General features: G+C 30.9%; 6 protein-coding genes, 2 long non-coding RNA genes and 1 pseudogene across 14 annotated transcripts; 4 read left to right on the plus strand and 5 right to left on the minus strand.

Annotated features, from left to right (window-relative positions):
* The first annotated feature begins 4,514 nt into the window (after positions 1–4,514).
* LOC123911453 lies at positions 4,515–10,285 on the plus strand. 3 transcript variants are annotated; one of them, XM_045962869.1, is made up of 6 exons: positions 4,515–4,640; positions 6,087–6,252; positions 8,065–8,137; positions 8,226–8,298; positions 9,038–9,103; positions 9,651–10,285. In XM_045962869.1, exons 3-6 carry the CDS (start codon positions 8,091–8,093, stop codon positions 9,735–9,737), a joined length of 273 nt encoding a protein of 90 aa, XP_045818825.1. In that variant the 5' UTR covers positions 4,515–4,640; positions 6,087–6,252; positions 8,065–8,090; the 3' UTR covers positions 9,738–10,285. The 3 variants fall into 3 exon arrangements, with proteins under 3 accessions (XP_045818825.1, XP_045818824.1, XP_045818823.1); XM_045962868.1 differs by having other exon boundaries at positions 4,521–4,640; positions 6,108–6,252; XM_045962867.1 differs by lacking the exon at positions 6,087–6,252 and having other exon boundaries at positions 4,521–4,640.
* Positions 10,286–14,904: 4,619 nt separating this feature from the next.
* Positions 14,905–17,317, plus strand: LOC123911454 (pentatricopeptide repeat-containing protein At2g20540-like). Its single transcript, XM_045962871.1, has one exon. It carries the CDS (start codon positions 15,016–15,018, stop codon positions 16,591–16,593), a length of 1,578 nt encoding a protein of 525 aa, XP_045818827.1. The 5' UTR covers positions 14,905–15,015; the 3' UTR covers positions 16,594–17,317.
* A 107-nt stretch (positions 17,318–17,424) lies between these two features.
* LOC123911455 (probable leucine-rich repeat receptor-like protein kinase At1g35710) lies at positions 17,425–22,011 on the minus strand. The gene is made up of 11 exons (XM_045962872.1): positions 21,657–22,011; positions 21,384–21,531; positions 21,155–21,226; positions 19,483–19,554; positions 19,171–19,242; positions 18,751–18,894; positions 18,574–18,654; positions 18,390–18,461; positions 18,172–18,243; positions 17,785–17,856; positions 17,425–17,702 (listed from the first exon to the last, which is right to left on the minus strand). Exons 1-11 carry the CDS (start codon positions 21,748–21,750, stop codon positions 17,612–17,614), a joined length of 990 nt encoding a protein of 329 aa, XP_045818828.1. The 5' UTR covers positions 21,751–22,011; the 3' UTR covers positions 17,425–17,611.
* A 4,732-nt stretch (positions 22,012–26,743) lies between these two features.
* LOC123911456 lies at positions 26,744–31,339 on the minus strand. Of its 4 annotated transcripts, none has more exons than XR_006810526.1 (9): positions 31,035–31,339; positions 30,860–30,951; positions 30,366–30,407; positions 30,100–30,150; positions 29,484–29,544; positions 29,143–29,255; positions 28,930–28,965; positions 27,236–28,202; positions 26,744–27,130 (listed from the first exon to the last, which is right to left on the minus strand). It is a non-coding gene; the product is annotated as an uncharacterized LOC123911456 (long non-coding RNA). The 4 variants fall into 4 exon arrangements; XR_006810528.1 differs by adding an exon at positions 30,639–30,668 and having other exon boundaries at positions 30,860–31,339; XR_006810527.1 differs by having other exon boundaries at positions 26,745–27,130; positions 27,236–27,798; positions 28,078–28,202; positions 30,860–31,339.
* Positions 31,340–35,801: 4,462 nt separating this feature from the next.
* On the plus strand, positions 35,802–36,503 carry LOC123904438 (agamous-like MADS-box protein AGL62). The gene has a single exon (XM_045954107.1). The coding sequence runs from the start codon at positions 35,802–35,804 to the stop codon at positions 36,501–36,503; it is 702 nt and encodes a 233-aa protein (XP_045810063.1).
* Positions 36,504–47,876: 11,373 nt separating this feature from the next.
* On the minus strand, positions 47,877–49,722 carry LOC123911457. Of its 2 annotated transcripts, XR_006810529.1 has the most exons (4): positions 49,664–49,722; positions 49,222–49,306; positions 48,928–49,023; positions 47,877–48,014 (listed from the first exon to the last, which is right to left on the minus strand). It is a non-coding gene; the product is annotated as an uncharacterized LOC123911457 (long non-coding RNA). The 2 variants fall into 2 exon arrangements; XR_006810530.1 differs by lacking the exon at positions 49,664–49,722 and having other exon boundaries at positions 49,222–49,421.
* Positions 49,723–55,460: 5,738 nt separating this feature from the next.
* Positions 55,461–58,142, minus strand: LOC123904439 (putative SNAP25 homologous protein SNAP30). The gene is made up of 5 exons (XM_045954108.1): positions 57,738–58,142; positions 56,821–56,914; positions 56,273–56,406; positions 56,094–56,191; positions 55,461–55,560 (listed from the first exon to the last, which is right to left on the minus strand). The coding sequence occupies exons 1-5, from the start codon at positions 58,140–58,142 to the stop codon at positions 55,461–55,463; spliced, it is 831 nt and encodes a 276-aa protein (XP_045810064.1).
* Positions 58,143–64,485: 6,343 nt separating this feature from the next.
* Positions 64,486–65,445, plus strand: LOC123910227 (agamous-like MADS-box protein AGL62). The gene is made up of 3 exons (XM_045961318.1): positions 64,486–65,037; positions 65,119–65,181; positions 65,341–65,445. The coding sequence occupies exons 1-3, from the start codon at positions 64,486–64,488 to the stop codon at positions 65,443–65,445; spliced, it is 720 nt and encodes a 239-aa protein (XP_045817274.1).
* Positions 65,446–66,112: 667 nt separating this feature from the next.
* LOC123911889 lies at positions 66,113–66,229 on the minus strand (annotated as a pseudogene).
* Positions 66,230–72,089: the final 5,860 nt, after the last annotated feature.

Here is a 72,089-nt window from a genome sequence, read left to right on the forward strand (position 1 = left end):
TGCTTATAATGCTCATTGCTAATCGTTAATTGATTGTTAATCATGTATGAAGTATAAATGAAGTATATTAAGGTGTTAATCAACTTAATAAAGAAGGATATTAGAATTATGTTATTCTAATAAAGACGGATATTAAGGTATTGATTATCTTAATAAAGACGGACGTTGGATAGTGTTCCACGTTATTGTTGACGGGCTATATGCCAAAATTGTTGATGAATATATTCATGAGTTTTGAGTGCATGCATCATGAATATTTAGGGATATTGGCTTGTCCAATAAAGAAGGATATCGAACTATATTTGTTTGATAAAGACGGATATCGGAGGTGAAATACTCTGATAAAGACGATGGTACCACATGCATTAGAGGTGTCTAGAGGACATAACATGAATGTGAAGCATTAGATTGCATTAGGGATTATGTGTGCATTTTATAATAAATGATGTTTGACACATACTTGGTAAATGTTGATTGTTAATCCGTATATGAGGAGCAGAGTCCGTCATGACTATAAAATGAACAACGCAGGGTCCGTCATGACCATAATCTGAACAATGTATTTGTTGATGTTTTGGTATTGTCCGAGACGACGTGAAACTATATGTTTGGTGTATTTTGTGGATGTTTGATTAGGTGATAAATGAAGTATATGCATGATATATGAATATGCATGAATGATGGTGATGTATATGTATAATGTATGATTATGCATGTTTTTATGAAGAAGTGTTTAAGTACCATTTACTTACACTTGTATATTTTGAGTATGTTATCTAACTCTCTTTTATGTGTTATGTGCTGGACCATTGGGGGTCCAGATTTACAGGTTTTGTGGTATTCGATGTCGAGTCGTCGGTGAAGCTCTGCTCTGATTGTGACACGGGAAAAGGGGTTTTATATGTATATAGAGTCTCCTTATCTAGGTTGTTTTGTATAATCAATAAATACATTATTTGATTCAAAGAATTGTATAAACACTGTTTTTACTAATTAATTACATTAGTATTATTTTGGTAGAGGAGTGTAATACTCGAACCGACATTCAATAAATTAAATGTGATTTTCCGTTGCGTATTTTGAAAAAGATTTTACTAAGGTAGAAATATTTAAATAATGGGTTTGGGTGTTACATAATCTAGCTGGTCTTAAAGCTCTGAAGGATTTATTTACTAACCATGCTCTTGAATCTGGTTAGGTTATTAATAATTCCAAATCAACCATATTTTCTGGTTTCATTACTTAAGGCAAATTGAATCTAATAGTTTAGTTTCTTAATTTCAACATAGGCTCTCTTCCTTTCAATTATTTATGGGTTTCAATCTTTAAAGGTAAGCCTAAAGCTTCGTACTTACAACATATTCCTGATAAAATTAAGTTGAAACTCTCGGCTTGGAAAGCTTCACTTCTATCTATAGCTGGAAGAGTTCAATTGGTTAGATCTGTAATACAAAGTATGCTAACCTACAGTATATCTCTTTATTCTTGGCTTGCTGCTTTACTTAAAGATATTGAGAAATGTGTTAGGAATTTTATATAGAGTGAAGACATTGACAAAAGAAAACTAGTAACTACTTCTTGGAAGAAGATTTGTACGTAGGCCTTTTTCTCAAGGTGGTCTAAACTTAAGGGGGCGTTTGTTTCAAGGTTGTTAATTTTATTCCCAGGAATCATATTCCCAGGAAATAATAATGGGAACTTTATTCCCAAGTATTTTAAAAAAAACATGTTTGGTTCATATTAACTACATTCCTAGGAATTACTGATAAAAGTGGGTAAAAGAGAAGTTATTGGAAGTTATTTAAAATGTATTCCCATTTTCATGGGAACTTTTCTTTCCCACCCATTTCCTTGGGAATAAAATCATGAGAATAAGAGAAGTTATTGGAAGTTATTTTATTCCAAGGAAACTTCATATCCAGGAATAATTTCATGTCAACCTTGTAACTAACATGAGTATATTTATTCCAACCCATATATTCCCAGGAATATTATTCCTAACCTTGAAACAAACACCCCCTAATATCCTTGTCTAAGTTGAACAAAGCCACTAATCTCAAATTATGTTGGAATCTTTTCAATTCTCAAACTTCTTGGGCAAATTTAATAAGAGATAGAGTTTTTAGAAAAAGATAGATTATTCAGCATCACATCTTCTCCTCTATATGGAGCAGTATAAGAGATGAATTTACAGTGATTATGAAAAACATAATTTGGCTTCTTGGCAATGGGGAGGAGATCAATTTTTGGAATGATAATTGGTGTGGAGCACCTTAATTTAGCTGATTAGTTCAATATTCCATTTCAAACTAGTCAATTGCTTACCTCTACAGTGAGTGATTACATCTTAAATGGTCAATGGAATATTCCACCCCAGTTGTCTCATGCGTTCAACAATCTGACTTCAATTGTTCATCAAGTTATAATCCCCATGGATCAATCTCAAGACAAACTCTTATGGAAGCATACTGATTCTGGTGACTTGGAGCTCAAGGAAGCTTATCAATTTAAAATGCAACAGTATCAGGACTTACATTGGGCACAAATCATTTGGAGTTCTGATATACCTCCATCTAAATCTCTTTTGGTATGGAGACTTATGCATGGTAAGGTGCCAACTGATGAGAATCTCATGCTTAGAGGTTGTTCAATTCCCTCTGTGTGCAATCTTTGTAATAATCATGTGGAATCCTCTTTCCATATTTTCTTTGAGTGTGAATTTGCAATTAAACTCTGGTCTTGGCTTGCTAGTTGCTTAAACTTGGTTTTGCAATTCACTTCAATAGAGGACATATGAAAACTTTGTGATTTGAATTGGTCTCCTCAATGTAAAGTCACTATGCCGCTGCAATCATTAATTTGTTGAACACCTTCTGGTTAGTAAGGAATCAAGCCAGGTACAATAATACAGCTATATCTTGGAAATCTGCTTTATCCATGATCATAGTTAATACTTCTTTGATTGGTAACAATACTAGTAAACTTTCCTCTAATGCTATCAAAGATTTTATATTTTTGAAGATGTTTAGAATTACTATACATCACCCAAAAGTTTCAGTTATCAAAGAAATCTACTAGCAGCCGCCTTTGTTGAATTGGATAAAGTGCAATATTGATGGTGCTTCTTGTGACAATCCAGGTAATGCTTTATGTGGTGGTATTTTTAGGAACCATGAAGCTGATTTTATTTATGGATTTTTCGAGACCTTAGGTGTTGCATCTTTTGTTTTTGTTGAGCTTTGTGGTGCAATGAGAGCCATTGAAATTGCTTATAGAAGAATTGGAGATCTCTTTGGTTAGAATCAGATTCAACCATAGTAGTTTCAGCTTTTAATAATCCCTCTAAACTAGTTACTTGAGATTTAAGGAATAGATGGAAAAATGTTTTGTTCATGATCAATCAAATGAATTGCATTGTTACTCATATCTTTAGAGAAGGAAATCAGGTGACTGACCTTATAACTAATCATGGTTTGTCCCTAGCTTTCTTTGTGTTTTGGAATGATCCTCATTTGTTTATTAGTGACTATTTTGATGAGAACAAACTAGGAATGCCTAGTTTTGGAATTTGTTTTGCTTAATGGAGTTTGGTTTGGTCCCCTCCATTTGTACTTGTTTTTATTATCTCTCTTTATATATTATATTTTAGTGTGGATAGCTCTTAGCTTCCACCTTTTGGTTAAAAAAAAAAAATACTTAAGGATCAAAATAATTGTTCTTATATTAGCATAAAAACATATTATAAATAAATTAGTTTTGTTATATTCCTATTTTCGGCCCCCCGTATAATAAGTTTCTGGATCCGTCCCTGCTGATACATCTACTACGTCCATTAAGTCGACAGAAAAAGAAAAATTCATCCTTTAATTTTGGCTACTCCCCATTACTACCTCTTCTTTCTCCCATATTCAGAACCGCGTTAGAATCACCCCCTAAAAGAACCCCAAAATATAATGATGTGGTTATTGTGACCGTGGACATTAATCCTCTTCCATTTCTCTATTTTCTCCCTAGGCTCTCTACAAAGAGAAGTAATTTATATAATACTACTATTTTTATTCTTTTTTTTAATTGTCAAGTATTTTAATTGCTAAAAATTCACCTTTTCAAATAAATAAATGAAAATTTTGAAGTTTGAATCCCAATTCTGACCCGTTTCTACTTTCTACCTGTCAATAGCATGACCGATTCAACAATTGAACCACCGATAACCCCCTCTAATTCCCTGTTTGACCGGGCAATCCAGTTTTTAAAACAGTCCACCACATAAGAAATTTTCGATAAAACTAAAGTAACCAAAATTTTGTCCCCGTGAACTTAGCTCAGTTGATAGGGAAATCACACTTTATGTGCAGGAGCCGGGATTCGAACTCTGGATACTCCACTTTTTCACCTTTAAGGTGAATTTTCTGTGCACTAGACTACTTGACAAAAAGAAAGTAACCAATTTTTTTTTTTTATTTTCACAATACTAATATTATATTAACATTTTTTTTACCAAAAAAATTAATAAAAAGAAAAAGAAGAAACGGTCTGTGCGGCGTTGCTTGCCACATAAACAAGTTGGCGTCGCAGCACTGAATTCAACTCAACTAGCCGGAGCTGCTCGTTGGCCTCCAGTCCAGAAACAGCGATATACAGTAAGCATTTCTGTTATCGAATAATTGAGTTCTTAATTTGTTTGTTTATTAGGGTTAGTGATTCAATTTATCAGTTTTTTAATCTTTCCTTTTTAATTTTGATGCTTTATATTCGGAATTTATGTTAAGGTTTTATATAGATTAGATTAGATGCATTGTATTTGTAGCAAGCACCTTTTAAGCAGAGCATCACTTTTATGTTGATTTTGAATCATACATAGGTAATTCTTAGAATTGAGTTTTGGGCCTAACTCATCCTTACAAAACCGGCTTGTAAGGTGAGGATTGCCTCTAGTATATAAACACTATCGGTGGGTAGCTCGATAACGTAAACTTGATAACAGGTCGGATCGTGGAGAGGCTCTGATACCATCTTAGAAATGAGTTTTGGGTCTAAGTCATCCTTACAAAACCGGCTTGTAAGGTGAGGATTGCCTCTAGTATATAAACACTTAGTCAGACCATCTCTTAACCGATGTGGGACTCTTAACAGTAATGCCTATAGCATCACTTGTATGTCACTTGTATTTCAATTTCCCAAACTGACATCCGAACCAGATTAAACGGTCCAGTGAGCTGGATACTGGTGGTGAAAACCAACAAATCTCAATTTCCCGATCGCAATTTAACAAACCCTAAGTTCAAACCCACATGGGTTGGCCTGGTGGTGAAGGCTTGGGACTTTGGAGTGTGCTCCTCTCAACGTCTTAGGTTCGAATCCTGCTGATGCCACTTCCTATGTTGGGCTAGACCATATAGAGCGAAGCTCTGATTTTTAATGGACCCCCCGCTAGTGGACGGTGGGATTGGTATCCCTCAGATTAGTTGGTCCTTGGCCAGATACCATATCTTCAAAAAAAAATAAAAATAAAAACTAATTTCAATGAATCCAACCTTCGATTTTCCAAGGTTCACGAATAGCAAATCCTTCTCAGCAGTTTAAATACCAGTTCACGAGTCGCATAGCTTGCCAGTTCACTTTCACGAGTTTTATGTTATGCGAGTGCTCCTTTTCTCTCCTGTTCATTTTTATTGCTTCAGTATTTTTTGTGATAGTTTTCTTCAAAAAAAAGTATTTTTTGTGATAGTTTTGCAACTCTTTCGTGAAGAAGATGAAATTTGTTTACTCGTTCTCACTAGTTTTTTAATCTCTTTCTGTCAGCTTTGTTGATTTCTGCTTATTAGCTTCTTCTTGATTTTAATTTGTTTCTTAATCATTGTGTGTTGATTTTGCTTGAATACATGTAGCTGGTTTATTTTTAGAACTGCAATTTTTTATTTTAGGACTTGAGTTTCTACAAAAATTTGGTTCATGCCCTGTGCATTCTATGCTGTCTTATATATTAGGACAAAACTGACATAGAGAATCTTGAGTGTGTGAAGGTTATTCTCTTAGAATATTATTATTATTATTATTATAGCCTTAATCAGTTCTCCCTTTCACAGCTTTGCTTCCTGAAATTACAGTTTCTCTGCCAAAACCGCAGCTTCAAGTCGCAGTCCCGAGATTGCCGCTCTGCTGCCTTCTTTTTAATATTCGCCTTATCTGAGCCATTATTCAGCTTCGTTGCCCAAAGTCCTTAGAAGTTTACTTTCTGGTTTTTAGTATCTAGTAAGTTTCAACTTTCCCTTGCCATTCTTAAACTCTTCTTTTCTTTCTGAAGAACCTTTGAAAATAAAGTGTTGGTGTGGGAACCATAGTGAGCATATGAAAAAGCATATTGTTAGATTGGTTATGTGTGCTTAAGCGAATATTGTTTGGTGTTTATTATAATGGGTATGGGAGCATGAGCGAATAATTGGTGTTTAAAATAAAGTATGATTAGTTCGACCTTAGATTGTGTGTGATCACTAATCAGTGATGTACTCTGCATGATTAAATGATTAAGTGTATGGAATGCGATGCAATGATGTAGTACTGTTTTTATAAAGCAAAACAAGGTGGTGTCTCTCATGATTCCTGTTTGGCTTACTGTGCTTTTGTAATAGACTCATTAGATGCGAGACATTTTTTGATGATCAACCTAAGTAACTTTCTTTGATAATCAAAATGGGTCTATCAAGTCTCCGAGCACCACCTGAAGGAGTGTTGTGTATTATTCTAGTAAACACTGCCTTGTCAATATCCATATTCAAAGGCATTATTAGGACTATCCTAATTATTGGTATCCTTGCTTCACCTTCATCCTCCTCTTCTACTCCTTCACAAGAAGATTATATCTCTTAAAACTCACGTGAGTCATTTGAGTTCCATCTCAGTCCTTCAGACAATTTCATTGAAGAGTTTAGAAGCAGGACACCAACACTTAGGTTTGATAGTGTATGTAGTAGCTGCTGAGAACCTGAACATGATTGCTCAGTGTGTCTCACTCAATCTGAACCAGAATCAGAGATAAATTATTCCTTATCTTGTGGCCATTTCGGTTTTTTACCTCCCTCTTGATCCTAGATAGGATCTTGAGTTTGACTACCTTGATCCCTTACAGTAAAATACTGTTCCCAACCCTAGAAGTTTCATCATTATCGTGCAATCAATTGTCAAGGTGTAAAAAAAACTAACATAACAATAACATACTAACAATTTTCCATTCAAAAAATAAATAAAATGTTGTTGGCATTATTCAAAAGCAAGAAATATTACAGTGCAAACATTTCAACGTGAACCTTGTTTTATGACATTTCAAAAAGGTAAATGTTAGCTGTCATAATTTAAATTTAAATAACCATTTATTATTTCATGGAAAGATCATATTCCATCATTGAATGGAGATCATTAAGCAAGTTTGGATTTATTTTAAGCTTTGGATTTCTGAAATTTTAAAGACGAGCAAGAAGACATAGGGAGTAAGATATATTATAGTTACTTTTGAAAGTACTTGGAAACAAAATGGACTGATATCTATTGCATTTTACTTAATAAAATTTAGCTTACATTTTAGGAGGAAATTCAACCTTAAAAAAAAACTAATCCAGGATTAATTAAATGCCGAGTGGATCTCATCGACCAAATTTTAGTTGTTTTACATATACGTTAGGTACCCAATATTGAAGCAAATAGCTCGTGGACTGAAACCTATTATGCGATTGGAGCAGAGACAAAGGAACAAACTTTCCTCTGTCACTTGCATAATTCAAAACACCGAGTTGTATCTTCAATCATTGACACACCCACTTCAATTCTAGTTACTGATTTGCTTCACTCCTCATTTTTTGGTTCTTCACATATTCCATTGAAACTTTTTATTTTATATTTGGTACACATGCTTCAAGTCTCTTCTTATTTCCTAATGTGTGCTCATCTTTTAGTGGCCATTTAGGATTTTGGGTTGTACAGTGTTGAATTTTTTAAATTACTTGTAAGATGCAATTAGGTTTTAGCGTTTCCTTTTTGATTTACAGAATAACGTGTGTTGGTTATTTTCAGGTTTGGTCTTCAATTATTGTATAACGATGGAGCCTGGAAAGTTTGACCCAAGACACTCTGGAGAGTTGTTGAAGTACACTTCCTATCTACTTTTTGTGTTTTTCATAGTGTGATTAATATGCTTTGAACTGTTTTTTGAATTGCTGTTTTCTGATGAATAGGCATATGGATAAGCAGAATGAGGTCCTTATGGATGCATATAGATCAATGTTACATGAATTACAAAAACTTCAGGTTGGTATATTGCCCCTGCATACACAGTGCCTTTCTTGGGTATTGGGATTTGTAGTATTACATCATCGGCTTTGTGTATTTTGCTTTACTCTTGGCTTTATTCTCCTATCAATTTAGGAAACGGCTATTCGCTGTACTGCTAACAATGGCAACAAAAAAATTTGGCTGACACTTTCAAGAGAGAAAATCGACATCTTTAGAATGTGATATTTTTTTAATGATGGAAAATTCCCCATCACATAATATAGGCGATTCCTTTATCTTTGCTATGTGATACTAAGCTTGGGGTAAATTTTATTCCATGAATCAAGAGCATTTCATTCCAGTCTCTTGCAGCAAAAGAGTCATTCCTTTTGATATATAGTTGTCTGATATATCTTATTTATGATACATTTATGACACATTTTAATATATGATTATGACTTCATTTGCAATCTTTCAATTGCCTTAGTTACTAATCTGTTGACTCAATAGAGGCCGAGGGGAAAACCTTTAAAAATTGGTTGAATTTTTGATCTGGTACTCTGGCTGTGACCAAGTATAACTTGTTCCCCCTTTTTGGTTGTTGGCTATGACGTATACCAGGATTGTTTTGTTTTGTTTTATTTGTTGCATATCATAATATTCAAGATATAATTAACTATAGTCAAACTTATCTTTGGTGATTATTATTTTGAACACAATCACATGACACCTACAAAAATTTGAATCCCCTAAATTTTTGAGTTCTGGTTGTTAGGTGGAAGAAGAAATGCTTATGCGCAAGCTTTATGAAGTTATGCCCATTCGTGGTCTCATCAAAAAGGTAAAGCTCTATCTGCTTTATTTATCTCATATTCTCAGTAACCAGCCTAAATATGATATTCCTGTCATTTGTCCAAAGGATTGAACTAAAATTTGTGTTAACCTTTTTGGTTTCTGGATACTGATGATGCCTACTATGATGCTGTTTGGTATTTGTAATAGATGTCTCAAAGATTTTAAATTCTCAGCAAAAATGTTTTATGTCTATTTGTTACCCGTAAAAAGAACGGCATGGACATTTTGTAGTACTTGTAGCAAACAAAATGACTTGTTTAAAGGTCTAAATTCTGTTGTTTAAAAGCCAAAATTTTTGACATACCGGCCCAGATTTAAAGTATATCTCACTAAAAATACGACTTGTTTAAAGGTTTAAATTCCATTACTCATTGTGATTTGTTTACCCTCCGTTACATCTCAATTGAAAAGAGAAAGGGGCAGGGAGAGAAGCATTGGAGGTGTGCTCGAGTTTTGGGATATATTTTAGCTTTGAGTGGATTATTTAGGCTGCTGTGATGTGACAACTCTGTTGTTGTTTAACTTTGGTGCAGAACGGAGACAACTTAAACACTTCGCATAATAGTGCAGGAGCTGAACAGTCCAATAATGAAGTCGACACGGATCATGAAGAACAATGAGAACAATTATGGTTGGACACAGGTCACCTACAGCTACAGTATAAAGAAAAAACAGTAAGGTGATGCAGTTAAATCCAAACAAAAGTAGGATTGTGTTAGCTAGACAACAACCAAAGCAAAAAAAAAAAAAAAATCAAATCTGCATGACATTGATGGATCATTTACTGGGTTAGGCATTGTATGGAGAGGACCTATAGAAGCACCAATGAAGAAATTAGATTAGATGAAAGATTGTCCAATAGTGTTATGGGATGGGAAGACCAATGTCTTTGCTTTATTCTTTTTGCTGCGGCAAAGAACCTTCATCCATCCTGGTCATATTTCTCATAGATTTGCGCTTATGACCAAAGTGCCGTTGGGTGAGGGGTATCCTTACTGGACAGAAAGAATTAATAGCTTTTGATATTCTGTGTGTTGACACTTGACTAGGCATGGCGGGTCGGGGTGGTTTTTGTCTCTCCCCATCCCCGGCCTCGGTTCATTGGGTTGTTATCCTTTTGAACTGATCTGGTTCTCAAATTATTGAATTGAACTGCATTTTCATTCAAGCTGGTTTGTCTAAAATTGTTTCGAATAAAACATGCTTCTGACTTGAATTGATATATTCAATCAAGTCAGAAACATTTTTGAAACTATTCAAGTAAGTCAGTTGAAAAACGTAGTTTATGTAAAAATTCATTTTCAAATATTTATGCAATGAGATGAAACCTAGATAGAAGGGACAAGAGTACATTTACATTTTCTTGTTGATGATGTCAACAAGTTTTTTTAGCTGTCTTTGCCATATTCACCCCTGAAATTGAGCTGAATTTTGCATAAAATAAATTGTTAGAATATAGAAAATATTATATTATTTGTTGAGAAAATATCTCTATGATTTGGTTTGTTTATTCTTAGCCCTATAATAAAGGGATTTAGTTTAGATTTAAGTTTATTCACTTGGTTATAAATACCAAGGTAGTCATACTATTTTATTGATGTAAATAGTAATGTAAATATTGTAATTAGGGTTATTGACATCATTATCAATAATATTTTATTGTTCCTTATTATTTCCTCTTAATCTTTCCCCTAAATCCCCCAAAATTTCAACATAAATGTTTTAAAATCCGGATCGAAGATCGAGCTGACGAGACTTCCTGATCACAGTTTAATCAGTTGAACCGCTATTGAACCAGATAATAAATAAATAGTGTTAAAGAATAAATAATAATTTTAGATCTAGTATACTTAATAATTATTTTTATTTGGTCAAAATGAAAGTTAGCTCTTGACCAAAAAAAAGTTAGCTTCATTTTATAATATTTTGGGCCATTATTTTAACAGATTTTGTTGCGTTTGTTACTTCTTGTTTGTTACTTAAAAAGAAATTTCAACTCTGTTGCGTTTGTTTATTACTTCTTGTTACGACGCTGAAAATATAAATAATAATATAGTATAAAGCAACATAAAAAACAAAATTTTAATTAATTTTTTGAACTGAGTGGTTTTCTAAAATCAAGACCGATTTTCACTGATTTTCTAGTTTTTTCACCGGAGTTAACATCAAAAACATAAAATAAAAGACCGATGCCAACTTAAATTGCACTAAGAAAAATAAAAACCATCATAATAATAATAATAATAATAATAATAATAATAATATATTGAAGAAAAAACACAATAATCCATTAAAATAAATAGAGAAGGTAAATACATGGACTTCAACCCTCTTTTGCACAAAAAAAAAGGTAAATACATTCAAGATGTAATTTAGAGTTGGGTAAAATGTATCATTTGACAATTACGGCACAATGGACACAAGAACGATGATTGATGACTACTGCATCTTCTGAACCATTCAAAAATACACTCTCTATGAAAAATATGTAAACACTTTGTCATAACATATTCCGATTTCAACCCCTCGCCGAACTCTTCTAAACAAATTGAACATTGATCTCTAGAGTAACAAGAAGAATGATTTGTTTCATCTTTTTTCAACATATCCACAACAAATAGAGCTGTCACATTATCATAATCTTCAATATACCATGAAATAACTTCAAGTTCCACATCTATCTCCCACATATTATGATCTTCATCATTATTTGCAACTTCTTCCCTAGCAAATTCAGCAATTTTGGGTATGATTTCTTTCAATATGTCAAAAGAAATAGGCACGAATGAAAAAAAGTCATATAAAAATTTGTTATCATCAATATCTAATATTGTAAAGGGAAATTTAAAAATTTGATCCACGGTGGTCGAAAAATCAGAGATTGAGTTTGAAGCTTTGGTATGCAAGGGAAAATTAATTTGGGTGCAATGGAAATTAATGTAGAAGTTGTGACTAAAAGGATCATAGTTTGGGATTGTAAAGGTTGGTTCTGGAATTGTAACTATTTTTATGTTATAGTTGTACTCGTAATCCATGGATTAGGATTTAGGGTCGTTTGTTTTTCTTTCTACATGTATCAGAAAGGAAACTAATTGGTTTTAGCTTTTGAAAATATTATTCGATTTTTTTGGTATACTATATTTATAGAGTTGAGGTGATTTTAATATTTTTTTTCAATCCAAATAAAATCCTTATAATTTCTTGACCAAAATAAAATCCTTAATAAAAAGAAATCTTTTTTTGTTAAGATTATCCCCTCACCTCCCTCCTCTTCATCTACTTCGAACCAAACAGGCCCTTAGGGTTGAGGTGATTTTAATATTTTTTCTCAATCCAAATAAAATCTTTATAATTTCTAGACAAAAAATATAATTTTTTTGGAGGAATAAAAAACATGATCTTTATATGTATCTTATCATTATTTTATTTTATTTTTATTGGATTTTTTTTTACACAATTTTTTTTATACATAAAGATAGGAACAAAATAAAAATATGAACCTATCCATAAAAATAGGAAAAAAAAAAACAATAAAAAGATTATAGAAAGTTTAGGCATAAAAAAATGAAAGTTTAGTAAAAAAAATAAAAATAAAATATTAACAATATATTAAAAGTAATTGCTACCAAGTAACCTAATTTGTCTTCATCAATTTTAATAATATTCTAGAGTTTCTACCTTTAAATATAATTTTACTCGAATAATAATTTTCATTTGTTGAATAAATCTACACATAAAAATATGAATCACTCTTTGTCAAAAAAAATATATGAATCACTCAATCTAATAACATCAAAGAAGTTGAGCAAATCAATGTATACAAATGGAGTCGGGTGTTCGAATCCTGACCACTTAATTTTTTAACCTTGAAAAAGGTGGAATTCCAACCACCAAGTTACTTTTGACCCAAAAAAAAAATGTAATTTATTTCACTTATATTTTAACAATACTTTTTAACAAATTTTTAAATAGTTTATTCTAAATAAATTTTCTACCTTAATATAATAATAAACTTAAATATCGAATTAAAATTAATGGACATGTGTGAATGCACGAGCCTCTAAACAAGTTTCTAGTACTCTAAACTAATTTTTTTATTAAAAGGTAAAACAAACATCGTGATTGTTTTTTACGGGACCTTTTGTGATTGAAAATCTTAAAACAGTCGTCCCTTTTTTAATTAATTTTGAATCTTATATAAATTTTTATTTGATATCAATCTTTTATTGAGATTTATTAGTTTCAAGGATTTTATTATCACTATTTATCAAAAAAATGAAAAAAGGATTTTATTATCACTTGATATGTTTTTTATATTTTTTTGGTGAATGGTAGAGGGCAAAGCCCAAATTATTTTATCAATTAATTGAGCCAAAATATTGTTAATAGGCCTAAAAAATATAGATTTAAATTGCATGCAGTTATGTAGTTAGGTCGTTCAATCTTATATCAAACGGTTCAAATTTAAAGTATATTTATTTTTATTATTTAAATTGTTTTAAATCTATATGAAGTTAGGAGAGATTTGATCATCTGATTAAGATTAGACAGTCCAAATTTAAAGTATATTTTAAAAATTGTATTGTTGGATCTTGATGTGACAATCAAATCTCTCCTAAAATTTTGATTTGAAGGCATGATTGCATGCAATTTTGAATACATGGATTTCAAATCCAAAAAGTATATAGGGATGTAACATAACAAAAAGTAAAGAACAAATATGAGTTGAAGACCGCTCATAAATAATCATCTTCGAGCCATTACCACAACCCAATGTTGCTTACGTATCAACATAAGAGTTGACTTCACGATAAGTGTGACAAATCTTAACCTCATTGGTAGATTATTTGAACCAAACGGATCTCTTCTTCCCAGACCTATTATATAAATTCCTCATCACCAATCATAGAATCAACATGCATCTCTACCATGTTAAAATCGTACCTCATAGCCAACTTCAAATTCTCCAAAACACCCTATAGTTCATTTTTAAATACAAAGTTAATAGAGCACTCTCATCCACATGGAGGAAACCCATCAAAATAATGAAAGACAAAAATAAGTAAACTCAATTTGTAGTAAAGACCCTAAGTTAGAGGGGATTTTATTTTCTCACTCTACCCATTTTCTCGCATGCCCTACGAATTTATAAAAATACTTTCTTCCGCTACTTAAGTAGCGGACGACATTTTTCAAAAATTTCTCATTTTTATAACGTTTCATACTTAAGTACCGAAAGAGTATAAATGGAAATAGATATGGCACACGAAAAATAGATAGGATGATATAAGAATATCTAAGTTAGAGTTTTTATTTTACCAATAAGTGACATCTTCAAGTGCAACAAAGGTTGAACAGCCAGGGGTTATACAAAATGATTAAAAGTATCCAAGAATAAAAGAATGTATTTTGTTATGGTAGGACAAAATTTTAGTCTTTATATTTTTCAGGACTAAATAGGTTCTATTTATTATTTTCATATTGATTTCTTTACTCAATTCATTCCATCAATTTTATACTCTTATCATATTATTATTATTATTATTTTATATTTATCAAATAGTTTACTGACTAGAAATTTCCCTCAAGTCTTAAGGTGAATAGGGATGTCTGGGTTCAAACTCCAGCCCCTGCATATCTCAAATGCAATATTTTATCTTTAGATTCAATATTAAAGACAATAAATAACTTTTTATGATGCCAAAAATCACAAAATTTAATGGAAACACATGGATCGATACCAAAATTGTAATAAATATGAAAATAGAGATAAAAAAGTTAAAAACTATTTTCATGAGTTTCATAAAATAGAGGATCAATTAAACCTTAGTTATAATATGAAACTAATCTTGTAGAGAAAAAAGATAGGTGAATGAATATTGTAACTTCACAATTCCCATGTCAAGTAGCACCAAAAGATGCTTAGTACTATTAGAGAAATGCAAGAACATGAAACACCTCGAACAAGCACATGCACAAGTATTCACAACAGGCCTTGAAAACAATACTTTTGCTATAAGCAGAATTTTGGCTTTCTGTTCATCACACTCACATCATCATGGAAGCCTCAATTATGCATGTAGAGTCTTTGAAAGAATTCAGAATCCCACACTTTGTATATACAATACAATCATCAAAGCTTTTCTAGTCAATAACAAGTTCAAAAGCACCCTCCATGTGTTTGTTAAAATGCTTCAGAGTGAATTGAAACCTGATAACTATACTTTACCTTACTTGTTGAAGGCTTGTGCATCAATTCATGATTGTTCTTTTGGGAAAATGATTCATGGGTATGGTTCAAAATTGGGTCTTGTGTTTGATATCTTTGTGGGTAATAGTTTGATGGCAATGTACTGTGTTTTTGGTGATGTTGTGGCTGCAAGGCACGTGTTTGACGAAATTCCTTGGTTAAGTGCAGTTTCTTGGAGTGTGATGATTTCTGGATATGCAAAAGTGGGTGATGTTGATTCAGCTAGATTGTTCTTTGATGAAGCACCTGAGAAGGATAAAGGGATTTGGGGTGCTATGATTTCTGGTTATGTGCAAAATAGTTGCTTCAAGGAAAGTCTTTATTTGTTTCGTTTGATGCAGTTGACTGATATAGTACCTGATGAGTCTATATTTGTGAGTATTCTTTCTGCTTGTGCTCATCTAGGTGCTTTGGATATTGGTGTTTGGATCCATAGGTGTTTGAATCGATCAAAGCTAGTGCCGTTGAGTGTTCGTTTGAGTACTAGTTTATTAGATATGTATGCTAAATGTGGGAATTTGGAATTGGCGAAAAGATTATTCGATTCAATGCAAGAGAGAGATATTATATGTTGGAATGCTATGATTTCTGGTATGGCAATGCATGGAGATGGAAAAGGTGCACTCAAGTTGTTTTATGAAATGGAAAAAGTTGGGATGAAACCTGATGATATAACATTCATCGCTGTTTTTACTGCTTGTAGTTACTCAGGAATGGCATATGAAGGTTTGATGTTGTTGGATAAAATGTGTAGTGTTTACCATATTGAGCCAAAAAGTGAACATTATAGTTGTTTAGTTGACTTGCTAAGCAGAAAAGGGTTTTTTGAAGAAGCTATGGTGGTAATAAGAAAAATGACCAATTCATGGAATGGTTCTGAAGAGACATTGGCTTGGAGAGCATTTCTGAGTGCATGTTGTAATCATGGAGAAACTCAACTGGCTGAACTTGCAGCTGAAAAAGTGTTGCGGTTGGATAATCACATTCACAGTGGAGTATATGTTTTGCTTTCTAATTTGTATGCAGCATCTGGGAAACATACTGATGCAAGAAGGGTGAGGGATATGATGAAAATCAAAGGGGCAAACAAGTCACCAGGTTGTAGCTCAGTAGAGATTGATGGTGTTGTCAGTGAGTTCATTGCCGGTGAAAAAACACATCTTCATATGGAAGAAATACACACGGTTTTGGAAAAAATACATATTCAGTTTGACTATAATCAGTAGCTATACAATGTTTAACTAGCTTTTTTTTTTTTAAACCAAATATCATCCGCACACAACTACAGTGAGTAATCTTTCAAGTCAGATAGGAACCAGGTTTGTCATGTGTGGTGCAGACGTGTATGCAGCAGTTCAATAACATAGCAGACCTGCTTTTAAACATATGCAGTACTGAGGACTTGGAATAACATGGCATGCACGGCACGGCGCAGCTGATTGGTTTGTAGGCTTGAGACATGGAAAGCTTGGTATGATGCAAACCAGCCCCATGACAGTGGTGTTTCTGCAGAGCGGCCTGTTGACAGCAGTAATTCTGCAGGTCATAACCAGCCTGTAGCAAAGAGGGCTCGCCCACCAACTGATTGGCTTAAATGTAATGTTGATGCAACTTTCTTTGAGGATATTGGTACTATGTCAACAAACTGCTGCTTTCGGAACAGCAGAGGCAAATTCGTCATGGCACAAACTCGATGGAGATTTTCTAGAATGTCTGTTATGGAAGGTGAAGCTACTGCCCTTACCAACACAATCATTATGGCATCCAGTTGTCTTTGAAAGTGATTCTCAACTAGTAGTTAACTCAATTTATTCCAATTCATCTGGTGTTTAAGTTTAGTAATTTAGTATCCACTATTATTTCAAGTTTGTTAGTCACCGTTTATTTGATTCTATTCCTCTTTGTATCTGAGTACTATTTGATTAATGATAATATGAGTTAACTTTGCTATGGTAAAATAAAAAGTTGATATATCAGAGGAATCCATAACTATAAACTATCTATAGTATAATGGACCCTTTTTTCTTTTTTTGACAAGATAGTACATTGAGCTTGGATACGTGAAAAGATCATAAATAATAAACTTAAGAAACTATTGTTTATTGTGACAAGATAGCTTTGGCAAAAAAATTGAAATACCTATTTTGGCTATTTCATTGAGATATATAATATAAGGAACTATCGTTTCAATAATTATACACTTTAGACTTTCTGAAAGAAAAAAAAAAAAACTTTTGAGTTTCATTAAACAAGGAATTCTGAATCAGAAACTTCAAGCACTTTGTGCAAACCAATAGGGTTGACACCAGGCCGGAATGCATTTCCCTCGATGTACCTGCCAAGACCATATGATATGATTATTCAGTTCAATGAAACAAAAAGATAATGGATGATTTACTCAATGGTAAGAAACTCACATTTCTTTCAAAAATGGATGCTTGTAAAAGGGTTCAGGAATTCTCCCTGAAAACTGATTGTGATCCAAGTACCTGAAATACCAATCAGCAAATATTGAAATTGATAATACTTCATTAAGAGTTGCATCAGATTTTCAGCTATAAATATAATACTTATTTTAAGCCATAGAAGAGATGCATAAATATAAATATCAGGAAGCAAATGCATAATCATTCAAAATCAAAACAGATATATTGGAACAATTAACTGAGTCCCTATTTGATGCACAATTCTTTTATACATATTCCAGTAATCCAATGAACTGTTATTCTACTCTAAGTTAAGAGTATGCTTCATCAACTAGTCCAGCAAACTATCACACGCATAACATCGAATGAAAAACTTACAAGTATGTTAATTTAGGAATATGAGCAACGCCAGCTGGTATAACTCCTGACATTTTGTTGTACGACAGGTACCTGCGTCCAACAAACAAACAACAAATTATGGAATTTTTCAAGCTAAATAGATCTTGACCTGGTAAAATGATGTTTAACAGCACCGTTGAAAGAAACACATTAAGAGGACGGTGGAGAAAATATGCAATAAAAAAAGGAATACTCACAAGATTTCAAGATTGGATAAGTTAGCAAGTTGTGCAGGTATTCCTCCAGTAAAATAGTTATTGTTCAGATATCTGGTAAGCAGAACAAAATTTGTTAATATTTAGAGATAATTGCAGTTTATTTATTTACGATCAAATGGTAATGTCTCGAGTCGAGACAAATAACTCACAAACAAGAACTTACAAATTGCGTAGTGATGGAAAGCAACCTTCAATACGGATGAGTTCCCTTATGGTACCTACCAAATGATTGTTACCAGCATCCCTATAAACATAACAGTAATTTGATTAGGCATAATTGGTTTGAGTATCATTTTTATCCTCTGAAGTAGAAAAATTGTAGAAAGGATTTGAAAATTACAAGTGCCGAAGGTTTTGCAGAGTGCCCAATTCTGGTGGTAGTCTTCCAGTCAAACGGTTTTCATGAAGATAAAGGTAACGAAGGTCAGGAAGATCTGCTAGCTCCTTGGGGATTTCACCCTTGAAACTATTGAAGCTTAGGTATCTGCATAAGAATATCATATTTCAACTATTTACCTCAATGCAAAAATGGGGAACAAAGGACTAACAAAACCCTAAGCTATGAAGCATTGACGCAAACACGGACACTGACACGTCGATACCGGTAATAATTTAAGAAAATAGAATAATTGAATGTAACACGTTTCGTGTCGGTGTCGGTGTTGAGCACTGACATGTCTCAAACACCAGACACGGCATCGATGTAAAGTGTCGGTGCTACATTCGACCCTAAGTTACAAGGAAGGCAACAGTTACTTACAGATGTGTCAAACTTTTAAGCTCGCCGATTTCTGGAGGAATAGCGTCCTGTAGTTTGTTCCACCTCAAATTCCTGCATGGAAACAAAAGGTGAAAAATGAACCATATACTTGAAAAAATAGAACAAAAATGATCGAACAATCAATGACAGTTAACATAAAAGTTAAGGAAAAGAAAAATCTTCATGAATCAATAACTTTTGCTAGCATAAAAATCTTGCCTATGTCATTGTAATGCATCACATCAAAATTTTAGCACCAGATTCATATACAAAATGAAACCAGAATCCATTAGGGATTAGGAAAATTCATACAGTATTTTAAGACGCTTCAACCGACCAATTTGAGGAGGAATAGGACCTGTCAACTTGTTATTATGGAGATCCCTGCCAAAAGCACATTACTTCGATTACTAAGAGCTTGGAAGATAGCAAAAAACTAGAAGCGTACAAAAGAAAATCAAAGGTAGATAAACATGCAAACAATAAGTCATCTTAACATATGTCCCTAAATATTCCATTTATTACTTAAAATTGGAAATTCAATGCAAAAACAAATCCCAACTATTCAATTTCTTTAATACATTATTTACAGTCATTTTAGCTAAACCTTCTATTGATGAACACATGCTCAATTAATCTACATGTTAAACTAAATCTTTCAAAGCTGGCTATGTACATGAAAAGTTGTGAGATTTACCAGATCTTGGAATTCAATCATACATCATACTCATACTACATACTAAATTCACAGTCCACCACAACAGCTCTTGTTAGGAACCCAATAATTGGATTCCAAAAACATGTCAATATTGATAAGAAAAATTAAAGATACACCGGAGAAGATACTCTCCTTACACTGGTTTGAAACCAGTCAAAACAATATCTTTCATAAGATACTTTCTAAGGGAATGGAAGTCTATATTTATAGAGTTCCTATACACAAGGAGAGGGCAAACATCAACGACAACTGGCCTAAAATAGAAAACTAACTGACAAACAACTAACAAACAAACCCAACTAATTAAGATAACTAACTAACTACTATACCAACTCTTAACTACTTTAATTTCCCTTCATTCTATATCCTAACAGCTCTTCAAATATACTCTTGTACAACAGGAACCTAACCTTCGACAACATAGATACTATCATTTTACCAAGCCAATTAAAACCCTACAATTTAGCAAACCTACATGACAAACATACACAAAAGCCCCCACCCCAATTGGCATCCAACTCCCACACAACCATATGTCTCTGTGAAAGCAAGCTTTTTTGTCTCCATGACTGCAAAGCGGCCATATCCAGCTGTATTTGACTATGATTCTCCACATTCATGACACAGTCGCATACCACGATTACAATTTAAAAATTTGGTATCAAGCGACATCGTGTAATCTTCAAGCAATTATACTCTGGGACACTAGGAACCCAACCTTCCACTACCAAAGTACCATCATTTTTCAAACCAATTAAAATTTTCGCAAAACTACATGACAAAACATACACACACTCCAATTGGTATCGAACTCCAACACAACCATATGCATCAAGCACTGTTTGAAATGAAAAAACTTAGCTGTTTGTTCTATATGTGTTGCCTGTGTTGTTCACCATTTATAACATGCTACATAGATTAAATTTTAGTTCGAATTAAAATGGTTTTATTTATACTATTGGATACACAGTCCACGTGTTGAATTGTTCTAATTGAAGACTAGGGGGAAAAAAACACATAAGGAACTGCACCTAAGATTTGTTGTTTAAAAAACTACACAACAACAAGGTTTTCTATGTCTCCACAAACACAAATGAGGCTACATCGGTCGTTTTTTACTTTGATTCTCCACAATATGAAAGATCACAACACAACCGCAATTGCAATTTGAAACTTTAGTATCAAGCAACAACACATAATCTTGAAGCAATTTCAAATTTTCAAGGATCAAAGTTTAAGGAAACATCAATTAAGGAAAATACTTACAGGCGTGTAAGATCCAACAAGCTGGTAACAGCAGTAGGAAAAGGTCCAACAATCGACACAGCATACACCTCACTACAAACAACAACATCGACAACAAAACCAATCCAAATTACACCAATGTCACAAACCACAAATCTAAGCCATACCACTTAAACATCAAAACTTTCTAAAAAAATAAAAATCATATTTTTTTCACAAAAAAAGTTATAAATTGAGATAAAATACTTACAGCTCAGTGACAACACGATAATCACCGACAGTAGAACAAGTAACACCAGACCAAGGAGGAAGATCACCATCACCACAAGGATCATCACCAACCCAAGCATAAACTACTCTCCAACCAAGAGAAGCCTTGATCTCATTCAAAGCTTTAACTGCAACAATAACAAAAAGTTCAAAAATCAAAAACCCATCAACAATTTCGACCCATCATACAAAAAAGCAAAAACAACAACCCCATTGACGGAATTAAACAAAGATTGAAAAAGGGTATCTTTACCATCACGTTTAAGGGTCTTGCAGTGTGCAAGATTGAAAATTGAAATAGCGAAAATGAGGTAAAAAGAAAGTGAAGTAAAGGGTATCCCCGCCATTTTTGAGGAAATTAATGTTGATTTTGTTTCCTTTTATGTTGCTGTGTAGATCTGAATTTTGAAGTGTTTTTGTTTCTTTGATGATGTTTTGTCAGATTTTGGGAAATTTTTTAGATTTGAGTGAAAGAAGAAGAGAGTGTGGAAAGAGATTTGGTGATTTGATTAATGAAAGTTGAGAATGAGCTAACGCGGAAAGAATCATCAAGTTGAAAGGAAATTGGAAATCTCACTCACCAGTCGGCAGCACTCAAGTTTTATTTTATGCTATTTTCATATTATTTCTTTTTCTTTTTATTTACAATTTAGCTGACATCGAACTCACGATATCTAGCATATCATCAAAATTTCTATTAAACCTAGTGATTTATTTCTTCATCTTTTGTTTACTGCAAAAATTACCGAGGAGTGTTGAAATTCAAACTAATCCAAATAAAATCCGTAAAGATATCAAGTTATAAGTGAAAAAAATTTTGAAAATTGTGAAAAAACCGAATATTGTTTAATGTGTTTGTATGTCCTATGTGAAAACCATTGGATTTAATTTTGGATTTATTTTTTAAAATTGATCTAAACTGAATCGAACCGCATACATATATTTTAATACTTATTTATCTTTTTATTAGTATGAATATATACTCCTATTTTTTTGTTCATTTTAAATTTTATTATTACTATTTGTTAGTTTAATTTAATGTATTTTTTACTTTTTAATATGTTTCAAATATTGTGATTTCAAAATATTAATTTTTAATATATTATATTTTACATCAAACTTAATATTTATTTCGTCAAAAAAGTCAAACTATTATATTTTTATAGTGTGTTTTATATTATTAATATTTAATAAAAAATTAAAATTTGGATATCAAAAATCGATCCAAATTAAACCGCATAAAATTGGATCAGATCGGATTTTTTTATTTGTCATCCAAAACCGAATCATGAATAAATTTATTTTTGGATAGGATGAGTTTTTGCCTCAAAACCGATCAAATCGAATCGTGAACACCCCTAAAAATTACTACTATAGTTCATTAAATTAATTTCAAATAACGATTTAATTATTTATATTTGTATGATATTTTATATATTTTTATGTTAAGTCACTAGATTTCGTTTATGGCGAGAGATTTGTGTAATATGTTAGATCCTAGGTTTGATTCTCAACTTAATTAATATGCTAAATTATATTTTTGGCCCCTAATTTTTACAAACCTGCAATTTTGCCCTTTAACTTTTAAAATTGTAGTTTTGGAACTGGTTTAACTCCTCTTGTATTGTCACAATATATCCATCATCAAATAAGGCTTCATCAATAGAGGTTGGCTCAATAATGGACAACAAACCAAACAAGGATTCTTCATTTCTAAAAGATGATATAGGATTATTCTTATTTCCATTGATTTGCTCTTCTAGGTGAGATGATTTATACTTGAAGGTTCTCTTGGATTGTGCAATAGCATCAGACTTTGGTCCTTGTTCATTTGAAGGAGCATCTTCATAGGCTTATTCTGGCGACTCATCAACTTCAGCAGCACGTGAAGGTGTAGTTTCAGGTGCAGTGTATATCTGTAAATCTGCAAAACTATTTTCTAGATCTGACATTTTAGTGTCATACTTTTTGTCATCAAATTTGATGTGTATTGATTCTTCAATTGTATTAATTTCAGAATTATATACTATGTATGCCTTTAAGCATTCAAAGTATCCAATAAAGATATCCTTTTGAACTTTGACATCAAATTTCGTTAGATAAACCTTGTTTCAAATGTAACACATATATCCAAACTGATGAAAATAAGATATATTGGGCATTCTTCCCTTGAACAATTCATATAGTATTTTGTTCATAATAGGTCTGATATAGATCATATTTAGAACATAGCACGTTGTGTTCATAGCTTCTTCCCAAAAGTACTTAGCCATATTGTTTTCATGAATCATGGTGCATGCCATTTCTTTTAAAGATCTATTCTTTCGTTCTACAACACCATTTTGTTGTGGAGTTCTAGGACAAGAGAAACCATGGATAATTCCATGTTTTTCACATTTTTTTTCAAATGGCTCATTTTAAAATTCACCACCATGATCACTTCTGATTTTCAAATTTTTTAAATCTTTTCAGATTGTATTTGTGTGCAGAAGATCCTTAAATTTTTAACTAACGAAAATTGGGGTGTTACAACTCTCCCCCACCCCCTTAAGAATTTTCGCCCTCGATAATTACCTGAGCAAAACAACTCTGAGGTCTTTACAATAAATTGTGAAAGAACAACTTAGACAAACTAACGTAGTAGTCACCAAACTATTATCTGGGATGTTAGTGACCACAAAAATTATTCAACAAGTATTTCACTCAAAAATAAAGTAGTACTTCTAAACTATATAGTTAATCATAAAAAATATTTCTTCCAACTGAAAAGCGTAACACCCCAATTTTTGTTAGTTATTTTTAATAAAGTTTATAAAAGCTTTTTTTTTTTTGTGAAATTTATAAAAGCTTTTTAATATTTTATTTTAGGAGAGAGCGTTTCATGGAAATTATTTAGCAATTGTTGAGGATTGTAAAGTTTTAATAGAATTATTAGAATGTTATTAAAATAATGGAAGAGTGGTTAAAAATAAGAAATATTTAGATAGAGGGTGGAAACTAGAATAATAATTAGAATTATATTTTATTTGATTTTAGTAATTAAGAAAGAAACGAGAGAAAAATAGTTTTGTGAAGAAAATAGAAATTTAAAAGAAATTGGGATAAACGGGTGTAAATAATAGACAAGAGTGGAAAATGAGGTACAGTATATTAAAACCGTAGTGGGCCAGTAGAAAGGGCAATGGGCTGTGTAGCTGTTAGAAAAAATTGGGGAGGGGGGGGGTGCATCAGTAAATGTGTAGATATTTTTGTGAGAAAAATAATAACAACTAATGACGAGATATTTTAGGAAATTTAATTAGGATATATTCGAAAAATATGTTTTCGAAATATATTTTGGAGATATATTTTAGGAATTAATTAAGATATAGGAATAGGTTTGTGGAAGACGACTATTTGAGGAACTTGATCAATACGTTTTGAACTTGTAATTTGGTTAGGAGACAAATGCTGCAAAGTAATTTTGAATCCTCTGCAAAATGGGTAATAAATGTTTCATTGGCTTTGACCTTGAGGAAAATGTCTTCACAAATGCAACAAAAGGACAACCGTACTATCTGCTCCGATAGTGACCTTTTTCTTTATCCTTCCTCATCAGTCAACTCTGATATGAACTTCTGATCTTCTAAAGTCTGAAGCTTTCAGAGTCTGGCCTTTCCAAAGTCTCACTCTTCTAGCATTTGAAGCTCACAACATGCCCTTTAAAGTTTCATGCTTGTAGTTTCTGATGCTCTTAAGGAGATTAACAAAACCACTTTTGTTCCAACATCTCGTTCATTAAAAATTCACGGTGATTGGGAATTAAGTCTCAACAACCTCATGTTATTATGATGATTTGTTGTTTCATCAATAAACCAACCCACCACCATGATTGAAAGATCAAGATAATATTCATCACACAGGTTGTGGGAAGAATGGCAACAACATGACTCATGCTAAGGGGAAAACCCTAGTAGAGAGCGTGTGGATTCCAATCACAAATTAAACTCCAGAATTCTACTATTATTATTCATTCACTCATTAAACATATTTTTATCCCTCTAAATATATCAAAATGAAGGAGCATCATGAAACACAAGAAAATGAGTTTGAATTGTGTTTCTACTAGTTAGGAACCCGTGCAACGCACGGGCGAGGACGATTGTATTATCTGATTATATACAACACTTAAACAATTGGTTGTTAATATAACACAACCATATAAAAAAGACATATAATAATATAATTATTGTTATAGTTAAAACCTAAATCATCAAACAAACAATAACTTAAGAGTATCCAGAAAATAGTTAGATAAATGTCAATTAACATAATACAACTATATTATAAGCAAAAATATAACACAAAATTCGTCCTAACATTATTTATAATTTAAATTAATAAAATAGTTAGATAAATGTCAATTGACATAATACAACTATATTATGAGCAAAATATAATACAAAATTTGTCCTAACATTATAAACATAATATATATGCATAAACATAACCCTTTCGGGACGCCTTCCCTTCAAGTGACCCTCATTCATTTACCTTATCAATAGTCTATACTATAGTCTCCCGTGTTATAATAATTGAACAATAAAGAGTGACACAAATTGAACAATAGTCTATACTATAGCCTCCCGTGTTATAAGAATTGAACAATAAAGAGTGTCAAAAATTTTAACTATTAACCATACAAAGAAATGACACGGAATAGAGGAACAAATTACTTGATTAATGATTTACTTATATATATATATATATATAATATCAATAGTTTATACTATAGCCTCCCGTATTATAATAATTGAATATTTAACTATTAGTTGTTCCTCCTCAATTTAATGACATATTTTTAGTTACCCTTAAGACTAACGACTAACTGAAAACATATAGTAAATATAAATATATTTAATCAAATGGAAAGTTAATGTTTCTTAGTTTTCACCCCTCAATTTTGATGCTATAAGCAAGCTAAGTCATCATTCTTTTTCTCCGGCCAATCCCTAGTATTCTTATTTTACTAATATCAAAGTACAAAATTTGAGTCTACATGTCTCTATATTGATAGCAAACTCGATGAACTCTTTTTCTGCATAATTATGCAGCATTCTAACATCCACATAAAATGTCATAGGCAAGCATTAATAATACTTAGTTTGGTTCTTTAATTAAACGCGTAGGCACTTGAATATTCACTTGAACAAATAATAAATAATAAATTATATCTTATATTTATGAATGAATCCAGTCTCTCATGATAGTAGATCATTAGGAGCACCTTAAAAAGATAAATGTAGTACAAAAACCACTCACATAAATGTTTTTTGAACTTATATATTAGTCTGCCTCATAAAGCTCTCCATTGATTAAACTTTATTGGGTGCTTTTGAATCGTGCACTATAAAGGAAAGGGTGAAAAATAAGACAACACCAATAGAATGTGCTTAATCTCTATGTAATTAATATATAAGTTGAGACAATATACAAATAAAAAATGCAGTGTACATACTTTTAATAGTACACGATAGTGTACATACTTTTAATAGTACACGATACAATAGAAATTGAGATAACTCTATCCTAGTTGCACTCAGGCTTTAGCTAATCTTCCACAAACTCTAGAGTTTCCTTGTAGTTGGAGAATGGTACCATATCAAGAGAATGGCACATTATGTGCACTAATTACTTGGTATTGGATATAAAGTCCTGACGTATTTAATCTCATACTTCATGTGTTACCTAAAATTGCAAAAATTAGCGTTTCAGTAGTGATTAACAAAAGGCAGCCAAAATCTTAATCTTAATACAAAACAGAAAACAATGATAAGGGCCAAATTTGCTCACCTAAAATCACTCTTTAAGGTCGCAGTCCCGTTGTCAAGATGAACAAAATAATAAATTTCAAGCTTGTTGATATTGAAAGCTATTCCCATATTTCCCTTCAGCTTGAATACATTTTAACCAATAGATCTTGAAAGACATCAACAACTGTTGAACCTCGCAAAAGTTTTAGAAACAAAATCAGGTTTACAAATTTACAAAGTAAAAGGAAACATTAAATTAGACACAATGAGCTGAAATTTTGCAAGAGAAGGAATTCGAACCTCACATAGGCCATCCAATATTTAACTCGGTGAGATATAGAAGGGAAAGAGGTAATTGAACAAATTTGAATTTTGAATTGAAGAGGGAACATGTGTGTATATATAATCATAAACAAAAATAAAAACCAAATAGAACAAAAAGACAATAGGTGACTAATGCATTTAAGTAACATGAGATTTATTTACTGAAACCAAGAACTAATAAACTGAAAACAATACCTAAAGAAAAAAAATGTGACTATTGAGATCTATCGTTCACTAAGCACTATTCACTCTCTCATTCTCTTCTACTTCATTGTATTCCTAAGAGAAGAATAAAGACCCATAAACACAACAACAAAAGATGGAAATATGAACATTTTCATATCACAATAATTTTTTTGGATGAATCAGATAAAATTCTAAGAATGAGACTTCTAAGGTTCATGTTCAATTAAGTACCTTCCTAATTTATATTATAAACCAAATTGTTATGGCTTGACATATTTAAAGGGATAGTGAACCAACAAAGCCTTCTAAGAATGAGACACTTAAGGTTCATGTTCAGTTAAGAAAAAAAATGGAGTGAAGAGAAGGACTAACCTTGTAAATCAGAATGCTAAGGGAAAACATGGCAAGCCACTCCTTCATCATGGCATTGCTAACCTTGCTACATTCTCTCAATAATAGTTAATAGCAACTTTCCAACTTCATTCTCGTTACTCGCCCTTCAAAAAAATGAATGTGTTAAAAATGTCTGGGAGAGAAATCCAACAAACAAATTTAGGATGGAGATAATATGACAAACACAATAGAAAGTAATAGAGAGAGAGGATATCAGATAATTTTGTTTTTAAAAAGTAACGAAGATAAGGATAAACTGATTTCTAACAAAAGATAAAACTCATACTATGTATTCTTTGATCTTATCTAAACTAAATTGATATCTAACAAAAGAGAAAACTCAAAACTATGTATTCTTTGATCTTATCTACTATATCCACTAAAAGAGAAAAAATAGAGCCATTAACACAACATATTGCAATTGCTCCAACTGCTGAGATATTGAAATGTGAATATCTTCCATCTACCGTTGAGAACATAATCTCCTAATCCTATAAATTAGAATAGAACAAAATAATTACCTTTCAAAAAAGAGAAACCAAAATGAAACAATGTAACTAATTTTTTTAAAGAAATTGATTAAATGATTGAACCAAAACTGCTTAAAAGCATCAAAACTATAGGATTACCAACTGCCCAAGCATTGCTTCTATCCAATTTTCCAAAATCAAACTATAGAACTCCAAAACCAAACTAATGAAAAACTCCAAAACCAAGTCTTATACATGAAAAAGCTAACAACCCATTATACTATCCACTGTTCTGCTTCTTCCAAATCAACCGGGAACAAAATTAAATTAAGACAATCAAAATACATAAAATTTCTACTACCTTTGCAAGAAGCAAGATGAATGGATCTTCACTCACCTAATAGCATAAAATACAATCATAAGTACATGTTCAAGTAAATTTATAGTCAAACGGCTAATTGATTTTATTTTGTATGCATTGATATATAAGTCTGTAGTTTTTAGGATGATGAACAAATATAAAAGATAGATGGCAATAATAAATTAATTTATGGAAGATAGCTTAATGTACTACCTCTTTCTTCATCAATGAAAAGGAAGTGAGAAACTTAATGTAAATATCGTCTTCTTGCACTTCTCCTTTCCTTTTTACAGCAGCCACACATTTCATTGAGTCTAAGGCATTAACTGAGATTCAAATTATCAAAAAAAAAAAAAAACTGGGATTCAAAATTGGGATTAAAAAAAAAACTCATCAATAAACCACAAAGTTGATTAAACTTTCCTCACTTACCCTTTTGTTTCAACCTATCTAGCTTCACAGTTTTAGGGTTAGCAAAAAATAGATAGACACAAAAGGTAAATTCACAGTCTAAAAAGGTAAAGAAAAAGTTGGTAACAAATATGTTGCTATACCTTAAATTTAGTGTCTTGAATTCATACTATTGGTGACTATTTAAAGACTCCCTGTTTGTCACTGCACAAAAAAGGGTTAGCAATCACATGATATATTTGTTTATGGCAATTGATACTCAGTAACTCATAAGATGCAAAGATAATGCATCAGTGTCTTCTTATTGTTAGAAGCAAGAACAGTGAGCTTTAAAAGACTATCAAACTTAAACCCATAAGAGAAGATATAATAGAATGGATTTGGATCCCCTCATGTTTGAATCAAACATGAGAGGGTTATGTTCATCATCTCGCCATTAAAATTCATTAGAGGTTTAAACTTCAAAAATAGATAAGTGGGATAAGGATTCAATAAATTTTAATGGTGATATGATCAACATAATAAAAAATCCTAATAGAATCTCGTTAAAGTTTTTTCTAATGATAAATAGGAACAGCCAGTGAGTATCGAAATGTTAAAAATAGAGCTAGCACCATCAAGTCTGAGTCTACCATGTCCAGAAACAGATAATGATAAGAATTACCACAACTAAAAAAGACTTCATGATGTCAAAGAAAAAATGCATAAAGTCAAAGAAATACAAACAACATAATGTTAGTAGTTGCATAACCAAAATACCTCTTCACCGCCAGAGTTCACAGTGTTTAAACTCTTCTTAAATTGTGTAACCTGCATAAAGAGGAAAGGAAAGTATGATAACTGAAGGAAAATACCAAATCCACGAAACAAAGAAAAATGTAAAAAACACCACTAAACCTGAGCCTGAAAATAGATTTAAAGTACAAAGATAGATTTGCAAAATTCATAAATGATATGAATTGAAACTACAATTTGATGAAGAAACATGAAAATAATTATCATTAGCAAAAAAATTAAGCTCTTACCCCTGTTTGTCTGCCTTCCAACTTTGAAAATCAACAAAATCTCTGCATTTAAAAAAACAATATCATCATAATAAACAATAAAACCTAATGTATCCAAATTGTATTATTTTCTAGAAAAATAAACACAAAACATTGCTACTTTCAAAGACAAAATTTCCAGAAAAAAAAAATCATGAAAATTAGGGAGAGAGAATATCTACCTCCAATTTCATCAATTTAATGCTAATACTGATGTCTCTACCCAAAAAAAACTAATATTGATGAATGATATACCTTTTTCCTCAAATTCATGAGTAGCAGTCTCTAATTGGACATAAAAATAAAAAAACAAACTATGTGAGAAATGAAGAAGCAACTAAATACTACTCAAATCAGATTAGAATATTCACAAAAACTAAAATCAAACCTAACTCAGAAGGGGAAAATTGAAAATCTATATTAGAATATGAAATCAAATCATGAAATAAGGAAGGGATTAAGAAGCAAGTTGAAACCTTTCTATTTGAAGAAGCCAATGGAGGGCGATGAAAGTGACGGCGGCGAAGGTGTTGGTGGTGGTGAAGATATCGGAGAGGATGAGAGAGAGCTGAAGAATTGAAATCCATGAGAAAGAAAGTGAGTTATGATATTGAAGAGAGGGAGAATTTGAAATTTGAAATTGATTCCAACCTAATTGAGGTTTTTGGATTCTAGCCTGTAAAATCTGCAATACGTGAAAGGTACAGCTCAAGGAAGGTATTCTTGCTTCTCTGGTTTTTTGTTTGGCGTGAAGCCTTTCTTCTTTCATGGATTGGGCTTTGCTGGGCTGGATTGTGTTGGACTCAATGTATTTGGCCCAAACAGAACAGAAGAGGAGGGAAAAACAATTCAAAACATTGGCCATAAGAAGTAAACTTTTTGTCATTTTGTCCAGCAATGATTTGATGAGGGAGGCTGTGAGATTGACACCTGGCAAAAATTACCCTAGAGCTGTGTTGAATTTGTGTAGTTAGAATGATTTTAGAAAATTATATTGACAATGTCAATTTTCTTTACGCATGCATGCATTCAATCAAACTACACAATATATAAATTTTTGTTGAAACATTTTAGGAACTACTCTGTATTATATAAAATTGGCACTATAGTGTGATTTAATTAGATATACTGTGTAGTAAAATTTTACACTATAAATTTGTATCAATTAATCTCTTTACGTATATGACAATAAGTACCAAAATGTTTGACACAATAAATACAAACAATCAAAACCTTAAATTAATTTTACTATTCTATCATGCATTATGATCAATGACATGATCGTGGCCAGTCTTTTCATGGATTACTTTTGATTTTTTGTCCTTTGGATCTCTGGTCATATCGATCACTATTAAAAAACTAGCAATTTTGGAATAATTTTTGAGACGGAGCAATTTTTGTCTAAAGTTATATACATATTAGCGATGAATCGTAAACGAAACTAAATTTAGTACCAAATATGTCTCTATTGGGGAAGATTTAAGATATTAAGATAAAATACATATTGTCAAAAAAAAGATAAAATACATAATATTATTTTTTTGAAATTATTTCGTCCGAATTCTGTGCGAAAAGTTAACAAGGGTTTGGGACGAAAGTATATTGATGTTGATTATTTATTAATTTATGAACTCCTTTCAAAATCCGTTCAAAATATTTGGGTGTGTTTGTTTCAAGGTTTGTAATGTTATTCCTGGGAATATGAGATCCGGAATGTAACATTGCTATGTTTGTTTCAAGTTTTGAAAATTTGTTCCCAGGAATTTTTTAATCCCAAAAATGTTAATTACACATAACTTTTACACTTGTTATTCCCATGCTAATAGGGTGGGAATATAACATTCCCATAGGAATAAAATTCAACTTCCTATGTCCCCATGAGCTTAGCTCAATTGGTTGGGACATCAGCATTTTATATGCAGGAGCCAGGGTTCGAACCCTGGACACTCCACTTATCCATCTTTAAAGGTGGAATTTCAAGCCACTAGGCTACCTGACCAAAAAAAAAAAAAAAAAAAAAAAAAAATTCAACTTCCTATAACTTCTCATAACTTCCCACTACCACTCACATTTATTTGCATTTTTATTTTTTCAATTTTTTATTTTATATAAATTTTAAAAACATTCCCAGAAAATCTAAATTTTAACCAAACACATGAGTAGGAATGTTATTCCTGGAAATAATATTCCTAGGAATATCATTCCAAGGAATGCAATTTCATACCTTGAAACAAACACACCCTTTAAAAAAAGTTTCAGACGGAATAACATAATACTATGCGTCGCTTATATTTATGTGGATACTTATTACTTGCTCCAATTCTATGTTAATTATTTATGTTTTTTAGTAAGTTCCATCCAAAAGTTGTGTGAAAAAAACTAAGACGAATTTTGGACGAAATACATGGTTTTATGCACTTCTCAGATTTCTGTTTTATCTGTCCCAACTCTGTGCAAAAACTTTGAGACAAATTTGAGAAAAATATATAAAATAATTTAATATTTATATATGTAAGTATGTCTCTCTCTCTGTCTCTCTCTCTCTCTCTATATATATATATATATATATATATATATTTGAGTAATGTTACACCACTCAATAACGCTTCAACAAATACAAATTTTACAAAATTCACCGTTAGATTGAAAGTTTATATCATATAGATCATTCATGTTCAATTCTATAAAAATCTAAAATCATTTGATATGTTATTGAGATTGATCAAGCTTAACGGTATTCAATAAAAACACATAAAGCGTTAATCTTGATCGGTCTCAATCACATATCAAACGATTTTAGACTTTTGTAAAATTGAACATGGATGATCTAAATGATATAAACTTTCAATCCAACAGTGGATTTTGTAAAATTTGTATTCGTTTAAGCGTTATTGAGCGGTGTAACATTACTCAAATGTTACACCGGTGTAATTTGATCCCTCCATATATATATATATCAATCTATGTGAAATTAAATTTGAATATATAAAATAATTTGATATTTAATTATTATTATTATTATTATTAAATTATGTCTCAATCTATGTAAAAATTTGAATAAGTGAATAAATTTTAAAAAATTAGGAAAAAAATACATTAATAAATAAAATAAATAATTTATACATTAATAACTTTTGGAAAATTATTATTAATTATTTGATAGAATTTTTAAACTTGTTTATATATATATATATATATATATATATATATATATATATATATATATATATATATATATATATATATATATATATATATATTATTTTAAAAAATTAGTGGAATTTGATGTCATTATGCTCTTAATTCAGTTAAAATATTAGTGGAATTAAAGAGTTTAATTTTAAAATTGTTTTAGCAAAATATGTATACAATATACCCCGAACAAGATTTTTTTATTTTATTTTTTAATAAACACTGAATAAGAATTTTTTTTTTGCTTTTACCACCAGTTTAATATGGTTCGGGAGTCAGTTCTTTCATCAAGTGGTTCCAGTCTCCTCCTGATCGTAGTTGCGGGGGATCGAACCGTAGTCCTCCTTACCATGTTTAACGCCAATCACCACATCGAATAAACATTTTGTTTCTGGTACTTGATATTAGTGTCTCTTTTGATTTGAACAAAACCAGGAATTTTTTACTTTTTTCTCCGACAAACGGATTGACAGCTACATACATTCAACAACAAATTAATACTACTACGTCCCTAATTATAAGACCCTGGTTGACTACTGCACGTACGCTAATGTATAATTTTGACCACTAATGTCTTTAATTTTCTATTAGTAAAAATTATAAAATATTTTGAAAATATTCATCAAAACAAATTGAACAAGATCTTATATGCTAATATTTGTATTTATATATTATTAAAAAAATACGATCAAAATAAGATAAATGAATAGTACATTTTTGTCAAATAAGGTCTTATAATTAGGAACAGAGGTAGTATAGTATAATTATTTATACAAAAAACAATTAGTAAATTACACTCTTCACTCCTCTTATGCTAAAATGTACACTTTAGTCCAATTTACCATAAAGTAAATATTTTTGTGATAAGATTTAACTTTAAGCAACTATTTTAACTCAAAATATTTAAGTCATTATTTTAATTTTTTTTCTTTCTTTGAAAATTTTATTATTTTAGAATATAAAATAATTTTTTTAATCGACTTTATTAATTTATCTTAGATTTGTGTTATATTTTGTATAGTTTAATAATTTATAATAAACATTTAACATTATACGTTAATTATGCAAGTAAAAAATAGGGTCTTGCTAATGTGTGCCCTAAGGACACATGTTAAAAAACCCCAAAGTAGAATTATTACATTAAAAAATATAACAATTTAACTTTTGAAAAGTTGAATGCACAATTTTTTAGAAGAATATTTATATACTCCATCCGGTCCTTAATATAAGAGAAATTTTACTTTTTAGATTCATTGAGAATCTAATGTATGTAGTCCATAATATAGACTAGATACAATGAATTCTCAATGAATCTAAAAAGTAAAGTTTCTCTTATATCATGTGCTCTTACGGAACATGTTAGTATTTGCCTATATTAAAATGGAGTCTTTGTTAAAATGGAGTTTTGTTAAATGAGAGAAATGTAGGTTTTAACATAAGGGAGAGAGGAATGAAATCCAAGCTTCTTTTAAGGGTGGAGAATATAATTTTCTCTAATATATTTGTATAACACGGAAGGAGAGTATATATTTTAACATAAAAGAAGATGATAGCATAATTTAAACATTTCTCAAAGGAGAATAATATGATTTAAGCACCTCTCAAATAAGAAGAGTACGTGTAATTTACTCTAAAACTATTCTTTGGGAATTTTGTATATATACATGAACCTTGATAAATCAAGGTCTAAGGTTAACTGTATGGCATTTGGCATTAAATGATAAATAAACAATAATAGATTATATTTAATTATTAGCAAACAATAAAAAAACCAATTTTCATACATGGAATGTAATAAATTAAAAATGATTTTTTATCAGAATAAAATAATTTAAAAATGAATGTTACTTTAACAAATTGGTTTTTTCAAATTGTAAAGGTCTAATAATTAATATTTATCATATAACTTTTTATATTTTATATTTATTTTTATGGCAACTAAAGAAAATCATTTTTTACATTAATTTTTTTTTTTTTATATATTTTTCTTACATTAAATTACCTACCATATAAATCATGAAAAATCAGATTTGATAAAAATCTCTCAATTAAGAAAATATTTTAATGTGTGCTACGCCACGTCACAATATGGGTGAGGATATACACAAGTTTTGGCTATAAAAGCATCTCCTTCATAACTTATTTTAATGTGTCTTTTCTTACTAAGTCTCCAATACATCCACCATTTAGTTCTCCTCCCTTTTCTCTTTTTTTTTTGATTCAGCCATGTCAACAGGAAGGAAAGGTCAAGGTCGCAAAAAAATTGAGATAAAAAAAATGACAAACGACAGTCATATGCAAGTTACTTTCTCGAAGCGCCGTAGTGGGCTCTTCAAGAAAGCTAGTGAGCTTAGCACTCTTTGTGGTGCAGGTGTTGCGCTAGTTATATTTTCACCTGGTAAGAAGGTATTTTCCTTTGGTCACCCCAATGTTGATACAGTAATAGATCGTTATCTATCACTGCTCCCATCTCAAAATAATGGCACTGAGCGATTCATTGAGGCTCATCGTAACGCCAACGTGCGTGAGCTCAATTCCCGATTGACTCAATTAAATGATGCGTTGGAGACCGAGAAGAGGCGCATGGATGAGCTAAGTCATGTGAATGATATGGCCTGTCCCTTTGATGGGATGGATTTTAATCAACTTGTATCACTGAAAAATGCTTTTGAGAATCTCAAAAAACGTATTCCTGACCATGCTAATAGGCTTGTCATTCAGGGTGCACCTAACCAAACCATGCCATTTTATGTTGGAAATGGTTCATTTTCTAACATGTTTGTCCATCATCAGCCAATTCCTCAACCAGGACAAATGTTTCTGGAACAACCTTTTCAGCCAATTCCTCACCCAGATCAAATGTTTCCGGCACAACCTTTTCAGGAACCTATGGGAGGAGAAGGATTTGGACCCCCAAGATTCTTTTGATCTGAGGGTTTAGATCCACCATAGATGCCCTTGGTTATTTACTTATATTTTCATGTTGTTTTAAATCAATTTTAATTTGAGCACAACTAGCTTAACTAGCTTCATGAATGTGATTAAGTTAAGACTAGGTCCTAGGGTTACTAGAATTGTTGTCGTTGTTTTTGCATTTGAACCTGTAGTTGCAATGTATTATCTATTTTTCGAATAAAGGGCATCTTTGTTATTTATATTTTCATATTTCTCCAAAATCTTAATCTTTTGAGTTTATTGAATCCATTTTATTCCTTTGTCGTTTTTTCTTAATTATCTTGTTTGGACTTCGTAAAAATTTTGATCTAGTGTTAAGAAAGGTGGACATGAGGATAAAGATGAAGATTTGTTCCAATTTAAACTAAAAGATGAATAATTTACATTTAATTTTTACACAATGATGATGAATTTATATTAATTAAGGTGACAAGTACCACAAGAAAATTATTATTAAAAAAGATAAAAATTATAATTGTCGCTAATGAAAAATTAACAATTATATTGTAAAAAATAACAAATATTTGTCAAATATTTTTTATTGAATAATAACAAATGTGTCTCGTGTTTGGATTATTTGGCTCCGAGCGCGACGTGTAACACCCTTAATTTATCCATTTATTTTATTTGCGAAAAAATTAATTTCATTTATTTAATAAGGATGTCACACCTACTCAAATTAACTAATTCCTCAAATGTTAAAAAAACATGCAGCAGGAAATACAAAAATAATATAAGTTCCAAAGTCCGAATTGAAATGGTTGAATCAAAATGACATAGTCCAATTGTTATAAAGATTTAGCAGCATAATTAAATAAAGTTTCTCCCCAACAACATCCTAACAGAGCGACTCCAAATAAATAGCAAATTAACAATTATCAGAACACATCAGCTATGATTCATCTCTACCTGAAAATCTACGGTTGCACACCTTAGGGCCAAGCCAGAAGGGGAAATGTAAAGTTGAGCGACAATACGTCAAGAAAATAACTAAATTAAAACAACATATTAACTAGTAACATCATAAACAATAATAAGACCACCTAAGCGGATGACCACGTGCATTCTTCAGTCAACCACGATCATCAATCAACGATTAAATAAACAACAACATTTAAATGAACAAATATAATTAAAATACATGCAATTCGCCTAGACTCGCTACATGCGTGTGGTACCAATAACGACATTTCTAGTTTTACATCATGGAGGATCAACATCATTATAAACAACGTCATTTTCAACTTCATTAAGCAACGTCATTTTCAACATCATTTATACAATTCAATAGACAACGTCATTGGACACATGAATGAATGCATGATGTCATGTTATAATAAGCAGCGTCAATAGACAACGTCATTTAACAACTTCAATAGATAACTTCATCGTCATTATAACAACACCAGTAAACAACGTCCATAAGCAACTACAACAACAAATTCCAACATAACTTCGGCACAACTCCAATATCATTAAAATAGATAATTCAACATCATTATAACCACGTAGCTCAATATCATTGTTCAACAAAACTACAATTCAAACAACACAATTACTATCAATAAGCAACGACTTAAAACAACACCAATACACAACAATTACTAGCAACTTCGATTACAACACAAACTAAAACTTCATAACTCAATTAATCATTCACTCCTCTTTAACAGTACCCCTAACCCAAATCATCTTGATTTAGTTTACCGATGAAACATACGAATTTTAAATCAATTTAATTAATAAATATTGCAAAATAAATTCAAATCCTTGGAGGGACACAAACTAGAGAGAGTGAAGTACACCCGAAGGTTCCCAAATATTCAAAATACTCTACATAAAATTTTGGAAAATTTTATAAAATTATAATATTTTTAATCACATTATTTCCACAAATAATTAACTAAAAATAGTTATAAGAGTCCAAAAATTCCCAAAGGGGTATCAAAATTTCAAGAATATTATTTACTATTTTTCCATAAAATAATTTTAAACAAAATGGATCTCCCTGCCCCCTCACGCGCCATCATGCCCCAGTGTGGCGAGTGGGCGAGGCCACTCGCACACTATTCATCATCATCTTCACCCATTTGTAGAAAAATGGGTGGCGCGACCCACTACCCGACCCAGACGTTTCTCTCTCATTTGTCAACAAAAATTGACTTTATTTATACCGTTTTGATTGTCATTGAATTTCTGAAAGGTACCTGGTTATAGTTTTTAAAATCGTCAACTGAATCGCTTAAATGCGACAAGGTTTATACGTTTCTTTTAAAAAAAATACAATTAAAGGTTGTTCAAAAGCTTCGATTGTTGTTGTTCTTTTACTCAGGAAAAACCCATAAACGTTCCTAAATTGTTTAAGACTCTTAAAGCATCATAAAAACTCAACTTGTGATTAGTTAGACTCAAAAACACAATTTTTAATAAATCTTGGTTTTTCTCAAACTCTTGAACCCACTCAATTGTTGAACGCATAAGTTCATCTAAAGCCAACCTCAATTACGAATTAATTTAGCAATATCATAGACAATACAACATCATTGGTCATAAGGATAAAAATCACAACAACACAAGCACATCATCATAATCATAGTAAAATTCCAATTTCAAATTCAAGTAAATTCAAACAACAACAACAACACATGCATAAGAGCAACAACTTAAACACACACATAATAAATACATCAAGTATTCTTATTGAATTCAGAATTTCAAGAATATAAAGCTCTCTTACTTAGATTGTAGTGAACTCCATAAATTGAGGTTAAACTTTTTCTTCATTTTCTTCTCTCCACTCTCCCATGAGCTCTTTCTCTTTTCTCTAACCCACTAGCACTATTTTTTGTGTTTGTTTTCTTTTGTTTGTATCGGTATGCCAACTCTTTCTAACTTCACCATACTTTAAACCATTTAATTCCAAGGGACAATAACATTATTATTATTATTATTAAAATGATTTAATGAGAATTAAAATTGTGTTTCTTCTTCTTTATCCCTTTCTCTACCATTTTCCTATCTACACTCCCTCTATGCTTCCAACACCTCTTTATTTTATTTTCTACTTCTTTTCTTTTAATTTTTATTTTATAATTAGCAACATCGTTATTTCATTTATCAACTATTTAATTATTCGCCACACAAAATAATTAAATAAGCATCGTCAATCAACATCGCAACAACTAAATAATTAAATTAAATGAATTCCAATTTTTGGGGCGTTACACGACGCTCCTTCTGCAATTTATTTGACTCTTATGTGTTTGAATTATTTGGAACGAAAGAAATCATAGGTTATTTAGAAATTCAGAAATGTCCTTACCTCAACTACTAGACAAGGTCAAACTTTATTCTTATTGTTGGTTGATGACAACAAACATTAATCTAGTTTCAAACTACCATTGCCGGGGTTGAGTCCCGTTTACTTTGTTTGGGCATTCATTAACATTGTCTTCATGTTATTTTTCCGATTATCGTATCTGTAAACTCTTGTAGTTTTTCTTGACACACCTTATGCTGAGAGGACTAATTGGTTCGTTAATATATCTCATTTTCTTGTTGAAAAAGATATATGTTTCGCGTGTTTTAAAATATTTATCTATGACAAATATTTCATTCTAAACAATTATTTGCCTTGTTATTTTTTCATTCTAAAAAAAGGACAAATATTTGTCTTGTTATTTTTTCTATATTAATTCATGACACATATGAGTTGATAATAATATTTTTTGTTTTAGATGAAGTGGTAAATCCACCGAAGAATTGATAAAATATTTGTTAATGTATGTTATTGTGTAAAATGACATTGAAATATTTATATTCTTTAATGACTATTTTGGATAAAAAAATTAATGACTCCTTTGGATAAAATGGAGCACTGTTTTTTTCAATTAATTCATTGGTATGTTCAAAAAATAAGTTTTTTTCTTCTTCACTAAATGTTCAAAAAATAAGTTTATATGTGTCAAAAATTTAACTAATAATTTAGTTACAAACATTTGTCTTGTTATAATGCTCATACGAAAATTTTCAAGAATATTCAGTAGGATATACATAATTAGATCCGTAGCCAAATAATTTTTAAAATTTTCTTGGATATTGTTTTGCCACGTGACAAAAACCAAATTTAGCCATGGCTAAATTTTGCAACGTCAGTATAAGTCACCCTCAAAATTTACGTGGTAAATTTTTTGAGCCACGGTCAATTACATTTTTAGCTACAGTTCTAACCGTGACTAAATAACATATTTTTTGTAGTGTACAGATATATTAAAATTAAAAAAAAAATCGTTCGAAGTACTGAGTACAAATGGGTATTTGTTTGGATTCAAATACATCACAACTGAAAGTTACATAATATTTAAACAAGTCAACACAACAATACAAAGAAGTAAACTAATGATAAATCTCTAATAACGCGAGCTCGACTTCATTCATCAGCCTTCTTCTTATACTCTTCTTTTGTTCAAAGGGATACTGAACCGCTGCATTTTATCCCATAAATTCCAGATTGTGCAAATTGACTGACATGCGCACCAGTGCAAGTCTGAGTCTGAGATGGGCCGGAGCATGTTAGTCCTATTTTGAAAAATACCTATTTAAACTACATTTAACAAGAGTTGTTTTAAACCCCAAATAAATATGCTACCGTTAGGTCACTTGTAAATTCTAACGTAGGCTATGATGAAATTGAACCAATGGTTAGTTGATCCAGTGGTGATTGACACTGAACTTAGTAAGGAGTGTTATAGATCGATTCGTTGCAACTGCGATCGGGTAGAGCTGAAACCGCCTGATGCCAAAATTGACCATCGAATCAGATTGTACGGTTTAATGAGCCGGATACTAGTGGTAAAAAAAAATTATGAATTTGAATTTATTGGTTGATTAAAGAAATAATTAGTCGACTTTGGGCCACATAGTCTCTGTTTGGCAAAAATAGTGATTGGCTGATAAGCTAGCTTATAGTTTATAGTTGATGGCTGATAGCTTATAACTGATGGCTGATGACTTATGGCTGATAGGCTAATTGAAATATTTGATAAAATTAGCGGTTCAACAACGTAAAATGACATAAAAGGTCATTCTTAATATATAATAAAACCTCTTGTAATTTTTTTTTTATAAAATCTATATCTATTTAATATTTTAAGATACTTCAAATTTAGTTATTTAAATTTACTAATTTAATATATCTTTTATATATTATTAAATTAAATTTTATTCTTTGAAATTTTGTTTTAAATTTATTTTCATTTCAATGATTATATTTTATAAAGAAGATTAAACATAACATTTTTTTAGGTTTTTTTAACAAATATAGGTACTGACAGGTAATAACAAGCAATTTCCTTATACGGAGTTACATATATATAAAAGGATAAATCAAAAGTAATGATACAATAATGCAAGTATAAAAATAAAACAGTGATAATATAGGGGTACTTACAGCAACATTTCAGGAATAAAAATAGGGACAAGCGTAAAAAAATAATACGGTATATAACATACTAATCTTGTAATAAATTTTAAAGGATAAAAATGTATTTAAGATAAAATTATAAGTGGTAAAATTGGAAGAAAAAATGATAAGCTAGAAGCTATAAGCTCAGAAGCTACTTGAAATAGCTTCTGAAAAATAAGCTATAAGTCAGTAAAATAAGCTATAAGTTCTTTCTGAAAAGACTGTTACCAAACAAGTCTTTTAGCTTATAAGCCATAAGCCTATAAGCTAGCTTTTTTGGCTTGCCAAATAGACCCATACAAAATTTCTATGCTAAATGATAACATTAAAATATACCTATAGTATTTTACTTAAGCAAATTATGTTTTTCAATAGTTTATTAGGGTTATTTAGTTGTTTTTGTTTATTTTGCAATTATAGAACTTAAAGTTTGGACAATTAAAAAATGAGTGATTCTTATGTATTTTAAGGTGCCTTATTGATAAAGACTCTAATTATGATAGTGGAATCTCTTCCTTAATGAAAAGAAAATGAAATTTCAAATGCTAATTATGTTGGTTCGTAGCTAAAGCCAAAAAACCGTCACTAAAGACTCAAGAAAGTGAAAATTCAAGTTTTGCTTAAGCAAAGCTGGTCACGACCGTGTTAGGCAAGTTAGAGAACAACTCATGCACAACAAAACACTGCCACAGCCCCGTGTGAGAATGGTAACGGCTGTGACAGCTCTAACAGTGCTGATTTTTAGTTTTTGTATTTTCATTTCCCTTTTAAATGTTCATAATTTGTAATAATATCTCAATGAATGAGGATATCTATGAATTTCAGGGGCTTAAGGCTATAAATAGGACCTCTCCTATCTTTGTAATCGAAGCTCTCGATATTGTAAACACTTCAAAAAATCAATAAAGTTATTTTAGTTTATTTCTTATGTTCTAGCATAGTTTCTTATATTCTTTTGAGTTGCTGCTGCTCATGGCCAAGTGGGAGTAGTTCACCTCCCTTGATCATGACTTTTGTTGATTGAGATTTCTAACAAGGTGTATCATAGTTTTACAAGAGTAAAGTTTTATCTTAAGGCATGGAGGCGAAGAACAAAGCAGAGAAGTTGATCTATGTCAAGATCACCCTAGACTATGACAAGGCGTGTGTCAACCATGTGTCGAGGGGTGTTCATGGAATTCCAAGATGCTTAAGTGGAGTGTTCCGTTAATTGCTTCTAATCGAGGGCCTTTGCATCATAGTTTTTCTATCTCTTACATCTTGTTTATAAATTATTTTCGAGTAAACAGTCACTTTCGTCCCTGAAAGTGTCACTCGTTGTCCTAACAGTCCATGAAACAACAAAAAACATTTAAAAGTCCCTGAATCAAACTTCCGTTAGTCAGAATGATCACTGACGTTATCTTTCTGTTTGTTTTTAAGATCTGTCCCCAAATTTGGACACATTGGACCAAGATGTGGCAATTTTCAGTGACACCTATACAAGAATTAAAATGACAGTAAAAATCAAAATTTCCTAAATAAAAACAAATACAATAAAAATGAACAAAAACAAATCTTCATCTTCTTTCTCCTCTCTTCCTCACAAACCTCCATCAAGCATCAATATGTCAAACCCACCTTCCATTTTTTTCAAAAATATTTTGGATTAAATAATAGAAATTCATACCAACTCCTACCTCTATCTTCAAACTTGAAAAAAGAACATTCATTTAAATATGAGAAACATTAATCTACTAACTTATAAGACTTAACTATACATTTGGTCCCTTACGTTTATTTTAGATTTTAATTTGGTCCCTTACGTTTAAAAAGTATCAATTTGGTCTCTTACGTTTATTTTAGGTTTCAAGTTAACCCTCAAAATTATCACAATAACAACAAGTTTAAAGTAAACAAATAAGAGAGAGTAAGGATGGAAATTGACCCATGAAGGTTGTGAACAAATAGGTCGATAATTGGTAAAAGTTGGCAAAGAAAAGTTCCACATATCTTCCACTAAATCAAGACCTTGTTCTTGTATCAACAACAACCACTTTACCAATTATCGACCTTGGTAAATTGTTTTGTGAAGATGCAATTGAGCTAGTGAAGTTAGACAAAGCTTGTAAATAATGAGTTTTCTTCCATGTTTGAGTCAATCATTTCTCCTCTCTAATTATCACAATAACAAGTTTAAAGTAAACAAATAAATCTCAGATCTGATTTTTTTGAACTTTCTGCTCTCTTTATCTCTTGAACTTCTTTTGTTGATTTTGGAAAATATGATTATTCATTTAATTTAGTTTTATTCTAATAGAAGAGGGGGTGAAATATGGAGAAATTTGATTTTTTTTTGTTATGGTTTTTTGTTGGGTGAGAAGATGAATTCTCGGAAGGGATAATTGGTTGAAGATGAGTTTATTATGAATTTTGGATGAATTTTTCTATTGATTTTTTTACTATTTTGTTGTATTTTTTTATTTACAATTTTTTTATGCTCACTTTCAATTTGATCCTTGCTTAGGTTGCTGTAAAATTAGAATAAAAAATTGTCACATATTAGTCCAACATGTCAAATTTTGGTACACATCATATAAAACAAACATAAAGATAACGTCAGGGACCATTTTGACTAACGGATATTAAATTCAGGGACTTTAAAATATTTTTTGATGATTCTGAGACTTTTATGACAGCGAGTGACACTTCCGAGGACTAAAATGGCAGTTTACTCAATTATTTTCTCATAACATTTGCTTAATGTAATAAGATTAGAATCTAAATCATGCTTGTGATGAAATCCATGATCCTCGAATGATTTTTATTAGAAATATATCTCTTAGTTTTATTTGCATGCATATCCATGAAAATTCCAAATATTATCTTCTCAATATTCCCTTATATTTTACCACCTTTGTTGCTACTTTTATTTCTAAGTTTTTCAAGAGCATAATATTTTATTTTTTTAAAATTCATGGGTAAACATGGATGTGTTTTTGACGGTCTCCAAGAACTATGACTTGATAATGATCGACTTGTACAAAATCAATTGAGAGAATAATGTGGAATCTGGACAATTTATATTATAAAATGAGGATAGAATTAAAATTTAAAATATAGATTAGAAGTTGGTTAAGAGTGAAGATGTAAAAACTAATAAAAATGAGAGAAAGAAAATGGAGAGATCTATGGAGTATTGACTATTGAGTACGTTCTTCTAGCTAGAATTCCTTCCTAGAAAATAAAATTGATTTTTAAGTTTTTCAACAAGTATATAATGTATCATTATGGTTTCTTTTTTGTGTTATCGCAATAATGCATCCATATTTAGTTTGAAATTTATAGAGAATAAATATAAACACAAATATATAAAATATTAACATGAAAATTTAGGTTATATTACAATTCTACATAATTTATATTTATAAGTAAACATAATGAATCAATTAATAGTCAAAAAATAATAATAAAAATAATGGGTCAAAAATCTATATGAACATCCACTAATATTCTAATAATATTTATCACCAAAAAAAAAAAATTCTAATAATATTCATATTATACATAGAATTTATGAGTTATTAATCACATTTTTTTTTGTAAAGTAATTTAGTGGCTCCAAACAGTGGCGAATCTAGAAATTTTCGCTTGTGCGGGCTAAAAAATAATGTATATATTAGAAACTTTGTAAATTACATTTTTAGTCCTTTAACTTTACTCCAGCCTCCAGGTAATAGTTTAATCCTTTATTTTTCTTTATAACATTTCAGTCATTTTTCATGTTTGAATATGAATTTCAAACTTCAAATTTATAGTTTTCTTTGTTTGTTCGTTCTCAATCATAAATATATCATATGCAATAAAAGAATATCATAAATTTGAAGCGTGAAATAGAAACAAGAATAAATGATTAAAAAGGATAAAAATGACGTAAAAAAACAGATAAATAACTAAACGGTTACTTAAAATAAAATAAAGTTAAAGAACTAAAGTTAAAGGACTATGAACGGTCACAAAATCAAACTCGTGTTTTTTTTTTTCAAACAATTGATCATAGTGAACGCTTTAATCCCGCCTATACTCAATCTTAACTAGCGAACCTAAATTAACTAGCGAACCAGGGGCGGACCCAGACACAAATAACTGGTGGGGCTAAAAAATTTAGGCACTATTCAAAAAAAATTCATTGATAATTCAGTCGAACAACGAACAATATACGTGATTTACTAATACAACATGTATATCCAAAAAAAGAACAACAAATTAACGAACTATAAAATTTCTCTTAAAAAAAACAAACATAAAAAAAAAACCACAAAATTTCTATTCGAATAAGAAAAAGACTATAATTGTTAAATCATGCATATCACTATTGTTAGAGTCTTCACAAGATTCTACCTTGGACCAAAATATATAGAACACAAAATTATACTAGCATATAGTTTATTTTGATAAACTAATTCAATTAGTTTATAACTTATTAATTTTTATTTCAATTTTACTCGTATTATCTTACTTCAAAAAATTAAATATTAATTATATCATTTCATATTTATATTCCGGTTGAATTGGTAATTTTACCTAATACTACAAACTCAATTACTTATTTACCTTTTTTTTGCCAAACAAAGTTAAAGTTAATTGTTATAAAATTAAACTATATATAGCTTAAAATAATACTTTACATATAATGAAAGACTTGAAATCATCAATAATAGACTAGAAACTAATATTTGCACTAATACTTAAACTAATATATGTACAAGGGACTTACCGTCATCAATAATAAACTCTAAACTAATATTTACATTAATATTTGTACGAATATATATAAAAAATGACATAAAATTATTTATAAAATATTTATTTATTTTTTTTAGAAAAAAATCAGGCTGGGTTGGTGTGGCTATAGCCACACCAAGCCTTGAAGAGGTCCGTCCCTATAGCGAACCCTTAAGTTTTCATACAACCTAATCTTAGCATAATATAAATTTTCAAACCCAAATTCACACCCGAAATTAGCAAAAGGCAATCATAGCAAGCGAATTCGTCATATAATTTGGTTGGCGACGACATGGAGTATTTGACGTACGCGTAATAACATTATTCTTAGAGGAGACTGTGTCAACATATCATCTTTAGTGGAGCAAATTGTTTATTTTTCTTGGTTTTGGTTTATAGGCTGAACAGGGAACAATGTTAATTTAATTTTCTCTGAATGGCGTAATAATCACTACAAGAAAATACGGGATTTGCTACGACGGCCTTTGTAGCTAATCCGTAGCTAATCTCTAGTAAAACAGAGTTAGCTACAGATTTGTTGTGAATTAGCTGTCATACAGGGCGTAGCATGGATTGGGTGGCAAATCACCTATCAAAAAATTTCCTAGCTAATTTGCAACTAATATATTGAATATCCTAGCTAGTTCCCAATTAATGCCTAGTTAAATAATGTTCAAACGTTTATGTTTCCTAACTAAATCGCTAGGATATTTCACAACGATTTCGCAATAAATCTCTAGCTACACATTCCTAGCGATTTCGCAGCCAAATCCAAGCTTTTAAAAAAATATATATAATTATAAAATGCTGATTATGAATTCATGCCCAAAATTCAAGCTACTTATAAATTATTTATCATCTATTAAAAAATCGAAATAAGCCTAATTAAATGAACATGATTTACAGCTACAAGACTAAATTTTAAGCATAACAAAGTAACTAAACACATGTTAGCATTATATAAGTAATCAAGTATATCTTCCAACTTTGTCAAAACTAAAAAACCTAAAGAAAATGAAGACATAATATTCTCAACTTTACAAATGAAATCAAAGTACAAAAACCTTTAAAAGCTTTTATTAGCAAAACTGTACCTAGAACCATAGCTCCATCCTTCAAGATCTTCTTAAGGACCTTCCTATCCTTAGTAATGTCAGATACAATCCTCCACGAGACTAACCCAAGATCCATTTGGAGCGAAGCATTGAGAGGCACAACACCAAAAATAAAATTCAAAGGTACTAGTTGGTGAGGCACTAGTAGGATCATCAAAAATAAAAAATAGAATAGCTTCATCAAAGATTCGAAAACAAAAAAAAGCAGTCATCTTGCCCTGCCACAATTGTATGGTAGCAGAGGAAATTAATTACAGGATAGAATATCAAGCCTTACGCAGAGAAAACACAAGGCAACGGCCTAAAATAACCCCATTCTGCCAACAAATTAGAAGCCTCACTTTCTAAACCCTCGTAAAGACCATCTCCAAAAGTTTCAGAAGTATTCACTTTGGTCATTCATTAATGTGGTTACAAAACTCACAAAAGTTCAGTCCCACATGGTAGCACATATGTAAGAAAAAGCTCAGTCATCAATTTGAGGAAACTATTTGAGTCAAGTCTAGATTTACAAAATTGAGAACCTATTCAAACAAAGAAACTATAATGCACGTATGATCAATTATGAGTACCAAAATATGTCCTTGACTGCAGTAATAAAATATTCACCTGGTATAACTGTAGGAATTTTCCTCTCTCCAGGTACAACATATCACTATCTGTATTCTGTGTTTGTGTGTATCATTATGATCGATGTAAATCTTATTAGTTTTTGTTTCCTAATCAAAGTGATCATATGACAAAGAAAATTTGGAAATTTTCTTCTAACTACTTATATGTAGAACTCAAAAAATATATTCAGATGATGGACGATGTGTCAGTAGTAAAATTAAATTGATGGTAGCATAACCTATATAAGCTTCTTCTTCTAGAAGAATCTCTTTAAATTCCACAATTGCAAAGCTGGATATCGGTCTCAAATCATCAATTTACAAGTATGAGGCATGTTCATGAATGTTGGTAGAATAAAAGATTCCTACTTCTACACATAAATCTCAAACTGATTTGGTAAAAGCAAACTGAATAATTTTCATTTCTAGCTTTGAATCAGTACCTGTTATAAAAGCTTTTTGCAACTGTCCACAATGTTAGATTATTTTAGCTTTTTGTGGCATCAAGAAGCTGACAATGAAAGCCCAAGGCATGGAAACTGCAAGGCCAATAATAGAAGAAACTAAAAAATCTGGAAGAACAACAGGGGCAAAAGTTGCTACCAAACCAATCACTAATATCTTAGACACTCCCACTAATACACTCTCAGCAACATACTTAGCTAGATTTGCAATTAAAATGCTTTGACATCAATAAATACATGAATTTAGAAGCTCATAATCTCATGATAACTTACAGCATGAAAACTTAGAGCAAATAATTATAAGGTAAGAATTTATGCCCTGATCCAACAGTTACTCCCATACACAACTGCATTAAGGCTAGGGAAAAAAACAGTGTTAGATTCAATGATGCAGGGAAGAATAAGTTAAATCATTTGGTAGATTGAATTACACAAGTTATTGATGCATCACTTTCAATTTGTCCATTTACAGTTTCTTCAATTCAACCAAAAGCAAGATAACACAAACTCATATATGTTCATTGAATCTTAAAATTCTAAAAATTTTGAACTAATTACTCATTCAAAAGGGAACTAGTAGCTATAACAATATCAAGAGAGCCTTAACCATAAAAGACAAACTTAACTTAATAATAAAATTCAATAATATACTAAATTGCATTACCATTTGAACCAATGAACTAAAATACAATAATAAATCAATTGAACCACATACCTGCATTGCATTACCATTTGAACCAATGAACTAAAATTAGTCACTATGCTTCACACACTTCGGCCACCAAAGTGACTCTGATGCTATTTCTTATATATGCTTCGACCACGTTTGAAAGTACCACTTGTAATGTAATGCTATTTCCTATATGTTGATGGGCAACCATAACAGCATATCTGGTCTCCATCAACCTGACATGCATTGTAACACAACCATACAAGAATTTAGTGGTTTGCAGCCGAAGAAAACAACAAACACCATTATATTTGAGTTGAAAATGTAAGAATATATACACATCACCTATGTTTCAGTGGCAGCAAATTAATAGTACTATCCCTACTTTTCAAACCCCCTTTCTTATAAACAGGACTATCCCTATATTACTTTGCAAATGAATATATATAGACAATATCACTTAAGCCTTGATATATCGAATTTTGAACGTTGAAAGTAACTCTTTCAACTTATTATTTATTAGAAGACAAAGCTGCTAAGTTGATATGAATAATCTAGAAATTGAGTTGTATTGATTAACTTATTAAACCATATGACAAATCACCTACACTAGAAAAGAAGATCATTATGAACACATATAAAGGGATCAGTGACTTGTACGAAAAAAAAGGGATTGGTGACTCATTGCTCTGCCCGTCAGTAAGCAATATACAGAGGGAATTATTGTCTCACAACAAAGTCTCTCGTAAGAATAAGAATCATGGAAGATCTAAATACATGCCACTGGAAATGCGACTTATAAAATCAATCCAATAAGTATCGTCTAATTCTATCACATAAAGTAAAATAAATTTGGTGAACAAATTCAGTAACCTGAACCGAATCTGTGCAAAACCTAATGAATTCAATTTGTGCAAAACCTAAATAAAGAAATGGAAACAAAAATTGCCATAAAATGTGTGCAATTGAAGACATTCAAAAAGATTTTTCTCTGTAAGTCTCATGGCAAGTAATAACATGCAAATAATCAATTCTTAGTGATTGGATCATTATCCAATTAAAGATGCATGAACTAGGAACCCTAATTTTTCGATTTTGCAGCAGTGATTATTCAGTGATATGCAAAATAAACATGAAATTCATAGCGTTCAAATCAAATCCAGAGCTCAATTAGAGTATTGAAATTTAACTTACGCAGAAATCACGAGAGGGATAGAAAATGAACAGAAACAATTTATAGAGAGGATCGAGCGGAGAGGGAGATCGGAGCAAGGTCGGACGGAGAGTCAAATCGGAGTGAGATCGGAGAAAAATCCTGAACAGAGCATGATCGGAGTGAGATCGGAGCAAAATCGTGAACGTAGTATGATCGGAGTGAGAGCGATGTTGAATGCGAACGGTGTCGCGTTCTCAGATTTTGTTTTACGTAAAAAAAAAATGGAAAGAAGAGTAAGTAATAAATAAATTTGACCAAAAAATTTAAAAAGAAAAAGTAATATAAAATTACTTTCTGTCAATTGGTTGTTAATATACTTGAAATTAACAAGGAACACGTTTTGTAGCAAACTTATGGTAGCAAATCACGTTTTTTCTTGTAGTGAATCCTTTAGATTGTTTTCAACGCATCTAAAGTGATCTATTCTGAATTGTAAGGGTTGAGTACCCCTTGTACTTCTTATAATTCATTTTTTGCTTATAAAAAAAAAAACACCTGAAATTACTCCAATCGTGCAAGCACCCCATTTGTTGGAATGATATTAGGCACAATCACATCACATTTCAATAACAATATATTTGCCTTTCAATAACATCGTGAATATGATATCTAACTGTATCAACAACTAGTAAGACTTAAGTGGACACAAAGTATGTAGTCACCACATTTGATCACAAACACATATTTAAAAAGTAAAAAAAGGCTTGACCAAAAAAAAAAGTAAAAAAAGTAAATAATTAAATAATATTTATTTTCCAAATAATTAAATGATATATATTTTTATCTAAATGTGATCAAATATGATTATTCCAAATGCTTGTGATCACACATGTTATAGAAATATAACTAGTCAACAATAAATAAACAATAAAAAGATAAGCAATAATCTCCTAAAAAAGCATAATATATGATGAACATAAAACAACTTACAAGCCTAAAAAAAACATAAAACAACTTGATCTAGTGCAAGTGATTGATGAAGATTATGGTGTAATTTTGTAGAAAAAAATACCAGTTATAATATAATCCATGCAACCTCCTATCCAATAATCCATACAAAGTTCTATTCATATAAAAAAAATCCATACAAATTCCTATACATTGACTCTCATAATCTCATATACAGTATCTCTGAGGCACTTGCTCAGAAAATAAAAAACTAATATAATTTTAAAATTAATACACTGTTTCTACACGAAAACTTTTTTTTTTATTGTTTCTATTGTTATTGTTCTTAATTAATGTTCCATAGATTTTCATCTCCCATACAAATATAATCCATACAAATTAATTCCATACAAAGTTTTTTTTTTTTCAAGTATTATAGTACGTAGAAATTTGACCGTAAATAAGTGGAATGTCCGATATTCGAACGTCAATCTCTCTCTCTATATATATAATACAATGTTCCTATCAATTGAATTAAATTTATCGGAACATTTTCGATAGTTCTGATTAGAAATTCCATTCAAAGTTCTTCTAATCATACTCATAAAAGAAATCCATACAAAGTCCTATCCGATGATTCAAATACCAATTATTATAATTTATAAATGAATACTAAAATTGTAGAAAATATCAAGTAACCGACACTGTATTAATGAGCCCATTTGAGATTTTAGCCATAAATAGATACATACTTGTCCTTAGGTGGCTCCATATTAATGAAACTCATGGGGTCCTCTTGACCCAAACTTCCAACCATATTCTCTTCAAAGTTGCCCCCAAAAGTTCCATTTCCATGCTTGTTTTCAGATTCACCTCTTTGTTTCTAAAACATTCTCTACCCTTTCTCACCAACACAAACTCTATGGTCCATAATTACAAGACCAATAAAAAAACAAAAACCAAAAACAAGCATGGAAATGGAAATTTACTCAATTGACCAAGACTTAAGCCTAAAAAAATATTACTCTAAAAAAAAAATACAATTTACAAATTTGGTTACAAAGAAAATACCATATAGAACCTAGTACTTTTAAATTGCGGTTGTAGTTATGTTGCGAACTTTTATATTAACCAAAATGCGGCTATGCAGTTGAAAGTGCGGTTGTGATGCCGTTGCAGAGACTTTAAAATCCTTTATTATACATATGTGATCTTTGAGTTTCCATTCTCTCCAAAGATTGTATCTTTCTGCATGCCACAGTAGTTCTTCTAGCTATTGTTGAATAAATATTGATTCTTGCATCATGGGCATGCAAGAATTTGATGAAGATTGTAGATTCCATAAAAGGGTACACCCAAGAAAGGTGATCAGAAATTATAAACTATATAAAGGAAGAATCAAATGATTTTGGTAGAATAGAAATAGAATCAATTGTGAAGTGGGTTTGGTCCAGAAGGAACTAGCCTCTTCTCTACACCAAATCTTGGATCAATCTCATAATCATGTGAAGGTGAAACTTGTTTATGTTGTAATCTTTGGTTGATTCTTTGGAGTTTAGTGCATAAAGAAAAAGTTTTTCTCTTAGAAAAAGAATCACAATGAAGAGGTTTGTGTTGGATGTTTTGGTTATTGTTGTGAGTGTTTATTGAAGAAGATGAAAATGGGTTTGTTTGTGAATGAATTCTACAATTTGCTGAAGAAAATAAAGAGAGAAAGAAGAGAAAAAACAGAAAGATGATAAAGTTTCTATGTGATGAAGATAGAGATCTCTTCATTTTGAAAACAGAGGAAAACAGAGAAATGAGAAGTGAAAAATGATGTTTGTGTAGTTTATGGGATATAGAAAATTATAGGAACAAGAAAATATAAGAAAGATGAATGAAGGGTTTGATTTGAATGAAGGGTTTGATGACGTTTAAAGAAAATGAGATTATTAATGCAAAGCAAGAGACACATGAAAATGTGTAATGACAAAGAAAAAGAAAAGGGGGGGCTAGCTCAATTAATATTAGGGTTTTGGATATGAAGTCACCAATCAATTTCACATCTTAATTTCCATCAAAAGAGTCATGGAATTTATATGTTGATTTTATGTATGGTGTGGATTATATTTGCATTAAAATGGGATTCAAACAATTGTGATTTCCAAGGTTGGCCAAACAAAAAGAAATATGGGTTGGGGAGAAAAAATGGTATTTTGGGTTGGATGATTTTAATGACACAGTATTATGTATGGAAGGTTATGTTTGACTAGTTTGTATTCATGACGTATACCTAAATTAATTTCGTTGTATTTTTAATTAGATTGTTAGAATTTATTCACAAGAAAAAAGTGAAAATTTATATTGGTTTTGGAAAGTGTGTTAAAGTTTGATCTTTGTATCCAATTTTTATTCTACTAGTGTTAGGTCATTAATGTAGTTTTTTTTTATTTTTAATAAAGGGTATACCGACAATTGAATAGTAATTATTAAAACACAAAATCAATAAATTTTTGTCTATAATAAAATGTTGATTGTATTATCAATCGTTAATTGGTTTAGTGGTGATTGACGGTGAACTTGGTAGGGAGGACCATAGTTTGATCCTCCCGCAACTGTAATCGAAAGGGGGCCGAAACCACTTAATGCCAAAATTGACCATCGAATCAGATTAGACGCTCCAATAGGCTGAATACTTGCTGTGGGAAAAAATGTTGATTGTACTATATTATGCCAAAGTAGAGATATTTTTATTTTTTAATATCATTATTTCCTTTTTCTGTTTAAAAAAAACTGTATTATGTGTATGTGCATTGATGTCTCAAGACTCAAGTAAAATGCTTATGTGATCTCTTGACCAAAAATGCTTATAGGTGATGACATGATGTGTAAGTTTTTAAAATTGGACCATGGGCAAGAGATGATGAAGGATCGTATGCATGAACAACAATGTCGAGAAATTGTACAACTCCTAGGCATTGGGGGACAATAGATTTCTAAAGTAGTTGCACGATGCATGAACCATAAAAACTTTAAATTTTTATCTCTAAAATTTAACGGTTCATGTTATGATGAAAATTTTAGTATCTACATAAGTTGTTTAGCCATATCATAGAAGTATTTTAGGTGTACATGAGTTTATGCTTGATTTAAGGCCTCATGGAAAGTCAATAACTTAGTATGGTATAATTTTTGTTTTTTCCTCAAAATGGCTTAACAAAAATGTCTTTTCTTAATTGTTCCGGTGGAGTTGTGTATATCATATACACGGACACTCCTTGAATTAGGCTTGTTTCGATATCAAACATGTATCGATGTCCGAAACAACTCTGACACATCTAATTACATTGTGTTATATTAATTTTTAAATTAAAAAAATAATCATTAGTATCGACATATTAGTGTCCGTATCATATCTTCTTGATGTTCTAGCTACGATTCTTGAGATCAATAATTAATGTGTCATTTACAAAGAAAAATAAAGTAGATATATAATTATTAATTACAAAATCAACTATACTTTTAGTACAATCATTTTGGTGATAATTCACCCTAACCAGATATTACTATATTTTGTACAAAAAAAAAAAAATTACTACTATATATGTTCTCAAACATGAGAAACATTCATCTTCTTTTGTTCATGTTCTAAAAGTAGTTTTAAAACACTAAACTGTCCTTTGAAAGCATCATAACAAACAGAGCAAGAAATTTGAATGAATTCAATAGAACAGTCCTTTCACCCTATCATCTGTCTCACTTCGCTACTAACTTGCGTGCACGCTGATTAGCACCTTTCATTCGAGAGTTAAGCTCATCAACATCGTCGCTAAGATGATCAAGAGCTTTGTTTTGGCTGCAAAATTATCACAAAATGTGCAATGTTAGGAAATCAATTATCATAAAGATGTTTTTCTATCTCTTCTAACAAATATTTTTTCATATACATCAGTCAAGAGTCATATTCATGAAGGGAGTGTCAAAGTCAAGTATATATCATTCGTGTCGCACTACGTCATTGACAAACCAAAGGTATTTCCAAACACTACTAAAAATTCACTATTTAGCAACCGATTTAGTGATTGAATTATTTCAATCTCCGTAATGACCAAATTTTATAACCAGTTGCTTAATCAATCGCTATATCGGTCGCTAAATTACAGTTTGTCAGCAGTGAAATGATGCACATTGTAACACAATTAATTTAGATTATTAATTATTATCACATTCGGTCATTTTTATAAGAAACAAATAAGTCAACAAAAATTGATGTATCTGGTTCATAATATAGTCTAGATATATTAATTTTTGTTGACTCAGATATCTAACATAAAAAAGACCGAAGGAAGTATTAAGTATTAATGTTATTAAGGAGTACGAAAGGCTTACTTGTCAAGTTCAGTTCCCATGCTAATTGCCATACCCTTCAAATCACCTAAGATATCACTGAGATCTGAGAGTGCATCATCTTGTTTAGCCTTTTCATGCTGTTTTAGTAACATAAATATAAGTTAATCCATTGAAAATGTTACTTTAATTAAGTACAAAATGAAAAACACAACACATACATCAATTTTCTGATAGGCAGTGGCTGATTCATTAGGAGGTGTGGTAGGTGCAGAGCGTCCCCCCTTAGGCAAAGGAGCTAACCCCAACTTTTCTCTATCTTCCTTATTCTTTACATCCTTTTTGGATGAATTATCTGATCAAACACCAAATTCAATTATAATATCAGTATTTAAGGAAATTATGTATAATAATTTTATATTGTGACATCCAATGAGGATAAATTTTTTTGTAGTTATTCTTAAAAAACTTCGATGAATTGTCTGTGTAATTCTTTTTTAACCCTTTGGTTTCCAGGGAAAGCGGGCCCGATAATTAAGAGTTAGGCCAGTAAGTAAAGTCTGACGCTGAATTGTTCTCACCAGGAATCGAACTCACATTCTTCCGAACGATTCGTCTTGGGGGTTCATTAACCACTTGAGCCCAATATCTTGGTTTGGTGTAAAACTACTTTACTTTCAATAGTAAATCTCCACTCTTAGCATTTACATTTGAAAAATAACCAAAATGTTAAGTCATAATAACTAAAGCATGAGGATGAGAAGAAAACCTGGTGTAACTATAGGGCCTGTTATTGTCTTGCCCTTTTTAGGCTTCCAAGGTTTAGAGAACATGCCCCCAAGATTGTTTAGCAGTTTTTCACCCTGTGAGAGTTAGAATGTAAATTGTTGGAATTATAAATATTACTTGAATGTAACAAGAAAACAAAAGGAGCAACACAAGTTAAATAATTGCATTAATTTATTTGCATTTTATAACTTTGTGTTTAAATTGAAAATGCCCAGTATAGAATGAAATATATATAACATAAATTGAAAATGATATTCATTAGGTTATCTTTAGATATCTAATCAAGGAAAAGTAAAATGAGGTAGATAGATTGGAATGTTTATATTTCTTTTTGATGAAGTAGGAAAATATATTAGGATTTATGTCTATTGCCCTCCATTAATGTCCTTCATCTTTGTTACAAATTAATTTTTAGAATTCATTTAATGAACTTAATTTCTTTTAACTTCACCTCATTCCATCTAAGACCCTAGATCCATGTGGTCTTTGCACCTTCTCTAGTCAAATCTCAACCGTTGAATTATCTAATAGATAAGACATAATCACTTAGATTAATTCAAAGATTGATGTTTTAGTTGGAGAGACTAGTGGTTAAGTCTCACATCGACCATGAATAGAAAAAATATTAGATTTATAAGAGAGATGATTCATTAACCTAAATGCCTTAAGTTTTTAAGTGGAGATGTGGAGGTTGCTTATCTTATGGTCTGGAGTTCATTCAACCCGTTGTTTCTCCCGAGTTCCCCCGAACTCCCCAACACTTGGATAAAAAAATTATACTACTTAAAAGAAAAAACTACATGCATGAATATCCAATCATCAAATTTTATGACATGACTAAAATTAATCCAAAAACAAATTTTTTAAACCTATATAAAAGACACAAGATACACATACCTTACTCAAATCCTTCTCAGTGTCAACAACCATATTATGAGTCCTTGTAATCTGTTCACCTTGCTGGTGTAACATGTCAAGAGTTCTTGTAGCATCACTTCTAATATCCTCAGCAATTCTCAAACAATTATTAACAGTATCTGTTGTCTCCTCAGATTTGTTGACTGCATAGTTTTCTAGCTCCTGAACACTTTTACTCTCTAGTCCTCCGGCGGTTTTGGTAGGCTTTCTTCCCCAATCGTCGTCATCGTCCTCATCAAAATAGTTTCCTTTTGACTTTGGTGCTGCAAGTACGGGTTCGGAAGAAGTTCGTCTAGCTGGAGTAAGGGTTGTGTTCTTATCCGGTTCAGCATCTGAACCGGATGATGCAGGAGGAGGGGGTTGCGATTTTAGAAACCCGAACATTTTCACGCTTAGGAGAATAAATGGTTTTCAAGTTATGCAAAAGCTGGGGGAAATAAGCTTTTGTTAGTGATATATTGTCAAATGCAAAGAGACTTGAAAAAATAATTCAAAAGTTCTAAACTTGTTCTTATAGGAATATGATTCACTGCATTTCATTCATAATCAACGGTACGATAAATAACATAGCCGTGATATTAAAAGGGTTTACGATATAATATGAATGTCTTAACTGAAAAATAAACAATCATATCCGCTTGTCTTCTAATAAACTCAATTATATAACGAGGATACTGATACATAACATCCTTGAATTGTCAAAGTTATGGTTTTAAATTGCGATCGCCATCCCAGTTACACCACAAACTTCTATATTGCAGGAAATGCGGCCAATACAATTGAAATTATTGTTGCGGTGCTATTGCAAACATTTCAAAATGCACAATGTTAATGCAATTTAAAATGATATCTAATCATACTTCCTAGACTTGTTAGAAATGGTAAAACCAGAATGTATACCTTAATGACTAGTAAGCATCCAAACCATAAAACTTATGATGAAGCACATACATTTTTTGGATTAGACGGGTCCCGTTGTCGGACATGCGTCGATGTCAGACACTGACATGACATGACACTTAGATTGTGTCATTTCTCAAATTTTTATCGGTGTCGACGTCTCAGTGTTCGTGTCGTGACCCGTGTCCAATATGCCCATACTTAATAGCATAAAAACACTAAGGTAAACGCTATTGATGAAATTCTACATTTCATGTATCAAAATGTTCATATTTGAAGGACAAAAAATAACAACAAAAATAAAAAGTACCTGAAGTTTAGGCACAACAATGATACGTTGTGTTTGGGGTACACAAACCCAAACGATATAAAGGATGGGTTTGCGTACAATAAAGAGAAGAAGAAAGACGAAAAAAAAAAAAACAGAGAAATTGTTGATACGAAAAATGTGAGAGAGTTAGAATTGTGTTTGTGTCGCTAAGAACATACATAAAGAATAGATGAAAGGAGCAGCGAAAAAACAGAGACATTTGCTCTGTTTCAACCATACACCCTTTGACAATTTTATACCGTTGCCTTTGGTAGTTACCTTCTCTTTTGATTTTCTTTATAATTATTATATCAATACTATAAATTATTGTTTATTTTTCATTCCCACACAAAATTGGTTTCCTTATCTTAACATTACTGTGTTTAACTAGTGACTCCGAAGCACTCTTAAAATGTTTCATTTAAAAAAAAAATTATTTAAAAAAATGAAACATTTTAATTTTCAATGTGTTGACTTTACATATTTTTATAAAAAATTTACAATAACTTACTATTTAAGATGTTTAAAGAGTGTCCTGAAAGTACTCGTTAGTATTCCCATATTTTTTAGGTAGATAAACGAAATGACAAGCTATTGAAAACTCACACACACAAAATAAAGAGATTGAGATTCGAACCTCAATCATGGCAACCAACCTAGTAATTTTGACATTTATGTTACTTGAGGTAGAATTTGTTTCACAGATTTATTATATTTTAAATGATATGACATTTCACATGATGATTTCGTCTAGGTGAATTAATTAGTTACGTTTTATTAATTTAATTACAAAAATAAATAACTTTTTAAAATTGAAATCGAAGTTTTTAATTATTTTCATTATAATTTTATGATTTTTGATCATTTAATATCCTTAGGTTGTAATATTAATTATGTCATTTAAAATGTGTTATATCATCATTTTTAAATCACAAATTTTAAGTAAAAAATCTAATTGTGAGATCCAAACTGGTTGATTTTAAAATAAAATAGGAGGATCAATTTTGTGAATGAATAAAAATAGGGTGGCAAAATTTGTAATTAAGTCGTTGCACTTGTCCGTTAGTGATGAGTCATTGATAAGTTGATCTCATCTTTGAGTTCTTCAATCTCTTGTGAACCGCTGACAATCTGATCATGCTTCTCATATATTCAATCTTAATATCTTATGATATGAACTGAATTTTGTAGATTGAAGTTGTGATCATGATTCCATGATTTTGGAGCTTTTCATGTTGGACACTTTGTCATTCTCATGTCCATTATCAACTTCATATAGTTGAGTTCTTCTAGTTCTTTCAGCATTCTCATGTATGCAAATTCTTGAATCTTGACTTTAATGGATATAGAACATCGTATTCCATATTGCTGAAACTTGACACTTGATATTTTCTGAGTTTTGGTGACAATTTATTGACCTTTTAGCGATGCCCATACTTGATTTTTCACTTTCTCTTCGTTAAGAGGTACTCTCACTACCATAAAAATTATTTATCACAAAATAACTTTCATTATCAACAATGTAAAAATCTGTCGTAGTAAATATAGAATATCGTGTGGAGATGAAGACACTGAAAAATAGTTTGGCCACCAAATTTAAACACAACAAGGATTGTTTCAACATTATTCATTAAAGAAATAGCATTTTTTTTAGCATCTAGATATTAAGGTAGGAATAGATATCCAAACTTAGTTAGCACCCCTATCATTTCCCGTCTTCCACCTATAACTTATATTATTATTAAAAAAGAAGAAAAATAAAATATTTACAAGGGGGACTAGGCCTTACTAAAAAAAAAAAAAAAGATGGAATAAACAAAGTTCAAGTACTGTGACATTTCTCTATCAAGCTAGCTTATGAGGAAAAAAAACAATAAATCCTCAAAGATATTCTAATGTTGGTTTACCAAATGTGATCATAAGGACATCTGAGAGGGAGCACCCTTCGAAAAACTGTTGTATAGCTTGCTTGCACTTTTCACTTTCTGTTTATGTTTCTTCTTCCGACTTCTAGAAACAAATTGTGTAAATGGTTTCTCCTGCTCTGCCATGTTTTACTAGAGTTGCTTCATGACTACGGTCTGGCAAGTGTACCAATCTATCGTCGAGTAATAAATTCTCAATTGAATGAGTTCGTCTCCACAAGGATCGTGCCAAAACGATTAGTTTCAGTTAGGAATTAGACAGTAAAAGTCAATTGCATTCGCTTTGGTTTTGAAAGAGTTTTTGATTCAGAAAAGAAAATAAAAGATAAGAGAAGATCATATGAGAAAACTAGGTTAAGTACTTTCAAATCCCTCTCCTACTCATGCTTGATAATTGACGTTATATTGCTTATGATTACTATTCTTTTTATTATCTGGCGGATTAATCTTTAAGTGAAATGTGTTATCGTATACTAAAATCACCCTATAGCAATTGAGGAGGTTGATACTAAACCAATAATAAGAGAACCCTTGTTTGTCACGTGTTAGCCTTTTACAAGTTCTCATGTTAAGCTTACCTTGATTGAACAACTGTGAACAAGAATAAATTAACAATATGTTCCATTAATCCATTAGCCCCTAACCTCAGGTACTTGTACTACTGCTTTCAATGTTGGCTAACTATATTCTCTCTTAGTTCGGGATTAGAAGTGTTGTCACGATATCACCTAATCTTAAGGGTTTATTCAATAATATGGCCGATATTAAGAATAAAGCTTTAAAACAGAGACAATAATAGATAATAAACTAAATAGTAATTAATATAAACTTTTTCTAACCAAATTACATAGTCTCGAACATTCATAGAGGAGTTCATCTACTCGACCTAACCAAAAATAATTAGCTACTCATAGATATATTAAAACAGAAGATTAAAAATATGCATACAAAGTAACCTCGATTCCTTGCTGAGGAAGTTACGTCTCCCTATGGTCGGGAGAGTTCCATTTCCTTGAGAGCTCCTTAGCCCTCCTTGCTTCTCCTCCTTTGCTCCTTAGAGACTTGTACTTCTCTAGATTTATGAATGAATAATTGTGGTGGAGGAGAACTCTATTTATAGTTAATTTGGACTTGGACTTCACGCACCATCGTGGCACGATATCTCACATAGATGCATTGTGGCACGATGCTCCCTATCGTGGCACGATGAGCTGATTTTCTTTCAAAATACTGCATATTTTCTTCAAATAAATAGCCAGCCCATCGTGGCACGATGGTTTAAGCTCTTTTCTTCAAATTTTTGTTACTTTTGATGCATTTCCTTCTACTCTTGCTTCTTGGACAAGGAACTTCATTACATTAGGTATTTGCTTGCATTTGATCTTCAAAAGCTAATAAAACAAATAAAAATTATCCTAAATAATAGCTAAAAACATCATATAAATTTTTGTCATCACTTCACCATTTTCAGCTCATTTTGTACCTCAGTATCGAATTATTCAACATTAACCACTCTAGTAATCTGAGTTTCAGGTACAATATTGATCTCCTCACCATCTTCGCCAAGCTCGTCAAAGGTATGTGTTTGTGACACTTCTTGTACCTCAATATTTTGTATAACCAACTCATCCACATATAACTCCCCATGTCCCACTTCATCTGAAACGTACGTGTTGCAGCGACATACTAAAAGAAGTGTTTTTACTAGGCTTATGAATCCGCATCGGTTTCTTTACATGTAACCACGTTCTCAATCTATAACTGAGGCTTACCAGCATCGATTCTGTAAGCATGTGCATTAGAATCATCGACTATTACTAATTTCTACATAGGTTGGGACTGTTCTGGTTGTATCGGGATAAAACTCTGAGGCGTTTTGTACCATTGATTTTCACAGAATTATCAGCAGTGTCTGCAGAATTTATAGTGGTTTGTTATTGTGGTGCATTCGGTTTCGCAATGTATTTCTTTTTAACAATCTTGTGGAGCACCTCCGGTTCCATCTTCTTGTCATTCACGTATTGATGCTATCAAAATGGGTTGCTATTTTTTGGATGTATCCCAAGCGGTCGATGATTCAAAACCAAAGTGATGCAACACGTATTGATGCTTTGTGACCAGGCCAACTGATGCAACATTAACACTGTTGAGAATATAACAATTGTGAGTTTGTGGAAATAGTCCCACATTAGATAAGAATGTTGTGACTTGAGCATTTATAAGTGGGAGAACTCATTCACCTATCACCTTAAGGTTTTGGGTGGACAAGTAGTGTGTCTCCTACAAAAATGGGTTGCTAAAAACAAAAAGTCCCAAAAAGGCACACACATTTCTTATTGTTGATTTTAGGAATATTTATCATTCAAATAAAAAAATAGCCTTCATTATCAAAGTTTCAAAGGAAAATCCTCTTATGTTTAAGAATTTTTAGAGCAAATGTAAATTAATCATTGTGTTGCTAGTTGCTACCTTCTACACACTTGATAAATATAGGACAACATCTGTAATATCCTCTCAAGTAGATTGAATTCTCAAATTTAGGGTAGAAAATATAGGATATGGATATATCTAATGAAGGTAAAAGGCATTCTATAAAGGGTGGACTAGATTAGCTATCATGTTAATAGTAAACCATTATATAAAAATTCTGTGTTATTTTTCTTTTCTTATTTAGTTTGTTTAAGGCCTTCATGATATAACTCCATGTTTTGATGAAGAACTTAATTTGTTTTTGAAAATAAAATTATTTCATTAAAAATAGGAAATACAAACGAAACCCCATTTCTTGTGTTTTATCATGGACCTTCATCACGGATGTATCATTAATAATTTGAATAGTACATGGTAGATTGGTGCATCTGTTGAATTATAAAAAAACCTAGAATTTTTTATTTATTTTTTGGAGAATCGGATTAAACTAGCTAGCTAGGTACATTGAACAAAGAAATTAATATAGCATAATTACTTATATAGAAAAGTTCGGTAAAAAAAAAAAACTTATATAGAAAAGTTAATTGTTCGAGAATTGTATACATGAATCTTAAAAAATCAAGGCATGGGGTTAGCTGGATGACATATGCATTAAAATATAAATAAACAATATTGGAAAATATTTAAATATTTGCAAATAAATAAATATAAACCAATTTCCATACATGTAATTTAATAAATTAAAAACAATTTTTCCTCAAAATAAAATTAATTAAAGATAACGGTTACTTTAAAAATTTAATCTATTTTAAAATTATGTTTTTCCTTTTTAAGTTATAATATTGTATCTCATAATTAAAAAAATATTATATTTTCTTTTCCTTTAACATTGAATTACCTATCATATAAACCATAAAAAATTATATTTTATAAAAATTTCTCTATATAGAAAATATTTTAATGTAGCAAATAGGTGCAATGAATCAAAAAAAAAAAAGTGAACCGCGTGCTAATCCACATCACAATATGAGTGAGAACATACACATCAAATTTAACTATAAAATTACCCCTTCACACCATATTACAATGTGTCATTTCTTACTCTAAAGTCTTAAACACATCGACCCTTTAGTTCTCCCTTCTCCCCTTTTGTGCCTTAGCCATGTCGAGCGGAAAGAAAACCCAAGGTCGCCAAAAGGTTGAGATGAAAAGGATGACCAACGAGAGCAACCTGAAAACGACTTTCTCGAAGCGCCGTAGCGGGCTCTTCAAGAAAGCTAGTGAGCTTTGCACTCTTTGTGGTGCTGATGTTGCTCTAGTTGTATTTTCACCTGGTAAAAAAGCATATTCCTTTGGTCACCCCAATGTTGATACGGTCATAGATCGTTATATCTCACGGGTTCCGCATCAAAACAATGGAACCGCGGGATTAATCATTGAGGCTCGACGTAATGCCAACGTTCATGAGCTCAATTCTCAGCTGACACAGATCAACAACATATTAGACATCGAGAAAGGGCGTATGGATGAGTTGAGTCAAATTCACAATATGAATGAGGCTCAGTATTGGTGGGCTCGCTCCTTTGATGGGATGAATTGGGATCAACTTGAATTTTTGAAAAATAAATTTGAGAATTTGAAGAATCTTATTGCTCAACATCCTAATAGGCATGTAATTCAGGGTGCTCCAACCCAAACTCTACCATTTTTTGGTGTAAATGGTTCATCTTCTAACATGCCTCTTCATCATCAACCAAATACTCAACAACCTCAAAATTTTCCACCAATTTTTGAGGGAAATGCTTCATCCTCTAACATGCCTCTCCACCATCAACCAAATCCTAACCAAGCTCAAATTGTTTCACCATTTTTTGATGGAAATGGTTCATCCTCTAACATGTCTCTCCATCATCAACCAAATCCTCGACAAGTACAAATTTTTCCACCATTTTTTTATGGAAATGGTTCATCATCAAACATGTCTCTCCACCATCAATCAAGTCCTCAACAAACTCAGATTCTTTCGGAACAGATTTTTGAGAACCCTATGTTGCAACCACATTTATTTGGTTTCAACAATATGGGAGGAGGAGGAGGAGGAGGAGGATATGGACCTTCCTGATTCTCTTGATCTGAGACCTTAGTTCGACTTTAGGAGCCCTTAATTTTAATTTATATTTTCATGTTTTATGATGTTTTTAATTAGTTTCAATTAGAGGACATAAACTTTATTAGTTTCTGTGTTTGCTATTTCGTTAAGACTGAATCTTTGAATTATTGGTTTTTTTTGTTGTCTTTTTTATGTATTGAAAATTGTAGTTGTGTTAGTTTATGTTTTACTTTAATAAAGGGCATCTTATTTATCTATATTTTTATATCTCTTAAAAAATTAATCTTTTGAAGTCCAATAAATCCATTTCATTCCTTCTTCGTTTTTTTTTTAAAATTATCTAATGTAGTAAAAGGTGGACATGATATGAGGATAAAGATAAAGAATAGTTCTAATATATGCTTAAAGTTATTAAATAGTTTACATTGAATTTTTATCTGATGTAGACGAAGATGATAATGAATTTATATTAATTAAAGTGACAAGTACACATCTCTATGAACTTAGTTTAGTTGATAGAGACATCACACTATATATATGTGCAGAAGTTCGAGTTCGAATCTGGGACACTCCACTTATTCACTTTTAAGGTAGATTTTCTAGCCACGAAGCTACTTGACCAAAATAAAAAAGTGACAAGTACCACAAGAAAATTAAAAAAAAAAAATTTAATAAAAAAGAGGTGCAACATAAGGACATTCCAGTAAGTCACCCATCCTAGTACTGCTCGTCCAAGCACGCTTAACTGCGAAATTCTGATGGGATCCGATGAATTAGTGTTGGTATCGTCGCACCTACAAGAAAATTAACATTAAAAATGACTAAAAATATATTTTTACTAATAAAAAAAGCTATTATATTGTAAAAATGAAAAATATTACTCATGTTTTTTTTTTAATGTAATAATGAAAAACGTGTCCATGTTTTTATGTATTTATTTGTGACAATTATTTGTCTGTATCTTTTACTACCTCCGTCCTTAATAATAAGACTCTGTTTGACAAAAATGTACTATTTATTTACCTTGTTTTGACCGTATTTTTTTAATAATATATAAATATTAGCATATAAAATCTTGTTCAACTTGTTTTGATGAGTGGACATTAGTCTTTTCAAACATCTTTCTCTAGCCGGCCCTATTTTCTTTTTCTCTGAGTTTCTTCTTCCTCTACTAGTTAGGGGTGATTTTAGGTCATATTTGGCCTAAAATCACCCCTCTTCACCTTTTTTCTTGTTGTTTTCAATCTAAATAAGTGATTTTTCACATAGATTAAGTTTTTTAGTTGTTTTTCTTTTTTATTTGTGTGATATCGTCGTCTGAGTGCGGCGTTTGTGTTGATCGTCGTCTTGGTACGACGTTGTTGAATTCTCCGTCTTGTTACGGTGTTCGTTTAGTTCATATTTGAAAGATCATCTTCAATCAATTGCAGATTCAATCAATGATTTGGGCATCAACGTTGCAGATCCGGAAGCATGAATATTTCGGTGACTTTAGTTTTATCATATTATTATTTGTAGGCATTTTGCCGTTGTATGCTATTAACACGGATGCTGTGAGTTTGTTCGCAGATTCATCCTTTTTGTTTTTAGCGATGTTGAATTTGTATTTGCATCTGATGTACTATATCAATTATTGGAATGAATGAATATCGTTATCTTTTTAGTCAAAAAAAAAAAAAATTGTTTTGATGAGTATTTTCAAAATATTAAATTTTTATAATTTTTTCTAATAAACAATTGAAGATATTAGTGATCAAAATTGTACATTGGCGTACGTGCAGTGGTCAAACAGAGTCTTATAATTAGGGACTGAGGAAGTATATAATAGGTAGTATATAATAGTGACAAATATTTCCTGACTTTTATATACTTTATCGATGACAAATATTTCTCTCATATTTTTTATGTAATAGTAACAAATATATGTTTAATGTATTATTTTTTTTAATAATTATCAGTGAAAAATATTTGTTTTGTTCATTTTTTATTAATTAGCGACAACATTGATACGCTGCAAAGGAAATGTTTTTTTCAGCATTATTTTTTGGTTGCTCTTTTAGTGGACTGGGCCGAATATGAGCTGACCCATCTATTACAATATAAGAAAACTAATGACATTGGTAAAATCAGTTTTGCCCTTGCTTAATAAAATGCCACCTGTCCTTTTGAAGGGTATTTTGAGTCCAAAAATTAAGTAATGGAACCAGATCTCTGCCTAACCAAGCCATATTGCTGGCTAACTAAGCCAAATAGCTATTTTGAGAGACAAAATACCACTTTATTACAAGTCATGGTTCCACTTAAATTATACGTTGGACAAAACTTCCTTTTCATCAAAGTAGAGGCAAACTTTCAAATTCAAAATTCAAATCAAAAAGTTGATATATCATTTATCTCTCATCATTCTTTCTTCTACCTTTAACTCTTCACTCTCTTGCTTTTTCTTATTCATATTTTGTGGTATTCTCCATTCTACTAATATCTTTTTTTTTTTTTGTGTTTTGTAGAAAAAATAAAAGGCATTCATCTCTATCTAACAACAACAAGAATATACTCATCTCAATCCAACAACAACGCGAGTATGCAAATTAAACTCATATTTCTTTTTCATTATTTTTTCTTTCATATTATGTTTATGATTTTTTTTTTCCTTGAACATCATGACAGCCAAATAAGTTCATCTCTATCTAATGACAACAACAACATGAGTATGTAGATGAAACTCAATTTTCTTCATTCTTTTTTCTATCATATCATGTTTATGATTTTTTTTTTCTTGAACTTCATCACAGCCGAATAAATATCTGAAGATCAAACACATGTATGAAGGTATGAAAATCAAACTCATTTTTGTTATCTTCCAATTCTTTTTTGAACTTCATTCTTTTATTCTATGTTAAAATCTTTTTTCTATGTTCTCTGAACTCATAAAAATATTCTCTACTTTTATTAATAAAAAAATGTGATGTTACACAAAATAAAACAAAGAACAATTTGATTTTAAACACTCTTTAGGTAGACTAAAAAATATGTCTCATTCATTAAAAAAAACATAAAATCCAAAATATAATTGTATGTAAATAAAAAAACAGATTTAAACATAAACTAAAATATACCGAGTAATACCATTCAAAACATTAAAAATCACCACATCATCATTTTTGTAATTTTATTAGATTAGATCGATAACAAAAAAAATAGAAAAGGATACGGAGAGAGGAACATTGGCTACAATGATGCAGTATAGTTTAATATTTCATTTTGTAACTATTTAATATCATATATTTGATGTGATTTGTCAGGTATGGTAGTATAGTACTACACAATAGACAGTTGGAGTACAAAATATGAGGAAGAACAAATAAGAGGAAGAATAGAACACCGTTAAAAGAACAATAGCAAAGGTAAAAGTTTAGAAAAAATAAAACATCCAGTTATATGCTTATGCTATATTCTTCAATGTTTAAATTTTCTTTCTCTTTGTTAGTCAGGAAAAATAAAACAGATGAAAGATACACAATAATCAATAATGGATTAAAGTTTTGGGAGACTGTGAGTACTATTCTGTTTTGTGGGTCTCAAGAGAGTTGTACACATTTTAATATGATATAAAAGTAGTGATCAAGATCAAATACAGCTTGCAAGCTGTACAACTGTATGAAGATCAAGATCATTTACACAATTTAATATGATAAAAGAGTAGTAATCAAGTACAAAAGTACAACTTGCACATTAAAAAAAAGTAGTGAAATGAAATATAAAGAACAATATTTTAATAAATATGATAATACTTATTTTAATAAGGTAAATGCTAAATAGTGACCCGGGGCACTCTTTAAGTCCTTAAATAGTAAGTTTTTTATAGAATTTTTATCGAAATGCGTAAAGTCAACGCATTGGAAATTGTAGTGTTTAACTTTTTGAATAAAAAATTTCTTTAAATGGAATGCTTAAAGAGTGCCCCGGGGGCACTCGTTAGCAAGACCCTTTTAATAAATATGAAACAAAGAACAGTTTGAAAAAAAAAAATAGATCAAATAAAAAATATAAAAATGTGGTGTTTTACAAAACAAAGAACAGGTTGAATGTTTTTTTTTCTTCACTTTTATTGGTTTTTAGAAAGTACAAATATGTGTTATTCACGAAAAAACATAAAATCCAAATATAATCTTTTCTAAATCAAACAAAAAAAAACAGATCTAAAAAAAATACATACACATTTTCCAGCATATGCAAAAAATTGATATCCAAACCCTGATTTTTTTGTTGTTGTCATTGTTGTTGCATGTATTAAAGAAGTGAAGAGGAAGACAACAAAGACGATGTGTTTTCCGGCCAAAGATTGTATTTCTCGGCGTGGTGATCACCGACGAAGTGCTCAAATCTTGATATTTTCTTTATGGGTTTTGTAGAGGAGATGGAGGAGTGTCTTTATATGGTGATGGTTTTTCAAAGATGTTGTATGGTGGTCAAGATCTAGCAAAAAGGTGGCGGTTAGAATATTAAAAAATGTCTCCAATCTGAAAATAAATTTGATAGAAGAATAGAGGATAATGAGAGGATGAAGATGATGATGGTTGAACAACCAAACAAGGTCTAAAACATATTGAAGGAGGTTGTGTGGGTGCTGGGCGGCTAGGGTTTTCAGAGGGGAGAGAGGTTCTTTAAAAAAAAAAATTGATGAAGAGAGAGAAAGAAAAGAGTAAATGATTTGTGAGAAATTTAATGTTAAACTTAAAAAATTGACTCATTTGTCTGTCAAAATTCACAAACAAAAGAAAAAGTTTAATAATAATAATAATAATAATAATAAAGGTTTGTGTTGGGTAATGAATTTTTGGGCTTGGGCTGCAATATTGGTCTCTTCTCATCAAATAATTGGACTTCACTTTAATTATCTTTTTACAAAATAATTTTTTTTAATTGATAGGTAAAAACCTATTTTAGTATTTTTAAATAAGTAAAAAATTATTTTTGTATTTTTAAGAAAATAAATCATAGACTAAAAATATACTATTATTCAAAAAATTAAACAAGGGACAAAGTAATATTATTAATTTATACACGGGAAATATTTGTAATAAATAAGTGATAAAAAAATTTGCTTAAAAAAAAGTGATAAATTTTTTAAATACAAGAAACATTTATCTATAATTTATAATGAACTAATACGGGAAACACATAACTATAATATACTAAATAAAGTATATATTGGAAGAAAATATATCATTATATATATTGGACATATTATATTACTGATTCATAAAACTAATAACAATTTCAAAATAACTATCATATATATTAAATTAAGGCTTAATTAGTCTATTGGCCCCTTAAAGACATTGTAAGTTTCACAATGGTTCCTTAAAGGAAAAAAAGGTCCGGATTGATCCCTTAAAGAAACATCTGTTTCTCACATTGGTTCTTTCCGTCAATTTTTTACAAAAAACGTTAGTTTTAGTTGACTGAATTGTGGATGTCATTAAGTGTAAGTGGTCCACCAAAAACCTTATTAATTTTCAAAATTTTAACAATTGGAATTTTTTGTTATATTTGGAGTTAAAATTTAACGGAAATGACCAATATGACAAACATATATGTCTTTAAGGGACCAATACGGGCCTTTTTTTTTCTTTAAAGGACCAATCCGGACCTTTTTTTTCTTTAAGGGACTGTGAAACCTAAAATATTTTTAAGGGACCAATAGACTATTTAAGCCTTAAATTCATACATGGGACAAATTATACTACTGACTCATAATACTGATTAAATAAATTTATATTTTTTTCAATTTTTATTAGCAAAGTGTAACTTCTAAAAATATCGGCGTAACGTGAAACAAATTGTTGGTGATGAAAAATTTAAATTAACTATTATACAGGAAACAAGGTATTTGGTTATGAAAAACGTATATTAACTATAATATACGGGGAAGATGTTGTTGTTGATGAAAAAATTATTAACTATTATATACAAAGAACAAATTGTTGTTGATGAAATTTTTTAATTAACTATTATATATGGGGAACAAATTGTTGCTCATGAAAATTTTAAATGATTTGAGGACAAGTTTCTTGAAAATATTATACACCAAGAACAAGTTGTTGCTCAAAACCTAAATGTATCATTATTAGTTTGAATTTTGCCTCTACATTGTTCAGTACTTAGACAACTAGAAGTTTGGAATTCAATTCAAGTTTCGTGTGTTTAAAATATAAGTTGTAATGGATTGGTTGACAATGACATTTTAATCAACAATGTTGTGCTCATGTAAGTTTATTTTGATACCTACTTTAGGTTATGCAAGCAAATGTATGTTAAGAAAATGTTATCAATGTCTACTTAATTAAAATCTGCTTTTTATCAAATTACTGTGTTAATGAAATAATTTCTTTATTAAATCTGATATCGAAAAGTGTGACTTTAAAAAAAATCGGCGTAACGTTACGACCCGTGCGATAGCACGGGTATATCGCTAGTTACAACATAAACATCATAACAAAGCATTTTTATTGGCTAATTAAAAAAATTGCCTAAAAGAAACAAATTTTGTGTCATTTGTTTCACATAAATTTTTAAAGTTTTATGATTATATGAATGACACCTGGATTTTTCTTTTTGCCAAAAACTAGTTCTAATTTGTGTAGTTTAACGAT

The sequence above is a fragment of the Trifolium pratense genome, linkage group LG2 (genome assembly GCF_020283565.1).
Source record: "Trifolium pratense cultivar HEN17-A07 linkage group LG2, ARS_RC_1.1, whole genome shotgun sequence".
Lineage (NCBI taxonomy): Eukaryota > Viridiplantae > Streptophyta > Magnoliopsida > Fabales > Fabaceae > Trifolium > Trifolium pratense.

What these genes read in the sequence shown, in the direction of transcription:
- LOC123911453 (XM_045962869.1), top strand. Translation starts at nt 8,091, where the DNA reads ATGGAGCCTGGAAAGTTTGACCCAAGACACTCTGGAGAGTTGTTGAA. An exon ending in CACTCTGGAGAGTTGTTGAA is followed by an intron (nt 8,138 to 8,225) that starts GTACACTTCCTA and finishes TCTGATGAATAG; the next exon opens with GCATATGGATAAGCAGAATG. An exon ending in TTCGTGGTCTCATCAAAAAG is followed by an intron (nt 9,104 to 9,650) that starts GTAAAGCTCTAT and finishes ACTTTGGTGCAG; the next exon opens with AACGGAGACAACTTAAACAC.
- LOC123911454 (XM_045962871.1), top strand. Translation starts at nt 15,016, where the DNA reads ATGTCAAGTAGCACCAAAAGATGCTTAGTACTATTAGAGAAATGCAAG.
- LOC123911455 (XM_045962872.1), bottom strand. Translation starts at nt 21,750, where the DNA reads ATGGCGGGGATACCCTTTACTTCACTTTCTTTTTACCTCATTTTCGCT. An exon ending in TTGTTGGATCTTACACGCCT is followed by an intron (nt 19,555 to 21,154) that starts GTAAGTATTTTC and finishes TGCTTTTGGCAG; the next exon opens with GGATCTCCATAATAACAAGT. An exon ending in CTTAAAAGTTTGACACATCT is followed by an intron (nt 18,895 to 19,170) that starts GTAAGTAACTGT and finishes ATTCTTATGCAG; the next exon opens with ATACCTAAGCTTCAATAGTT.
- LOC123904438 (XM_045954107.1), top strand. Translation starts at nt 35,802, where the DNA reads ATGTCAACAGGAAGGAAAGGTCAAGGTCGCAAAAAAATTGAGATAAAA.
- LOC123904439 (XM_045954108.1), bottom strand. Translation starts at nt 58,142, where the DNA reads ATGTTCGGGTTTCTAAAATCGCAACCCCCTCCTCCTGCATCATCCGGT. An exon ending in AGGCCCTATAGTTACACCAG is followed by an intron (nt 56,407 to 56,820) that starts GTTTTCTTCTCA and finishes GTGTTTGATCAG; the next exon opens with ATAATTCATCCAAAAAGGAT. An exon ending in ATGGGAACTGAACTTGACAA is followed by an intron (nt 55,561 to 56,093) that starts GTAAGCCTTTCG and finishes ATAATTTTGCAG; the next exon opens with CCAAAACAAAGCTCTTGATC.
- LOC123910227 (XM_045961318.1), top strand. Translation starts at nt 64,486, where the DNA reads ATGTCGAGCGGAAAGAAAACCCAAGGTCGCCAAAAGGTTGAGATGAAA. An exon ending in AAACTCTACCATTTTTTGGT is followed by an intron (nt 65,038 to 65,118) that starts GTAAATGGTTCA and finishes CCAATTTTTGAG; the next exon opens with GGAAATGCTTCATCCTCTAA. An exon ending in ATCCTAACCAAGCTCAAATT is followed by an intron (nt 65,182 to 65,340) that starts GTTTCACCATTT and finishes CAACAAACTCAG; the next exon opens with ATTCTTTCGGAACAGATTTT.